The 58,755-nt window shown below is 36.9% G+C and overlaps 1 protein-coding gene across 1 annotated transcript; it reads right to left on the bottom strand.

The window, feature by feature from the left end:
- LOC109206505 (ABC transporter B family member 19) lies at window positions 28,775-36,913 on the bottom strand. The gene is made up of 10 exons (XM_019369331.1): window positions 36,397-36,913; window positions 36,246-36,300; window positions 35,632-35,807; window positions 34,982-35,182; window positions 33,959-34,218; window positions 33,535-33,851; window positions 33,221-33,444; window positions 32,229-33,048; window positions 31,894-32,135; window positions 28,775-30,276 (listed from the first exon to the last, which is right to left on the bottom strand). The coding sequence occupies exons 1-10, from the start codon at window positions 36,640-36,642 to the stop codon at window positions 29,068-29,070; spliced, it is 3,750 nt and encodes a 1,249-aa protein (XP_019224876.1). The 5' UTR covers window positions 36,643-36,913; the 3' UTR covers window positions 28,775-29,067.

Below are 58,755 nucleotides of genomic sequence, written 5' to 3'. Positions count from 1 at the left end.
TAATTTTTGTATTTTCGAGAAGTGGGCCCGGGACTCGGGTTTTGCCAACTTTGTGAATTTTGATGTTTTTCGAGTCTTTTCGATTGGGTTATATTCCCTTAGCCTATTGTAATGTATTCGTTGTGGTTTTGGCCAGATTCGACGTGCGAGGAGGTTGATTTGCGAGGCAAGGGCATAGCGAGCTAGGATTTTGACCGGCTTGAGGTGAGTAATGATAGTAAATGATATCCTGAGGGTTAGAAACCCCGGATTTGCACAACGTAGTGCTATATTGAGGTGAAACATGCGCTTAATGGCGAGCGCGGGGTTGTTTACTACTGGGAATTGTGACTTAGTCCGTCCCGTTTGATATTTTACCGCGTATTTGACTAAGTTGATTTGATTATCATCGTGATCTGGGCTTATTGCCATGTTTTGGGCTTAATGCCGATTATTTTAATCCTTCGGGGATTGTTATCACTATTTCCTCACTATTTTGACACGTTATTTGAACTCAGTCCTAATGAACATACTGTTTTGCAAACTCATCCGTTTTAATTGAATTTTGAGACTTTACTGATATTTCATTATTGTCTGGGCTGATAACTATTATTTTATTTATGCCCGAGGGGCTTATGATATTTTCTGGACTGAGTGAGGCTTTCAGGCCTGGAGCGTGATGTGAGGAGGCTTTCAGGCCTCGAGTGTATTGTGAGGAGGCTTTCAGGCCTCGAGTGATATGTGAGAAAGCTTTCAGGCCTTGATTCATATGCCACGAGGTGGCTTGATATTGCGCTTGGGCCGTATGGGGCCCCTCCCGGAGTCTGTACACCCCCAGTGAGCGCGGGTACCCATGTGATGTGATACTGACCCCGAGGGGCTGATACTATTATGAGTGATGTGATACTGAGCCCGAGGGGCTGATACTGTTCTGAGCGATTGATACTGGGCCCGAGGGGTAGATTTCTACTTACAATTTACTTGTTGTTTTACTTGATTTACTGGATTTATTTAACAAAAAGGGAATTTCATTTTATCTTGTACTGTTCTACTGTTTTACTGCTTTTAATGCCTGATATAGAATTGTTTTGTGCAGTTATGTGATTTCTTATCTTTGGTTATTATTTATTGTTATTACTCACTGGGTCGGAGTACTCACATTACTCCCTGCACCATGTGTGCAGATACAGGCATTGTGGAGTCTACCCATGAGCACTGATTCTTCCCAGATCAGGAGACTAGTTGGAGTGACGAGGTAGCTGTTGACGTCCGCAGCCCTTATCTCTCCTATTTCATATCTTTGAGTTTCCTTCAGACTATTGTATCAGGCTTTACATTTTGTAGACTCATTTTTAAACTCTGTAGTAGCTCATGACTTGTGACACCCCGGTTTGGGCTGTGTCGGGTTGGTATCGTATGTTGGTATTGTTATTTCCGCATTTTTTTATAACTGTTTACACATGTTCTGGATTTACTAAAGCTTGATAATTGCTAAAAGAGGTATTAGCGTTGTTCTGGCTGGCCTTATCTTCACGAGAGGCGCCATCATGACCGGGGATGGGAATTGGGTCGTGACAAGTTGGTATTAGAGCCTAGGTTACTAGGTCTCACGAGTCATGAGCTGGTTTAGTAGAGTCTCGCGGATCGGTGCAGAGACGTCTGTACTTATCCTCGAGAGGCTGCAGAACCTTTAGGAAAACTTCACATTCTTAAAATTCTTGTCGTGCGAACTTGTTGAACCGAATACTAAACTTCGCTTCATTCTATTCTCTCACAGATGGTGAGGACACGAGCTATCGGACGTGACGGACGACCACCAGTGCCACCTACTGAGGCCACCAGAGGCCGTGGACGCGGTCGTGGTCGTGGTCGTGGTCGTGGCCGAGGCAGAGCAGCGAGGGCAGCACCTATTGATCCACCAGCTGCCCCAGTTCCGGATCAGGCTCCAGTAGTACCAGTCCAGGCACCAGCTGTGCCCATAGTGATTCCTGGCCTTCAAGAGACATTAGCTCAGATTTTGACAGTTTGCACTGGCCTGGCTAAGGTTGTTTCAGCCACCACAGCAGCAGCTACTTCGCAGGCTGGGGGAGGCAATCAGACCCCCGCTGCTCGCACACCTGAGCAGGTAGTGCAGGGATTACAGACTCCAGAGGCACCTCCAGCTCAGCCAGTTGCACCCGCGCAGGAGTTCAGGGTTCCAGCTATGCCCGAGGATGAGCAGCGTCGTCTTGAGAGGTTTGGTAGACTCCAGCCTCCGACATTCAGTGGTGCTGAGGGCGAGGATGCCCAGGGTTTTCTCGACAGATGTCAGCGAATGCTCCGTACAGCAGGGATTCTTGAGTCCAGTGGTGTGGCTTTTACTACTTTTCAGTTTACTGGGGCTGCCTTCACTTGGTGGGAGGCGTATGAGCGGCGTAGGCCGGCTGGTGCAGCACCTTTAACTTGGCAGGAGTTCTCCGCTCTCTTCTTGGAGAAGTATGTACCGCGGTCCCATAGGGAGGAGCTGCGTAGGCAGTTTGAGTGGCTACGACATGGAGATATGACTGTGTCTCAGTATGATATGAGGTTCTCAGAGTTGGCTTGTCATGCAGTTTGGCTGGTTCTGTCTGATCGTGAGCAGATCAGGAGATCTGTGGATGGCCTTAATTATCATTTCCGTGTTCTTATGACTAGAGAGAGAGTGCTGGGTGCTTCATTTGAGGAGGTGGCGAATATAGCTCGAGATATTGAGTCGGTTCGCCGCCAGGATCGAGATCAGAGGGAGGCCAAGAGGCCTCGAGGTTCTGGTAGTTTCAGTGGCGCTCCTTCGAGGGGCCAGTTCCAGCAGGGTCGGGGTCGTTCTTTCAGGCCAGCTCAGTCGGCCCGTTCCGAGTACCGTGGAGCATCATCAGGTCGTGGTCATCATGGTTCTCAGCAGAGTCAGCCTTCACTCAGCGCTCTTCCAGCACAGGGTTCATCTCAAGCGCCATCTGTTCAGGGTTTTCTAGGCCGAGTGCGTCAGCCAGTCACTCCGGCGCGAGGGGTTCCCTTTAGTCCCATTCTCCAGCACCCGGGAGTTGTTATGAGTGCGGAGAGTTTGGGCATATGTGGAGGCAGTGTCCTCGTCGTGCTGCTAGCTCATCTCAACAGAGGGGTCAGCCCTCGTCTTCTGGTCCAGTTTCTTCAGCACCCACCCCGCCAACTAGGGGTGAGGGTCAGGTAGCCAGGGGTCGCCCCAGAGGTGGAGGTCGATCCGGTGGTGGTTAGGCTCGCTTTTATGTTCTTCAGGGCAAGACACATGACATTGCTTCAGATGCCGTCATTACAGGTATTATTTCAGTCTGCCACAGAGATGCCTTAGTCTTATTTGATCCCGGTTCCACCTATTCTTATGTGTCCTCATATTTTGCTCATTATTTGGGTACGTCCCGATGGTGTCTTGCTTTACCTGTTCATGTATCTACCCCGGTGGGCGATACTGTTGTTGTAGACCATGTATACCGGTCATCTTTGGTTACTATTGGGGGTCTGGAGACCCGAGTTGATCTGTTGCTATTGAGCATGGTGGATTTTGATGTTATTTTGGGCATGGACTGGTTATCTCCGTGTCACGCTATTCTAGATTTTCATGCTAAGACAGTCACTTTGGTTATACCGGGTGTACCGAGGATCGAGTGGCGTGGTGTGACTGACTATGTTCCTAGCAGGGTGATTTCATTCCTAAAGGCCCAGTGTATGGTTGGGAAGGGTTGTCTTTCATATTTGGCATTCGTGAGGGATGTGGGAGCCGAGACTCCTAGCATTGATTTTGTCCTAGTTGTGAGGGAGTTTCCCGATGTTTTTCCTGCAGACCTGCCGGGCATGCCACCGGACAGGGACATTGATTTTGGTATTGACCTGGTGCCGGGCACTCAGCCCATTTCCATTCCTCCGTATCGTATGGCACCAGCAGAGTTGAAAGAATTGAAGGATCAGCTTCAGGAACTCCTAGATAAGGGGTTCATTCGGCCTAGTGTGTCACCGTGGGGTGCACCGGTTCTATTCGTGAAGAAGAAGGATGGCACCATGAGAATGTGCATTGACTACAGGCAATTGAACAAAGTAACAGTGAAGAACAAGTATCCCCTACCTCGCATTGATGATTTATTTGACCAGCTTCAGGGAGCGAGGGTGTTCTCCAAGATTGATCTCCATTCGGGCTATCACCAGTTGAAGATCAGAGATTCAGATATTATGAAGACTGCTTTTAGGACTAGATATGGGCACTATGAGTTTCTTGTTATGTCCTTTAGGCTGACTAATACCCCAACAGCGTTCATGTATTTGATGAACAGTGTATTTCGGCCTTATCTGGATTCGTTCGTTATTGTTTTTATCGATGATATCCTGGTGTACTCGCGCAGTCAGGAGGAGCACGCGCAGCAGTTGCGAGTTATATTGCAGAGATTGAGGGAGGAGAAGCTTTATGCAAAGTTCTCCAAGTGTGAGTTTTGGCTCAGTTCAGTGGCTTTCTTGGGGCACGTGGTATCCAGCGAGGGTATTCAGGTCGACCCGAAGAAGATAGAGGCGGTTCAGAGTTGGTCCAGACCGACCTCAGCCACAGAGATCCGTAGTTTCCTTGGTTTGGCAGGGTATTATCGCCGATTTGTTTAGGGATTTTCCTCTATTGCACCGCCCTTGACCAAGTTGACTCAAAAGGGGGCTCCATTTGTATGGTCCGACGAGTGCGAGGAGAGCTTTCAGAGGCTCAAGACAGCTTTGACCACGGCTCCAGTGTTGGTTTTTCCATCAGCTTCAGGATCTTACACTGTATATGCTTCGAGAGTTAGGATCGGATGTGTATTGATGCAGGAGGGTAGAGTCATTGCATGTGTTTCTCGCTAGTTGAAGCCCTACGAGAAGAACTACCCTGTACATGATTTAAAGTTGGCTGCTATAGTTCATGCTTTGAAGATTTGGAGGCACTACTTGTATGGCGTATCTTGTGAGGTGTTCACCGATCATTGCAGTCTTCAGCATCTATTCAAGCAAAAGGATCTTAATTTGAGGCAGCGGAGGTGACTAGAGTTACTCAAGGATTATGATATTACCATTCTGTATCACTCGGGGAAGGCCAATGTAGTGGCCGATGCTTTGAGCCGAAAGGCGATTAGTATGGGGAGTTTGGCGTATATTCCAGTTGGGGAGAGGCCCTTTGCAGTTGATGTCCAGGCTTTGGCCAATCGGATGGTGAGGTTAGATATTTCGGAGCCTAGTCGGGCTTTGGCTTGTGTGGTTTCTCGGTCTTCCTTGTATGATCGCATCAAAGAGCGCCAGTATGATGATCCGCATTTGCTTGTCCTTAAGGACAGAGTTCAGCATGATGATGCCAGGGATGTGACCATTGATGATGATGGCGTGTTGAGGATGCAGGGCCAGATTTGTGTGCCCAATGTGGATGGGCTTCGAGAGTTGATATTGGAGGAGGCCCACAGCTCGCGGTATTCCATTCATCCGGGTGCCGCGAAGATGTATCGGGATTTGAGGCAGCACTATTGGTGGAGGAGGATGAAAAAGGATATTGTAGGGTTTGTGGCTCGGTATCTTAACTGTCAGCAGGTAAAATATGAGCATCAGAGACCGGGTGGTGTACTTCAACAGATGATTATTCCAGAGTGGAAGTGGGAGAGGATTACTATGGATTTTGTGAGTGGTCTCCCTCGGACTTTGAAGAAGTTTGATTCGATTTGGGTGATTGTGGATCGGCTGACCAAGTCCGCGCACTTCATTCCAGTATGTACTACCTATTCATCGGAGCGGCTGGCAGGGATCTTTATCCGGGAGATTGTTCGATTGCATGGTGTTCCAGTGTCTATTATCTCAGACAGGGGTACTCAGTTTACTTCTCAGTTCTGGAAGACTTTTCAGCGAGAGTTGGGTACACAGGTGGATTTGAGCACAGCATTTCATCCTCAGACGGACGGACAGTCCGAGCGTACTATTCAGATATTGGAGGACATGTTGCGTGCCTGTGTTCTTGATTTTGGAGGTTCTTGGGATGGGTTTTGCCGCTTGCAGAGTTTGCCTACAACAACAGTTATCAATCGAGCATTCAGATGGCTCCGTATGAGGCGTTGTATGGGAGGCGGTGTAGATATGCAGTTGGTTAGTTCGAGCCCGGCGAGGCTAGGCTATTGGGGACAGAGATGGTTCAGGATGCCTTGGAGAAGGTGAAGCTGATTCAGGAAAGGCTTCGTACAGCTCAGTCGCGTCAGAAGAGTTATGCGGACCGGAAGGTTCGAGATGTGTCTTACATGGTTGGTGAGAAGGTCTTGCTGAAGGTTTCGCCCATGAAGGGTGTTATGCGGTTTGGAAAGAAAGGGACGTTGAGTCCGCGGTTTATTGGGCCTTTTGAGGTACTTAGGAGGATTGGGGAGGTGGCTTATGAGCTTGCCCTACCACCTAGCTTGTCGGGCGTGCACCCGGTATTTCATGTATCTATGCACCGGAAGTATGTTGGGGACCCGTCCCATGTATTGGACTTCAGCACTGTTCAGTTGGATGATGATTTGACCTATGATGTGGAGCCAGTGGCTATTTTGGGTCGTCAGGTTCGAAAGTTGAGATCAAAGGATATAGCTACGGTAAAGGTGCAGTGGAGAGGTCGGCCCGTAGAGGAGGCTACTTGGGAGACCGAGCGGGAGATGCGGAGCAGATATCCTCACCTGTTTGAGGTTTCAGGTATGTTTCTCGACCCGCTCAAGGACGAGCGTTTGTTTTAGTTGGGGAGGATATGACGACCCGGCCCGTCGTCACATGAGTTACCGCCCCGTTTCCCATTTTTCTGCTTCCTTATGTTTCATTTTAAGAGTCTTGAGTAAATGAGTCGATTTGGATTGATTTTTGGATGGAAATGAGTCACATAGTCTCTTTAAGGAAGGTTTGTTTTGGAAAACTCAACCGGATGTCGACTTATGAGTTAGAGGGCTCGGATGTGAGTTCTGATGATTTGGTTAGCTTCGGGGGATGATTTGTGACTTAGGAGTGTGATCGGAATTTATTTTGGAGGTATGGTGTAGAATTTGGCTCGAATTGGCAAAGTTAGTATTTTGGCGAATTCCGGTTGGTAGGTGAGATTTTGATCCGAGGGTCGGAATGGGATTCCGAGAGTTGTTGTAGCTTTGTTAGGTGATTTTTGATGTGTGTGCAAAATTTCAGGTCATTCGGAGGTGTTTTGGTCGGGTTTTTGATCAAATGCGTAATTCGGAAGTTTTAGAAGAACTTAGGCTTGAATCCGATGTAATTTGATTGTTTTGGTGTTAATGGTGGTGTTTTGATGATTGGAGAAAGTTTGAATGATGTCTTAGGATGGGTTGGCACTTTTAGTTGAGGTCCTAGGGGCCTCGGGGTGATTTCGGATGGTCATCGGGATGATTTTAGGCTTGGTGAAATTGCTGGTTCTGCTGGTGTTTCCGCATCTGCGGAAGAAGGGCCGCAGATGCGATGGATTGGACGCAGGAGCGAGTCTTGAGGAGGTTTGCTGTTTCCACAGGTGCGGGCTTCGAGCCGCATCTGCAGTGACGCAGATGCGGTAGGGTGATCGTAGAAGCGGGAGTTGAGAGAATGGCATTTTCCACAGAAGTGGACATGGAGCGCAGATGCGGTGTCCGCAAATGCGGATACCTTACCGCAGAAGCGGTCCTGGGCGAGTTTGGGAGTTCCGCAGAAGCGGATGAAAAATCGCAGAAGCGGTAGTCGCAGATGCGGTAAAGGAACCGCAGATGCGGAAATCACTGTTATCAGAAGGGTTTTTAAATCTCATTTTGTTCCGCGAGCTTAAGTCCATTTCCACCATTTTTAAGCAACCTTGAGAGCTCTTGGACGGAATTTGAAGGGAATTTCGACTAGGTGTGATTGGAGGTGAGTTTCTTGACCTAAATACATGAATTAATGGTAGAATTGACATTGAAATTTGTGGAAATTCATCAAAAGAGGGTAAAGCTAGGGCTTGGGAATTTGGTATTTCAAAGTGGAATTTGATGGGTCAAATGGACTCCGATTTTGATAATTTTGATATGTATAGACTCTTGGCGAGATAAGGAATTCGGTGATGTTAATTTTTTGATTTTTTGAGAAGTGGGCCCGGGGCTCGGGTTTTGCCAACTTCGTGAATTTCGATATTTTTTGAGTCTTTTCGATTGGGTTATATTCCCTTAGCCTATTGTAATGTATTCGTTGTGGTTTTGGCCAGATTCGATGCGCGAGGAGGTTGATTTTCGAGGCAAGGGCATAGCGAGCTAGGATTTTGGCCGGCTTGAGGTGAGTAATGCTAGTAAATGACATCCTGAGGGTTTGAAACCCCGGATTTGCACAACGTAGTGATATATTGAGGTGAAACACGCGCTTAATGGCGAGCGCGGGGTTGTTTACTACTGGGAATTGTGACTTGGTCCGTCCCGTTTGATATTTTACCGCGTATTTGACTAAGTTGATTTGATTATCATCGTGATCTTGGCTTATTGCCATGTTTTGGGCTTAATACCGATTATTTGAATCCTTCGGGGATTGTTATCACTATTTTGACACGTTATTTGAACTCAGTCCTAATGAACATACTGTTTTGTAAACTTAGCCGTTATTGAATTTTGAGACTTTACTGATATTTCACTATTGTCTAGGCTGAGAACTATTATTTTATTTATGCCCGAGGGGCTTATGATATTTTCTGGACTGAGTGAGGCTTTCAGGCCTGGAGCGTGATGTGAGGAGGCTTTCAGGCCTCGAGTGTATTGTGAGGAGGCTTTCAGGCCTCGAGTGATATGTGAGGAGGCTTTTAGGCCTCGAGTGTGATGTGAGAAGGCTTTCAGGCCTTGATTCATATGCCACGAGGTGGCTTGATATTGCGCTTGGGTCGTAAGGGGCCCCTCCCGGAGTCTATACACCCCCAGTGAGCACGGGTACCCATGTGATCTGATACTGAGCTCGAGGGGCTGATACTGTTCTGAGTGATCTGATACTGAGCCCGAGGGGCTGATACTGTTCTGAGCGATTGATACTGGGCCCGAGGGGCAGATTTCTACTTGAAATTTACTTTTTGTTTTACCTGATTTACTGGATTTATTTAAAAAAAGGGGAATTTCATTTTATCTTGTACTGTTCTACTGTTTTACTACTTTTACTGCATGATATAGAATTGTTTTGTGCAGTTATGTGATTTCTTATCTTCGGTTATTATTTATTGTTATTACTCACTGGGTCGGAGTTGTGACGACCCGACCCGTCGTCTCATGAGTTACCGCTCCGATTTCCCCATTTTCAGCTTCCTTATGCTTCATTATCCATATCTTGTGTAATCGAGTCGATTTGAAGTATTTTTAATAAGAAATGAGACACTTAGTCTCTTTTAAGAAGCCTTAAGTTGGAAAAGTCAACCGGACGTTGACTTATGAGTTAGAGGGCTCGGATGTGAATTTCGATGGTTAGGTTAGCTCCGGGAGATGATTTGTGACTTAGGAGTGTGATCGGAAGTGGTTTTGGGAGGTCCGGTGTAGAATTAGGCTTGAATTGGCGAAGTTAGTATTTTGGCGAATTCCGGTTGATAGGCGAGATTTTGATATAGGGGTCGGAATGGAATTCCGAGAGTTGCAGTAGCTCCGTTATGTCATTTGGGATGTGCGTGCAAAGTTTCAGATCATTTAAAAAGTATCCAACCCACGCCACTTTTACCTTATTTCTCCGGGTGATTTTTAAAAATAGTCAGATTTACAACTGGTCGTTCAAAAATAGCCCAATTTCAAAAGTAATCGAAATTTAGCCACTTTTTATGTAAAGATAAATCTGAGCGAAAACACTGTTCAAAACCCGGAAAATACTCCAGTATATTATGCTGGAGTTCCAGCATAAGTATACTTGAACTCCAGCATATTATACTGGAGTTCCAGGATAGTATGCTGGAACTCCAGCATAATATGATGGAGTTCCAGCATAAATACACTAGAACTCCAGCATAATATACTGGAATTCTAGCAAGTATAATGGTCCAGTATAATATACTGGAGTTTCGAGCACCAGTGCTCCAGTCTCCAGTATATTATACTGGAGCCAGCAAAGTATACCAGTCCAGCATAATATGCTGGAGTTCATACACAAGTGCATCGAACTCCAGTATATTATGCTGGACCGGTCTCTATTGCAGCAAAACAGTGGCTATTTTTCATTGACTTGGTAAACGCTGGCTATTTTTTATTGACCAGTCCGAAAACTGGCTATACCGTTAAATTTTGGCTATTTCTCCTGCAAGCCCAATATGAGAAGTAACTGAGAAAGCCCAAAAACAATCCAATCCAATATGTAACACCTATAAAGCCCAATAACCATAAAAGAAAGAGAAGATATATGTAATAGTTCATCATTACGTGAGAGAATGGTCATTTAAGATTCTGATTATTCCTATTAATGCCCTAGAGTAGAAGCTCTTTGATAATTTTATCTTTTCAGAACTATCTACAATATTTAAGATGAGAAAGTATGTTCAAACGGCACCCTTACAGTTTATTTTTGTAGAAGGAAAGAACCTGGGATTTTCAATGGCCTTGTCTATATATATATTAAAGCAAGAAAGTTATCATTTATAATTGATATTATGGTTAAGCCAAGTGGCAAGTTAATAAATATCAATAGTATATGATAATTTTATTCTATATTTGACTATTTTAGTTAATACAAATAATATATATATATATTAAAAGATAATTTTGAATTTATAGATAAAGTTATAAAATTCGAGTTTAAATTAAAAATAAAATTTATCTTTTTTTCATCATGTTATCATACTTATCGGTTAATGATCATTTACAAACATGTTAGGAACTTTTGTTATTTTTTCTAATTAGTTAAATATTACTTCGCCTCTAGCAAAAAAAANNNNAAAAAAAAAAAAAAATACTCCATATAACTATAAAACTCTAGTTCTTTGAAACATTTAGCTAGATTTGAATAAAATGAAATTCTTTTAAAATAAATATAATATATAGGGTACACGTCTATGTTTATCTAAATAACAGAAAAGTTTACAAAACCAAATAAAAGTTTACTTACATATATAATAAAGTAAACATACATGCTGGAGAAAGAAACATCACAAAATTAGTCAATATTAAAAAAAAAAAAAGTTGTTTCTTTTTTCTTCTTGAAGAATATTTGTTTGAAGAGTCAGTTTGCATAAATGGACATCAAACAAATAACAAAACTTTGGCTATACAATTGCTATCATTAATTTCAATTTAGCACATTTAAGGAATTGAAGAATATAAGCTGAAACCCCTTCATTTAGCTGTAGTCAAGCCAATATTGCAAGGGTATAATATTTTTTTCGTTGAAGAATATTAGTTTTGAATCATTAGATTATGTGAAAGGTTTTTTTTTCAAACTCAACAAGAGATAAATTGGTTTCTAATTGATAGTTTCTATAGCGACTTTTAAGTGTAACAAAGAGTATATATAAAGAAAAAATTGGTATGACGTGAAAATTTTTTTTTTAAAATGTAAACAAATTATTTCGAAAAAACTCTTTACTTTTTTTAATTCAAAGATAATAAAAAGATAAGATATTTTTGAACATTAGTAGAGAGTTTTAAAATTATTATAATAGAAGTTATATCATGGATAAACTCAAAAAACCGAAATCTTATGGAATATTTACATAATATCCGGCCATATTTATTGTTTACTTTTTATAGCTAATATAAATAGATGATATACCGACAACACACGATTATACACATATTATATATGGATTATATATAAATTACACATCATTCAATTTTTTAATTTAAGTGGTCGGGTGAGCACCTATTTAGGCTGATTAGATAAAGCCAAAAGAAAAATATGAAATAATTTCAACCAAAGACTAAAAATATAATTAAAGTTCATATGTAGACAATTTTTATTAAAACTCATCCTTTTATAGTGAAATAAATTAATTTTTTGTAACAAAAGAAATAATGACATAAAAAATAAGATAAAAGAAAATAAATATTGAAAAAAATGTTAGAAAGATCTAAAAACGAGAAATAAAAGATGACAACAAATTTCTTCTTATGTTTCATCTTTGTTGAGTATAAAAAATTTGAAAGTTAATCTCATCGATTTCAAATATTTTTTTTTCAACTCAAATACATAGATTAAGATAAGGATATCTTAGAATATTTTTTTTTTAATTTACATTATGTGTCGTTTTTAAAAAATCACTATTACTAACAAACTGATATGATATTCGAATTTGAATTGGAATGCAATTTGAGTAGTTTGCATTGAGGTTAAGCCAAGTATGGTGTCGAAAATTAAACTACTTGACAATTTTAAGACAATATATGCAATATTTTATAATAATAATAATAATAATCAACTAATTTAACATTTAATGATTCAAAGAACAAAACTTTTGTATATATAGGGTATTGAAAATTCAAATTCTGGGGCTAGAGATATCGATAAACTTAAAGTGGAGTCATACTGAAATAAATCCGGCCAAAGAGTCATTTAAAATTTTAGATAGCCGATTAAAGTGAATTTTAAATCAAGGATAATTTCTTCACTTGCATCATTATAAAGATAATCATTATTTTAATATATATAAAATTTTAGAAATTAAAATTTCAAAATAGAAATATTTTTTGAAAGATAAAATCATACCAAATAAGAGTTCAAGTCGTAGTATAAGAGTCACGTCATAATCAAAGAATCGTATATATCGTGTCAACCTTTGTGCTTTGCCATGAATATGAGTTATTATTTCACTTTGTGGCTATTTTTAGGTTCCAATGACACCTATGAGAATAGTGTAAATATAAAATTATCACTACGAGAATTGAGAAAATGTTAGTCTTTTTTCATGTAGTGTTCTTAATTAATATCTGACGGTTATCTATAATTATTTAGAAGATTTAAATATTAAGGTTATTTACATATAATTCAAATAACTCAGATATTTAACATGGTTAATGTCAAATATCAAAATGGAGTAAAAAAAATTCACTAGCTATTTTTATATTTTTAGATAACCAACTAAAATGAATTTTGAATTAAGAATAATATTTTCAATCACATTATTATAAAAATAATTGTCATTGAAAAATAATATTTTAGAAACTGAAATTTTAAGAAAGAATATTTTTAAGAGATATGAACACGCCAAATAAGAGTACAATAGTAGTAAAAGAGTTAAGTCTTATCTAAAGAGTCATTCATTGTCTCAACATTTGATTGATTTGCCATAAATATGAGTTATTATTTTGCTTCCTGACTATTTTTAGGATCCAATGACACCGGCAAGAATGGTATCAAAAAAGAAAAATAGAAGAAATGGTTAATTTTTTTTCATGTAGTTAATATCCAATGATTATCCATATTTACTGAGAAAGTGTAAATTTTAAGATTATTTACACACAATTCAAATAACTTAAATATTTGACATGATTAGTGTCCGCGCATCCGCGCGGGTACTAATACTAGTCTTAAGTAAATCCAAGACTCATGATGTAAAGTAAAGTGGAATTAGATAGGAACTTTTACCTCCTATAGCAAATGTTGATACCTTATTTATTATAAATAAATACCTTTTTAAAAAATTATCTCCTATAGCTACCTTTTAATTTTTATAGCAAAATATATATTTATGGTCACTTCCTACCTTTAAGCCATTAAATACACTGTGTATTATTTTTCTCTCTCGCTCTCTTTTCCCTCTCTCCTCCTTTCTCTTTCCTCTTTCTTCTCTTTTCCCCCTAGTTTTTTCCTCCCCTGCCCCTAGCAGGGGCTATGTTCCGCTAACGACATATCCGGCCGGCGAACACTTCTCCCCTTCCCTGTTGTGTCACCCCTAACCCCGTCCTCCGGCCGGCGATACCTTCTTCTTTTTCTGAAGTGATGATTATATTAGAAAACCATTTGGTTTCCAAACTTGACGATCTAAAAGAGTTGAAGTTGAAAAATTCTAAGATCCAACTTCCTTTACGCCATTTTGAATGGAAAGTAGAGAAGTGATTTTTTTTACTTAGCTACTCGTTATTCAAAATTCACCGTCCAACTAATTCAAATTCATTCTACGAGATTATAGGAAGAAGATTTCGACAAAGTGAACAAATGCGAAAATAAAACGGCAAAAGAAAAAAAAAAGTAGCTGCTTTGCCTTGAAGAGTCTGTTACCTTTTTTTTCAATTGTATTTCAATGTATCTCGCTGTATTCCATGTATTTCATTGTATTCACTGTCTTTTTTTTCATTGTATTTCAATGTATCTCGTTGTATTCCATGTATTTCATTGTATTCACTGTCTCGATATTTTCCATGAATGTATTCATATATTTTTTTAATTAATATAATTTATGTATTCCAATGTATCTGCAGTATGTATTCATATGTTTTTGCACTATAGATGACCTGCTATACTTCATGTATGTATTTTTATGTATTTAACTGTATTCAATGAATTATATAATTTCAATATATAAATCTATTTGTAAAGATACCACTAAAAAATATTTTAGTAAAGATACCACCAAAAAAGGAAGGATGGATTGAATCTATGAAGATTGCTCTATTTTTGGGGTGTTTTTCGGTTGATAATCTTTCTATAACTGGAACTACAAATATTGTGTGTTATAATTGAGTTTGTTGAGTTGATTAGGAGTCTATCGCGTTAATATTCACTTACCGTTTTTAAACAATTGAAGACCTTTTTTTTCGCAAATTCTGTTACTGTATTCATGAATACAGCTCGCGAATACAGCCGAATACATTCTCTACTTAGCTAGACTCCCGTTTTTCCCGCAGAGTTTTGCTACTATATTCATGAATACAGTAGCAAAAATACATCAATACAGTCCATAAGAACTGAAAACATAGCTATAGGAAGTAATTTAGTAAATGGTAGCTATAGTAAGCTAATAATCACTAAAACATAGTGATTTCTGAAAAATTCTCAATTAGATAGTAGTGTGGGACATTATTGGGCTAAAAATGTATGGACCCATTAGTATTATGTGGGTTTTGGCAAGGTATAACAACATATCCATATAATTGGCAGAAAATAGCCCTAGTTATAGATATTGGCATCAAATAACCAATAAATGTATATCACAATAATAATATGTATATCACAACTTTTTTTTCTTCTTTGTCTATATCAACATGTATATTAAAATTTTATTTTCATTCTTTGTATATAAATAATATTATTCTTTGTATATCAATAATATAAAATTAAAAATATAGTTATTGCTGCCTTTATATCAATGTATATCACAATAAAAATATTGTATTATTTGTATATCACAGTGTATAGTACATCGGACATGTGTATACCAAAATAGATATCATAAGTTTATTTTTCTTCTTTGTGTATATTAAAAATTAATTTTTTTGTATACCAAAATATTATTTACTCTCACAATTATGTTATTTTTATATTTTAGAACTTGATCAAACATGCTATATCAAAAATTTATTTTCTTTTTTTTGATCAATAATAAATAATTATATTATTTGTATATCACAATGTATAACATAATAATAATGTGTATATCAAAAAAAAAATTATTAAACTTTTATTTTCCTTCTTTGTATGACATATTTTAAATTGAAAACTCAAGTTCAAGACGACTCCACATGTGTATCCTCTATTGTAACCCGTGTATATCTCTATGTACATCAGTGATATCTTATGTATATTATGTGTATTTGTGTATATCCAAGAAAATTTGTATTATATATACGATATACAATGCGATATACACGGGCATCCATAAAAAAATCTGTTGTATACACGATATACAAAGTGATATACACAGATGTCCTTAAAAACTTGTGTGTGATATACACTGATGTACACGATATACAATTGTAACGACCCGACCGGTCGTTTTGAGCTTTTGCGCTTTGATCGCCAGTTCTCGGGCGTGACTTGCCCCGTGTAATGTGTTATGACTAAGGTAGATTATTGGATTTGGTTTTCAGGAAAATTTGGAATGAATTTGAAAGAACGATCTCAGTTGAAAGCCATGAATTTGGAAGGTTTGACCAAGAGTTGACTTATTTGTATATGAGTGGATCAGAATTTTTATGATTTGGTAAGCTTCGTTAGGTGATTTATGACTTAGGAGCGTGATCGGAATTGGTTTTGGAGGTCCGGTGTAGCATTAGGCTTGAATTGGCGAAGTTAGTATTTTGGCGATTTCCGGTTGATAGGTGGGATTTTGACCCGAAGGTCGGAATGGGATTCTGAGGGTTGTTGTAGCTTCGTGATGTCATTTGTGATGTGTGTGCAAAATTTCAGGTTATTCAGACGTCGTTTGGTCGGGTTTCTGATCGAAAGTGTATTTCAGAAGTTTTTGGAAAACTTAGGCTTGAATTCGATGAGTTTTGAGTAATGTGATGTTGTTTGAGGTGTTTTGATGATTGGAACAAGTTTGAATGATGTTATGGATTATGTTGGTATGTTTGGTTGAGGTCCCGAGGGCCTCGGGTGAGTTTCAGGTGGTCAATCGGGCCATTTTTGGAGTTTTGGAAGTGCAGAAATCAGTTCCAGCAGTTGCAGACTTTTTGGTCTTCGCGTTCGCGAGAGGAGCCTCGCGTTCGCAAAGAGTCTGTTGAGAGAGTGAAGGTTTAGCCTTCGCGTTCGCGAGGCATGTGACGCGTTCGCGAAAAGCCTGAAGAAAGGAGCTACTTAGATACCTCTTTGTTAACTATATTCCTGCTTTGCTAAAAGGGTCCTTGGGCCCAATCAATCTCATGAGTTGTTCATCACGTTCGCATAGGAGGAATTGGGTCAGGTGGATTGGAAGTGAAATTTGTGCTTCGCGTTCGCAGGAGTGGGGTCGCGTTCGCGGAGGGTTGCCTGGGTAAGCTACGCGTTCGCGAGCTGGCTGTCGCGTTCGTATAGGAGAATTTTGGTCAATGGAATTTTTGTGCTTCACGAACGCGAGGCTTTGACCGCGTTCGCGAAGAAGGATTTTTAAGTGCTGGGCAGAATGTTTTATAAAGGCGATTCCGCGATTTTGAGGTTAAGAACCTCCATTGTTGAGCGATTTTGGAGCTTGGGAGAGCTAATTGAAGAGGGATTCAAGGGGAATCACCTGGAGGTAATATTTTTGAACTCAATACTCATTTCTATTGTGAAATCTACCTAGAAATTCATGGAAATTAAGCCTAAAATTGAAGAACTAGGGCTTGGAAATTGGAGATTTTTAAATTGGGATTTGATAGGCCATTTGAGCTCGGATTTGGGAGTTCTTGATATGTATGAACTCGTGGAAAGATAGGGAATCTATTGATGTGAAAATTTTTGAGTTTCGAAAAGTGGGCCCGGGGCTCGGGTTTTGGTAATTTCGGAATTTGTGCCCGTTATTGTTTGTTTTCGCTTGGGCTTTGTTCTCTTAGCATATTGTGATGTATTCGCTTTGTCTTTGGATAGATTCGACGCGCGTGGAGGCCAATTTGAGGGGCAAAGGCGTCACGAGCTAGGTATTTTCGCCGGTTCGAGGTGAGTAATGATTGTAAATGATATCCTGAGGGTTTGAAACCCCGGATTTGCACATCATAGTGCTATATTGAGGTGACTTGCACGCCGGATAGCGAACGTGGGGTAGAGCACCGTTGGGGATTGCTCGGTCCGTCCCGATTGATGAGTTTACTGCGTATTTGTCTGAGATTACTTGTTATCATCACAATTTGGGCTGATTGCCATATTTGGGTTTCGTGCCAGCTATTTGAACCCTTCAGGGATTGTTGTTGAAAATTCCTCACTGATTTAATTATATACTTGAGCTCAGTCACGTATTTTCCACTGTTTTAAAACTCAGCCAAGTTTATTATGCCTTAAATGCTTGAAATGATATTCTCAAAAATATTTTAGGCTGAGCATCATGTCTTACTGTTGCCCGAGTGGCTTGTTGATCTTTGACTGGGTAAGGCCGAGGGCCTGTATTGTGAGGATACGTTTGGATCGGGCTGCACGCCGCAACAGTGTTATACTGATATTGATATGAGGTTGAAGGCCTAGATTGATGCCACGAGATGGCTTGATACTGCGCTTGGGCCGTAAGGGGCCCCTCCCAGAGTCTGCACACCCCCAGTGAGCGCCGTCGACGATAAACGGATCGGGCTGCACGTCGCAGCGGTATGTGGATCGGGCTGCACGCCGCAGCGGTACTAGTACTGTTCCGTGTGTTTACTTTATTTTATTTGCTTGCCTTACCTGTTGTCGTGCGACTTCATGAGATATCTACCGGATTGCCTGACATTATCTGTTAATTGAGTGTGGTGCCCGAGGAGCGGACTTCTGTGCTTATCTGCACTATTTGAATTGCATTCCTTTGCATACTGTTGAAAAAGTCATTTCCAAAAGAGGTTTTAAACTAAACTAGATATTTCTAAAGATTTCACAGCTTCACTGTTTTTCTCAAAAGGTTTTACACTACTTCTATATAGCATGATGATAAGACATACGTGATTTCTTACCGCTCAGTTGTTATTTACCTTTATTACTCACTGAGTTGGAGTACTCACTTTACTCCCTGCACCCCTTGTGCAGATGCATGTATTTATTCACCCGGTAGCAGGTTTGGCTGATCAGAGTCAGAGATATAGGAGTTTAACGAGGTGACTGTCAGCGTTCGCAGCATCGTTCTTCTCCCTTTGTTCATTATTCTTGATTAGTGTATTTTTAGACCTTGAGGTTGTACTTACATTCTAATAGGTGCTCGTGACTTGTGACACCCCGTTTAGGGCTGTGTGGGATTGTAATTCCGCTAATTAATATTATTAAGTCATATTTTAGTTGTTTATTCATGTTTAAATTATTTTTGAAAAGACGAGTTGGGTTAGTTGGCTGGCCTCGTCTTCACGACATGCGCCATCACGACCAGTGCGGGGTTTGGGTCGTGACAACGTAATATACATATGTCGTAGTTGGATTTCTAGGTCTGATGTTTTACCTGAAACCAGTCTATATCACTTCTAATCTTGCTCAAATTTGGTATATAGCCTCGTTTAGTTATTCTCAACCAATTTCAATCACACCCACTCATTCAATCCAAACAGAAAAGGAAGAGAGAAGAAAAACGAAGCAGAAATATATTTTTTCTCTCTTAGTTTTTGCTTCTGATTTTCTTTGATGTGAGATCAACCTTACCTTTTCATCCCACTAATTTTTTTGCATAACTTGCAAGAAATTTTGCTAAACTATGAGAGCAAAAGAGAAGAGATAGAAGAAGAAATACAAGGAGAGAAGGGGGGGGGGGGGGGAGCCAAAATAAACATGTAATTTTTTTGAGAGAGAATATAAAAGAGAGTAGTTTTTTTAAGAGTTGGCTATATAATGCTAATTGTTTGGGGCTATCTTTGCCAAACTTAATATAAGGCTAAAAAATTACCAATTTCTGTTATGTGTTGTTACAGGATGCCAATTTTTGTAAAAATGGCGTGGGGTAGCCACTATTTAATGTGGTATTTATTTTTTATCCAGCAATTCTGATGTTGAGCAAAAATAGCCTCTACTCTATTAAAATTAATATGAAAAGATATTTTTACCCTTTCTTCCATTTATTTTCTTCCCAAACCTCGCTTCTCTCTCGATTAAGGACAGTCAAAGAAAATATGGTTGAAAATGGACATGACAATGTCCCTCGGCATGGTTCAGGAAATAGGAGAAGTGTTGGTCTTCTTGATGCTTGTCTAATACCAGGAGTGATTCCATTTGCACTGTGTCTTTTCTTCTCAAAGTTGGTAGCATACACATTTTTGTACTGGTTGCTGTTTTACCTTAGTCAAACAGGTATACCAATAGAGAAACTTATACCATTGGAATTCGGAGGTACAAATTCAGATTGCGGAGTTAGATGTGTCAAGGACAATCGGCCCTGAACTTATAGTTGGATGTTCAAAAATTAAGGATACTTGGTCCTTAACTTAGAGTTACAACCACAGAATTTAAGGACAGGCAGTCCTTAACTTAGAGTTACAAGCACAAAAATTAAGGGCAGGTAGTCCTGAACTTCGAGTTCCAATTCAAAAGTTAAGGAAATGTAGTCCTGAACTTAGAGTTACAAGTTCAAAAGTTAAGGACAGGTAGTCCTAAACTTAGAGTTACAAGTTCAAAAACTAAGGACAAGTAGTTCTTAACTTACACTTACAAGCTCAAAAATTAAGGACAGTTAGTCCTGAACTTACAGTAACAAGCTCATTAGTTAAGGACACTTGGTCCTGAACTTAGAGTTGGAAGTTCAAAAATTAAGGACACTTGGTCCTTAACTTAGAGTTACAAGCATCGAAATTAAGGACAAGTAGTCCTTAACTTAGAGTTACAAGCACATAAATTAAGGACACGTAGTCCTAAACTTCGAGTTCCAAGTTCAAAAGTTAAGGACATGTAGTCCTGAAATTAGACTTACAAGCTCATAAATTAAGGATAGCTAGTCCTGAACTTACAGTAACAAGCTCATAAGTTAAGGACACTTGGTCCTGAACTTTATGAGCAGAAAGGTATTTTCGTCCGGGAGGATAAAGTTTATTAAAGCAGTGGCTAAAGACTAAAGACATTTTAAACAGTGGCTCAAAAGTAAATACATATTTTATTAGTGGCTAACTGTGCACTTCCCACCCAATTTTTCTTGAATTAACGCCTTTAGGCAATAAGTCCAGACTAAACCCCAGACCGGCCCAAATATTTTTCTTCTGAGATGGCCTATCGAGGAGGATATTGCCAATTTGCCATTATGGTTTACGAACTCTCTTATTAATGTTTCTGATTTCAGTTGTACGATTTGCTCCTCAATTTTAACTGGGTAAATCGAAACTAAATCTGGTTTCCAAGTTAAAAGAGTAAATCACAATTCAAACTAAAAAACTTACGAATTTACTCCCAAAAAGATAATATAATAAAAGTGTCTTCCATATAAACCGTTTTCACTTATGTATAGGCCAAAATTTGCCCTAAGGATATTTAGCGTAATGTTGGTCGAGGTCGATCAGGATACAGCAAAATTCATGGCCGAGATGCCAACCATGACCTAGGTCGAGCATTGTGTAAAGAACAGTAACGGCTATTGTTTGAAATAGGATATTAAAGAGAATATTCTACTGAATATTGATAGTAGCCTATATTATGCGATGTAGATGCTATTTATGCTCTAAATTAACCATACTTTATTAATGTTTTAAATGCTAAATGATGACAAAATGCTCTAATTGAGGTTTTTATGCTTTGCAGGAGCTACTCCGAGTTAGGAGGAGGATATAGAGTGTTTTGGGGTCAAATATGTAGATACAAGACCAATCAAGAAGAGCCCGGATGAAAACGAGCCAGAAAAGGCGAAGAAAAAAACTGGGCAACAATCCACCGTGACCGCGGTAGGGCCGTGGCTGGAACGCGGTGAAAGAAAGGCGAAAAACAGAAAGTCTAAAATGACCGCGGTCGATCTGGAGAAGGCCAAGAAAGTTTAAGTGCTAAAGTGCAAAGCGTGGGAAACTTATCATAACCCTATATAAACTCAACAAACTCGCCCAAGTGAAGGTTAAGCTTGTTTTTAGACTCAATTGGAGGCAAGAACAAGTGTGAGAAGATCAAGACACCATTAGAGTTTTTCATTCTTCTTCATGTTATCATTATTTTGTGAATTATGAATTATCTTAGGGTTTTATCTTGTTTTACCATGAGTAGCTAAACATTTAATCTAGGGTTGATGGAACCAATTGTTGGATGAAATGTTGATTACATTTTGATATAATTAAGCCGTTTCTTATTCTATGATTTGTTCAACTATGTATTTTCCTGTGATTAGTTGAAAGGGACCTTGATTAATCGTGTCTAGTTACCTTGTGTTGCTTGAGAAAGAACACTAGGTTAGATTGTTGTTGAACAACACCACTTTTGGGTAAGTTAAGAGATTAATTACTTGAATTTAAAAGCGGGGTTAGAGATAGCGAAGCTTTGGTGGAATACTTCTGACTTGCATAAATTGTTAACTAGAGTAGTTCGAGAGAATGCTTCTAGTAAATTATCGTAATCGATCGAGAGATAATTGCGGTAACCTAGAACTCATATTTCTTATAGAATATTACGGCGAGATTATAGCTAACGTGTCAGGAATTAATCCGACAATTGGGGAAATCAATAACCCTAGACCATTTTACCTTTGAATTCAACTCTATTCTTGATTATTGCTAGTTTTATTATTGTTTCTCATTAGTTAACTCAATTCTACTCATTATCTATTAAAATCTTGCATCCGGGGATTGTTTGGGCTATTCATTAGCAGTGTTAAAAGTTGTAGTAAATAGGTTAGTTCCCTGTGGGATTCGACTCCAGACTGAACCAGACTATATATTTGCAGCGACCGCTTAGTCCTTTTTATAAGGCGTAGTTGGGCGTGATCAAATATTCTCTGCACTTGTACGATTAGGATTTGTTAGAAACATGTCTTGTATAAATAGAAAAAGAGATAATGGGATAGGGCATGTAATATTCACTTGATAAGAACACTTAAAAAGATTCTCTTTCTCCAGCAAAGATACAAACTTTACCTTTTCATCAATATTCTTACTCACATTATTCCATACTTTTCCATCCGATCCGAGAATAGTTCGAACATTCTAGGATTTGTGTGTCACTTATCATAGTCAGGAGGAACAATCATCTACCTCATTCGTTACTGGATGAATCACTCCCCCTATTTACTTAAATGTCATTTATTGTTATTTATTGCTAGTCACTCCTCCATTATTGTTCATACCTTTTATTGGAATATCAAACGTGTGTTATTTTCAATCTCACGTTGATTTTGTCTTACATTATCCGTGTTTTCAAGATCTATATCTAAAGATATTATCATTAACTAAGTTTAACCCTTCATTACATAAAATATAATAATTTAACCGAAAGTTTATACTTTATGGTCAAACAACTTAATCATCATGAAAGTACATATCATTTAATCATCGATAGAGTGATTAATACTTGTCTTTTATTCATTTAATGTAAATATCGGATATGGATCCAAGTGCAAAGCTCAAGTTGTTGCACAAAACAAATGGATGCAATACAAGTATCTTCCTTATAAACTATTATCAATTAAATTGCGAGAAAAACTTATGTGCAAAAAACATGTATGGATTTTATTGGTTTTGATGTAAATATATGGGGTAAGGTTTTTATGGTGCTAAAAGAATGGGTATGCAAGAATTGGTTTTCATCGAGCTAGTACTGTATGTTAGGTGCGTTAACTTTTTTAGTAGAAAAAGATAAAGAAGTAGCAAAGTAAAGGCAGAAGAGAACAAAAGAATACGGATCTGGAAAAGGACTGAAGAAGTAATTGGCTTTGGCCCCTCTTCTGATTCTCACAAGATAAAGAGCAACCTATCTAACAGACCAACAGTCAAAATTTGTAGGCTCTTAACTCTATCTCCATAACAGAAACAAAAACAGTGAGTCTTTCTTTCAAAAATGTACCCCAGTTAGCAGTTGCCCTGACTTTATTATTTATATGCTTCTGCAGTTTGTTTAATTTTCATCCGTCCACTCTTCTTTTCTTCTTTTAGAGCTAACTGTCAAATTTCGTGTATGTTGCCAGGTAAAATTTGGTTCTGGCTAACTATCTTGACTCCAATCAGAGGTCGTTTGGTAGCTGGTTAGAAGAAAGGTTATTCATGTATAAGGAGTAACATAACTTATACCATGTTTGGTAGGCAATAGTTATTTTGTATAAAATTCAGCATAACTAATATCATGTTTGGTTGACATTTTTCAATTATGCATAAATAATACATGTATAAGTTATGAGTCAATCTGTGTATTATTTTATGCGCGGTAGAAGATGGAATAACTAATACATGTATTAGTAATACATGGATAAAATACTGAAATGACAAATTTACCCCTATCACTTTACACATAAGGCTTCCTTATTTCTCCGCCAACCCATCAACAGGTTTCACTTGCTTTCACTTGCTTTCACTTGCCAACTATATACCTTGTCTTCTCTCATTTTTAAAGAACAAACTAGCAAAAGCAAACTAGAGAAGCCACTAGAAAATGGAAATACCAAAACTAAGAAGTGAAAATCAAATATGTCTAAACTTCACATAGTTCAGTAGTATGACGAAGAAGTGAAAGTAACACCCAAAGTTCCTAACTAAATTGTTTCCTACATAAATGGAAAGAGAGAAAAAACAATGCAAAAGAAGGCTAGGGGTATAGTTGTAAACAAGCATTTTACTTTAAAATTTATATAATGTATATCAATTTCTAATACAACAAACCAAACATTCAAAAAAATAATCTCTGCATAACTAATACCTGCATAACTAATCCCTGCATTACTTATCCCTACATAAATAATGCCTGCATAACTAATACATGTATAACTAATACCTGTATAACTCTAACCGGCAACCAAACGACCCCTTATAGTATTAATATCAACTACTACCATGTTTTGCTGCTGCTTTTTCTGTTGGGCCTCTTAATTCTAATGGGAGTTTCCTACCAAACAGGCTTAGTCAAAAGATATATGGTGTAGAAATTATTTTAACTATACAGTAATTAGATCTAGAACCGTCAAAATGAATTAGATTTTTTCAGCATAGCCTGTTTGGTCAAGCTTGTCGAATTATAGAAGCACTTTTTTGAAGAAAAAAAACTGTTTTTTTTTTTTTAAAATTGAGTTGTTTGGCCAAGCTTTTGGAAGAAAAAAAAAGTGCTTTGAGGAGAAGCAGCAGCTGTTTTGGAGAAAAAAGTAGTTTATCTTCAAAAGCATTTTTGAGAAAAATACACTTAGAATCAGTTTTTAAAGTTTGCACCAAACACTAATTGCTGCTTGAAGTGCTTTTCAAATTAATTAGCCAAACATAAATTGCTTTTTACCAAAAGCACTTTGAAAAAAGATGCTTTTCAAAATATGATGATTTTTGCCGCTTGACGAAACAGGCTATAAATATCTGAAGCTTTTCAGCTGAGCCTCAGTCAGCTGCCTCATGGTGCTAGATTGGGCTGGTCCGTGAAGCCGAACATACATCTGAAAATTTTGAACAAAAAGAAATAAAAGAATAGCAAAACTCTAGACTAAACTGAACAAAATAAGGAACACAAGAGAGTTTCTTAACCTATATACTTTCAAAAATTGATCGTTTGTTCTTTTTGAACTATAATGGAGGAAATAGTTAATGGGATTTTTATATATTTATACATTATTTGAAATCTTATCCCGAAAAATGTCTATGTTTTGGTATTTACCCGACCTAAACACATTTTAGTTATAAAATATGTACAATTCACATATATATACAACTAATTATATATCATACAATTTATCTACAGTTTTCATGCACTATTTCTACCCTTATATACAACTACAATATCATACAACTTAAATATAATTTTTATACAATATTGTTCAACTTACCTACAATATTTAAATAATATATATATATATATATATATATATATATATATATATATATATATAAATATATAAACAACAGAATATAATTTTACTACAGTTTCGTAAGTATAATGTATGTCACGTCGTCATCTTCTTCTTCTTCTTCGAGTTTCGATCTGAAATTCAGCCAAAATCAAGTCTAGTCATCACCAAAACACCCTCAAAATTCAGATATAAACTCCAAATCATATTCCTAATTGTTTGCAACAACACCCAATCCAAGCAAATAATATTTTTTGAAAACCCAAATTCGAATTCAAAGCTTTTTACTAGCTGTCAATGGTGGAAGTGCTACTCTTGTTTCCTTTGCTTTACATTACTGGAATTAGGGATTGAGAGATAGAGAGAGACGTAGAGAGAATTCCCAATTGTTTGCAACAACACCCAATTCAAACGAATAATATTTTCTGAAAATCCAATTTGAATTCAAAGCTTCAAAGCTTTTTAATGGTTGTCAATGATGGAATTACTGCTCTCTTTTCTTTTGCTCTATATTATTGAAATTAGGGATTGAGAGATAGAGAGAGACGTAGAGAAAGAGAGCGCGCAGGAGAGAGAGAGCGCGCATGAGGAAGAGAGAACAAGGATGAGAAATAATTGATTCCTAATATAAAGGGATACTCATTTAATTCCTGAAGTGTATATAATTGGTAAATTAGTATATATGAGGTAATTAAATTAAAACTTGAGTAAAGAGGATAATAAAGTTTCCAATAGTGTATGGGTATATTAAAAATCCCATAAGTAAATAAGTAACGCAAAAGAGTTTTACTTGTTTCAGGAGAAGCCTCATTTTCTATTTTATAATTGATGAATGTTAAGGAAATTGAATAGGGTTCTCTAAAAAAAAAAAAAAATAAAATAAAGTGCTAGCCCCCCAAGCTAGCCCGCTGGCTCGTTTAGAACTGACTTGGGCTAGAATTTTGCTGAGCCCCTTTAAAGGAAGGATTTTGCTTGCCTGGGCTATTGCATTCTATAATTCAATCGGATTAGGTTGAATTGAGTCAGCCCATTTTGACAGCTCAAATTAGAGCCGTCAATATGGGTGGGGCCGGACTAGTCCAGTCCAACCTACGTGGGCTTTAATAATTAACGAGCTGGGTTGGGCTAGCCCATCATTTTGATGGCCTTATAATGGTCAGCCCACCCCAGCTTACGTGGGTTTGTGGGCTCCCACGGGCCGGCCCATCATTTTTTTAAAATATAATTTTATACTTTTTCTTTAAGTTCTAACAAAAAAAACATAGATAAATATTTAAAACTTAAAAAAATCTTATTGGAAAATTTTCACAAAACTAATAACTTTTTATATTATTCCAATATATTACAATAAACACTAAAAAAGTAAAAGACAAGATCATTTCATTCACTAAAAGTCAAAACTCAAAGCAAACTATTCAAGAGAACGTCCATGACGCTTATGGGATGTCCAACACATGATCTTCATCAAACACATTTGAATCCGCTTGTTAGAAGGTTGTTTTAACATCTTCGCTTTCATCTACATTTACAATTCGTTTGCAATATTAATTAGTTAATATTAAGAATAATTAAAATTTTAAAACTAATTAACGTTTCAAGACTTTGATCTTTTAATATGATGAGCTTAATAAACTTTCAGCTTGGGATACTCTTCTTATTATTTTTTGTCATATAAATATTTATTTTATATATTTTAAATACATAGTTTTATTAGGCCCACGGGCCGGGCCGGCCTCAGTCAAGCTCACGGGCCACAGGCTTACTTGGGCTGGGCTTAAAAGCCTCATTTTTAAATGGGCTCCAAAAATTCTAGCCCAGCCCAGCCCTGCTAAATTTTTTTTTTGTTTATATTGCAAGTTTATTCTTCATACTTTCGGTGCATGACATCATGAAACGACGACAAACAATACGATTATCCAAACATTGTATACATCAAACGATACAGTATAATATCGTACAATATTATAAGATACATTATGAAACGATGCATAACAACCATCCAAAAAAGCTGTAGGTACACTCTAATTTGGATATCTATATTCTAAAGATTCTAAATCATGGAGTTTGGAAAACATTATTAGGTTAGGGGATCATGCGGAAAATGATATGTTAAGACGAGTCCTCCTTCCTCAAGAGGCAAGACCCAAGTGGCAAAAGTTTGGAGGCATAAATGACTTCACTTGATGCAGCTAATAATTCATGCTGAAAGGGAGTGGGTCCAAATAATTTTAACCTCGACAGTGCTACACATTGATCTGAGCTTCTCATTAATGCTCTCTGGTTTCACTGCCATCAATCCATAAGTCTTTGCTTTCTTCTTTGGTGTCTAAAAACCTAGTGAACTGTAAACACACTGACTCACAATTTAGAAGCTAAAGAAATTCACTGATTGGAAGCCTTTTTGAGTTTCCTTACAACATATTCACAGACGCATATGGGTTGTCCTTGTAAAGTTTCTTTTAGTGAATGTAATTATCACTTTCATACAACTGACTCTTTTCACTTTAGCCACAGAGAAGCCACACTAAGCCAGAGTCCTTATTGCTGACACTGTAGATCTAAACATGGTAGGGTCACTACTTTGAAACACAAAGTGAACAAACAGCCTTCTTTTATACTTCTTCTTTAATTTCATATACTTTCATTTGATGTTGGCATTTCATGTTCTTCTCCTCCTACTTGTGTTTTTTTAACAATAATTCAATCCATATGGATCCAATGAATGTCTCAAGTTCTACTTTGTATGTCTAACTAAATTCTTGACAAAATGGGAATAGACAAGTCCGAGTAGGGAATTAGGAAATGTACGAGAAGGTGTTTGTCGGGTTACGCTGAGTAGATTAGTGGTGCTCGGGAATTGTCATTGCAATTTTCATTCATCCTTGGGCTGTTGGACCTTACTTGTGAAATTACATTGGATTTGTTGTTGTTGTTGCTTGTTGGATGGTTCGATTAGTCTCTATCCTTTATTTAAGTTGGACGAACGATTTACACATCAGTATTACTACGGACCTTCACTAGACTTTCCTTTGACTAGCCATACCCCTAAGTTTGGCTGGCGGTGTGCAAGGGCAACTAGATGCATGACGCCCAGACAGACGCGACATGACCTAAGCTCCACAGCTTGGGCGCAACTTGGGTTAAAAGACTAAAGAACCAAATTTTTTTCTTGATCTTAAGAGAAAAAGGTGCTTATCTAAAACTACAAATAACACCAGAGCAAACACATGCTGGAGAAAAAGTTGGAAGGCAATAAAAGTTAAGTTGAGCTGGAAAGTAAAAAAAAAGTTGTGGGTCTTTTGCTTTTTCAGTGTTAGAAAAACACATACAAAAGATGAAAGAATGGGAAAGCAAGCTAATGAATAATCCAACCAGATACAGAAAAGTTCAATGCTCCGTGGATAACAATATTTTAACATATAATATTCTCCATAGGGAATAGAGTTGGAGACTTTTCCGATGATATAATATTGACCGTGACATTCCCATATCTACAACTATCAGCATCATCATCATAATCAATAAAAGCAAATGAAAGCAACAGTTACTAGGACCCAAACATTGTCACTCCCCCAAAACACTAGGCCATGTTACTTGCTTCCATAAAAATAAAAATTAAAAAAAAGGAAAAAAAAGAAATTAAATTCTTCCAATTTTCATATCCGGTGGTGTTGTAGTTGCAATAGTCTAGAATATGCACCTTCTGGCCTGCTGATTAACTCAGAATGACTTCCTTGCTCAACAATACGACCATCTTGCACCACCCCGATGCTGTCCACATGACGAATTGTTGATAACCGGTGAGCCACAAGTACAGTGGTTCTACCTCTCATCAACCTTTCGAGTGCTTCTTGTAATACGCATTCGGATTCAGCATCAAGTGCACTTGTAGCCTCGTCGAGTAGGAGTATTGATGGATCTTTAAGAACGGCCCTAGCAATTGCAATCCGTTGTTTCTGTCCTCCCGAGAGTTGAACACCTCTCTCACCAACTGGGGTCTTGTAACCTTCAGGCAAACCACTAACAAATGTGTGCACATTTGCTGCTCGGGCCGCTTCAACAACTTCTGCTTCTGTTGCACCCTCTTTACCGTAGGCGATATTCTCAAAAATACTAGCTGCAAACAGAGCTGGCTCTTGTTGCACCAACCCAATTTTAAGCCTAAGGGATTTCAAGTTTAATCTCCTTATATCTTTCCCATCAATCATAACTTTTCCACCTGTTGGATCATAGAACCTTTCAATTAAGGCTATAACGGAGCTCTTTCCCGAGCCACTTGCCCCCACAAGAGCTTGGCTTTGACCAGCACGAATCCTAAGATTGAAGTCCTTGAAAACTGAAACATCCGGTCGTGAAGGATATGCAAAATCAACATGGCGCAATTCAATATCCCCTCTAATTGATTCAACTGGATCAGCTTCAGTGTCATCAGGATCGACCCTAGTTGAGCGATCAAGAATGGAAAATACAGAACCAACAGCTTCACCACCCCTAACAATCTCGGGTGCTAAACTGACGGTTTCAGCAACTGAATTGGCTGTGATCACAAGGACTACAAAGACCTTAATCACCTTGGAGAAAGTCGAGACCCCTTTGCTAACAAGGTGTGCGCCATACCAAAGAATTAGAGCCTCAGAAGCATAAAGAGCAAGTTGTGATATACCAAATAAGAGTCCTGACATTTGGCTGCGTCGAAGACTTTGCATTTGTGGAACTCTAAGCTCTTGGGAGAACAAAGAAATGATCTTTTCTTGAGCATTGAAAGCTGCTACAGTTCTAATATTGCTTACTCCTTCTCCAGCAATCATGCTAGTCTTTGCATGCGCTTTGGCTGTGTCTCCAGCAAATCCTTTCAGTGAGAGTTGCTATATCATGCATGCAAAATAAAACGTAAATTAACAACTAGAACACTGTTTATGAACTGTACTGAACTCGAGTAACTGTAATAGAAGGATGGTGGCAGGAAAATAGATTTTCTACGCATGCAAATACAAATTCTGCTCTCAACTCACTTGGTAGTGGGCCCACATTTAGAAACTCTGTTTCAGAGTAGTAAAATCATTTGTTTTATAGGTGTCTCAACTCTCAAGTGGTAAATCAAACACACTAGGGGACATATTAATGTTTGGAAGTTTCTGAAATTAGGGAATCGTTAAAAGAAAAGGAAATGAAAGCCAAGGACACGACAAAAATAATTGTTTATCCCTTCTACATGCTACTCACTATTTAAGTTATTGAGCTGTATAAGATCTGTGACTCAAAAACTCTGCTAGCTAGGCACATGACTGGCATTTCTGACAGTTCTCTCATAAAAAATGCACATATGAGCAGTAAAATGATAAAATTACAAACAGAAAAAAGGTGGCTCCAGTTTGTCAATATACAAGATGATCACGGGTAAAAGAATCTCTGCTACTTCTGAGACTCTGGCATGAATATCTAGTAGCCCAAGAGACTAGAAAGTCAATTATTCAATCTAACCCATCCCCACCTCCAGTCAATTTTTTCTCTGACATTCACTCCTTGGATGTCTCTATTTTTATTTTTAACTAGACAGCAAAAACTTAAAAAAAAAGGATAGTAATTCGAGAAGAGAAGTGGAGCCTTGGCATAACTTGTAAAGTTATTGTCATGTAACCAGGAGGTCACGGGTGCGAGCCGTGGAAACAACCTCTTGCAGAAATGCAGGGTAAGGTCATGTACAATAGACCCTTGTGGTCCGGTTCTTCCCCGGACCCGGCGCATAGCGGAAGCTTAATGCACCGGGTTGCCCCTTTTAGTAATTCGAGAAGTGGACAACCAAAAGAAATAACTCGAATTTAAAAATAAAAAAAAAAGTGTTGTTCAGTGACATTGGTCTTGATGGGTGATGGGGAGTAATAGAATCTTTACAGTATTTACTGCAATTGCTAGTAATAGGTGCGTTTTTAATTATGGGGTACTTTTTAAGCGAGTCTCGAAGAACTAAAGCAGCAGAATCGGAGAAGCACATGCATTGCACCAGAATGGTACCATATTCTACTTACTCCTCTTGTCCTATGCTATTTAGAAAGTACACAGAAGCGGGATTCCAAGCAACCACTTCAAATTTTATTAGTAATTTAAATGTAATGAATTTTTATACTACCGGATTACTAATCTTATTTCTTGTGGACAGTTAGTTATCTAGGTGACTTAACAGTGTGATTTTTATTTACAACGTCAACTTTTGTAGTGGAGAATCTTAAATTAATTTACCATTGATGAAAATTCAGAAACTCAGGGTCCAAAATATAATCTTTACAGCGATTCTTAGGGCTGTAAAATCATTTTATTTTTCTTTTTTTCATTTTTAGATTTTCTTTAAATGCTACTAATAGAATCCGACATGCTTGCTTTAATAATTTCTTGAAAAGACCAACATGGTATTTGACAATGGGAACAAATACTTCTAATTAGGTGCAATGCTTTGAATGAAATAAGGGATTTAAGTATTTTTTTACCTGAGCAAAATTGGCCAAGACTAGAAGCGGAAATGTGGCAAGGATGAGAAGTGAGACTCGCCATTCGACTATAAATGCAACTATAAATGAAGTGAGAAGAGATGTCATATTCTGTAGTATAACGGAGATCCTCTCGGCAATGGCAGATTTAACATCTGCAGCATCTGTAGCTAAGCGAGCTGCAAGTAGACTTGAATTGTTCTCCTCCTCATCGAACCATCCCACTTCATTCCTTAAAATTGCTGAACAAGTTCAAAGCAAAAAACTTAGCTAAAAATCTTGTCGTTATAAACAACTTTAAAACAAAAAATTTTGAATTGGGTTAGAGAAAATACCTGCCAACATCATCCTCCGCACCCTGGTAGTGAGATTTTCTCCCATAATACTAAAGAAGTAATGCTGTATTAAATATGCTACAACAGCATAAAGGCCTGCCCCAATGTAAATGAAGACATATTCCTTTGTCTTTCTTTCCATGCTTGCAGGATTTCTATAGTAGAATACCTCAATCATGTTACTCATCACAATAGCAAAAGTTGGACCAATAAAACCAGAGAGAACAGACCCTACGGCTCCCATGATTGAATAAGGCCACTCGGGAGCATTTAGTTTGAGAAGGCGGCAGAAATAGCCCTGTGGTGCAGGATTTTTCCTCTCTGTTTCAGCATTAGAAATCATTTCGATACGTCCATCTGCACCGGTACTGTATGAATAGCTCAAATTCCTTAAACTTCCAGAGCGAAGGCTTAGAGACTTTGTAGATAGTGAACTGCTTAAACGAGATGAACGTGTACGACGAGTAGATGGATTTGAGAAGTCTCGGTTCCCAACCATTTCTTGGAATCTGATTAAAGAAGAATAAGCCCCACCTTTGGCAATCAGCTCTTCATGTGTTCCAGTCTCAACTACCTGCCCTTGCTGTATAACGGCAATTGAATCGACATTTCTAATTGTGGAAAGACGGTGAGCAACAACTACAGTCGTCCGGCCAACCATGAGACGGTCCAGAGCTTCCTGGACAATGCTCTCTGAACCAGCGTCAAGAGCACTAGTGGCCTCATCAAGCAGGAGGATCTTTGGGTTCTTTAACATAGCTCTTGCAATTGCAATTCTCTGTTTCTGTCCGCCAGATAGTTGAACACCACGCTCTCCCACCTGGATTTGGTATCACAGAATTCTGTTAGTATAAGTGCAATGCAGTACAGGTGGAACCAGTAATTCAATATTTTTTTCTTTTTGCTATGAGCAAGTGTAAACCATCTTAGTCGACGACCCAATTAAGTTCAATGCTCTAGGAAATCGAATGGTAAGGGTTGCACCAGCTAACCTGTGTGTTGTATCCGTTAGGAAGCAAGGTAATAAAGCTATGTGCATTGGCAGCAGAGGTAGCAGCCTCAACTTCAGCCATAGTTGCATCAGGCTTTCCATACAGTATGTTCTCAAGTATGGTAGTAGCAAATAATGCAGGTTCTTGATTCACAAGGCCAATCTGATCTCTCAACCATCTAAGTTGTAATGTCTTTATGTCCACATTGTCCAGCAAAACTTGACCTGCACGATCAAAACCATATTTTAGGTGGAATAACAGGTAAACACAACCACAAAATTTCTAACATTAGAGTAGCAGAAATCTTAGATTACCCTCGTTAGGATCATAAAATCTTTCTATGAGCGAAACAACAGTGCTTTTCCCTGAGCCACTGCCACCAACGACTGCAACTGTCTTTCCAGCAGGGAAGAAAATGCAGAAATCTCTGAAGATAATCACATCCGGTCTTGAAGGATAGCTGAAGGTCACATTTTTGAATTCAATGTTTCCATTGACCTCAGACAGGCACTTTCCATCTGCAAGATCTTGAACAATAGTAGGTTTCTGCTTGATGATCTCCATTAACTTGTATCCAGCCGCTTTTCCTTTACTAAACGCACCAAGATTGGAAAATGACTGACCCAAACTCCTGTAAAGCCAAGGTGGTTTCAACAAGCAATAACGGGTTACATGCACTGACCTAACATGAACATGGAAGTGATAATTATAAAAAAAAAATGTACTTCAAGGTCTTACATGCCACCAACAATGGCTGAGAAAATAGCAGTAAATGCCTTTCCTCCATCAGATTGTCCATTCCTGATGAAAACCCCGGCGTACCAGAAAACAAGGGCCCACGACATGCATGCTATTCCATAGGTACATCCCAAACCCAAGCCTTTGGCCATGCCAGCCTTGTATCCGAGCTTTAATGTGTTCTGAATTGCATCTGAATATGAATTGAGGGCTTTGCTCTCGCCCACATATGAGTAAACTGTTCTGACTTGTGCAATTGCCTGCAATGACAATGTAAACGCCATAAACTAGAAGAACTAGAAAGCTGAAGAAAAACAGCCTTTGCATTTTGTGCAAGTTATAGAACAAACAATCATAGCAGGCCCAAGAGGATATCGACGGTATGTCTGTTTTTGGCAATGGATTAGACATCAAAAACTTTCAAGATAGTGATATAGAAAAGGATATCAAAAGTATATCTATTTTGTGTGACAAGCGAAAATTTGCGGTCAAAAGATTTGGCTGGTAAATTTATTTTATTCCTAAAATAAGTCTTAGTCATCTTATTTAAATTATGATAAAGCAGTCTAAATCAATTGTCGAGTTCTTGTGCAAAAAATCCAGGCAAAAAACACAAACCAATATTATATATTTTTAATTAAAACTTCTGCAACCAAAAATCAGACTTGTAGTATTACAAACACATTTTGGTAAGTAAAAAGTATAAAGATAACTTTCATAATTAGAAAGATAACTTTCATAAAGTCACTTTAGAAAGATTTTGCTTTGATAATTAGAATAGCATGCTAAAAAAGGACATCCAGTGGCCAAAGGTACTCAAAAACTGAAAAAGAGATGGTGAACTTTATCATGGATGCACCGTCACATGTAGAAGGATTATTTCATCTTATGGTTTTCACTAAAATTAAAGTTCAGTGACCCTTTTTGTTTTCACTAATGTTAAAGTTGAAGAAAAATAGCCACTATTATAGCTAAAACGGAAAAGAGTTTAACTGCTATACACTAACAAGGATCATCGATTACCTGCTCGGCAATGATACCAGCATTGGCATAGGATTCTCGGCTTTTGGAGGTGAGACCAGTGAGAGTATAAGCATAAAGACCCCCAGCAAAAGCAATTCCAGGAATTACTGCCACACTGAGGAGAGCCAACCTCCATGCTGACACGAAACCAACCACCAACCCGGCCAAGAACGTCGAAAGGTAGTGGATGAAATTGCCCACCTAAAGTTTTAACGTAACAAATGTTGTTTCACATCAATTATTATTCATAACCATCATTAAAGTAAGAAAGATACAGTTAAATTAATTTGGCATTATCACCAAATATAAGGAAAAGCTGAAGAAAAAGACAAGCATTCCAAAACAAAACAAAAAACCATGAAAATAATGGCGTATGCTAGTAAGTTTTTGCTAACATGTGCCAAGAAAATGTTAGAATAGTTTTTCTGGGACCCACTTTGAATGAAGACTGAACACATATCATAATTCATATGTACATAATAAATTTCCTTGTTTAGCCTTACAGTTATGAATGCTACTAGATTTCACCGTTGCCCCTTCTGAACTTTTACTTAAATACTAGTACTACAGTGTTGGCATTGAATGAAAAATATGTGGGGCATGAAAAACATTAATATTAACACAGAAAAAATCAATAATGAGAAGAGGACCTTCTCACTGATAGCATCTTGGACCAGTAGAGTATCCGTTGAGACGCTGAAAACAATATCTCCTGTTCTAGCATCTGTGTCAAAAAACCCAACGTCCTGTTTCAATACTGCCTCTAAATATTTCTTCCTTAGTGCACTCACTTGCCTTTCTCCAGTATACATCCAACAACCAATCTCTGTATAGAAAATTAAAATATTCTTTGCTTAAAAACACAAACAGTTAAAAAAAAGATAAGAAAAGAAAAAGGGAATGAGAAAATTTTTTAACTGTAACACAGATGTAACAGATCTATGATAGAGACATGTGATAGGGATAATATAGAATAAAGAAAATACATGGGAATTTGACAATTAAAAGAGATAAAAGACAGAGAGACGGTCCAAGGACCACGTGCAAGCATGAGACCTAATCTTCGCTCCTACTGATCCAGTGTGAACTGGCTATAACTTAGCATAAATACAAACACTTGTAACTTTTTAATATCAATACTATTTGTATACAAACAAAATGTGTTCATTCGAGGCAAAGTTTGTTTCAGAATACCCATAAAACTTTTTAAACTTAAAAATATGTAAAAAATGAAAAGAATAAAAAAGTAGATCACTGAGCTCACCTGCGTAGGATGATGCACAAACTATCAACCCAAGATACACGAAATACAGAGCATACTGCAATTTAACAAAAAAATTAAAATCAGATCCATAATTGTTCATGGTAAAATGAAATACTTAAATTAACAATAAAAATTAATTTGATAAACTAACCTTTGATACTTCATGGACCATTTTGTGCAAATCCATTTGATTTTTGCCAAAACCATTTACCATTTCACCAAAAAGGAGAAAGAAAACAGGCATAGAAGAGCCATGAATAACAGCTCCAATACTTCCAGTAATCATAAGAAGATAATCATACTTATCAGCAAAAGAAAACAACTGATAAAATGGAAGACTTTGCTCTTTCTTCTTCTCTGCCTCTGGCATTGGTTTTCCTTCTGTAGTCTCCGCCATTGAACTTTAAAAAAACTCTCTTAGCTCAAAAAAAGAACTAACAAAAGAAACGAACAATAAATTATGTTGACGTCATTCAGAGATCTGTGCTATAAAGCAGAGCATTTAGAGATTGAAGAAGAGAAATTGGAAGAGTAATTAAGTAACTCAGTGAGTGAGTGGTTTTTAGCTCACAGAAAATGGAGAAAGGTGTAAGACCAGTAGTCAAAGGGGATGGAAAAAAATAACGTAAAAGTGTGTGCAAGTGAGAGTGAGACGTCGTTCACTTCACCAAAACTATACTTATATATAGCAGCAGATATTAAGAGAGAGGGACTTTTATTGATTGGTGGGGGGTGGGGGGTGGGGTGTTTCTGGGGGTCTTATTAGTAAATTTTCTTTTTCATGTTATAAAATATAAAATCGCAAAAATATACTGTACGGCTTCTTTTTTTTCTTATTCTTTTTTGCAAGTTCTTTTCATATTTTTTTACTGAGTTCAACGGAATCTAGTGATCTTTTTCTCTTTTTCACTCTGCTCTGAGTCTTCGATTTTTGCGCTTCCTTATGGCATACTGCGACACTGAGCCATTAATTTCCGGTGTTTATTTCCCATATTTTAAATATACTTCATTGAAATCTTTAAAGGAGAGGTATGTAGGGGGGAAATGCTTTTCTAAATGAAAGAATTCCATCCTAGGTCAGTCGACCCAATTTCAGAATCAAAAATAGCTTATGTTTTGGAACTTTACCTGGCATAGCCTATTTTGCAGATAATGCATAGCCCATTTTCATCGGTTAACCTAGCGACAGCCTCTTTTATCCTTCTTTTTTCTTTCTTCAACTTTCAGAGTAAAGATATCGATCGAGAGGTCGCTGGAAAAGTTAACGATGTCATCGGAAAATAAATATGACGGTGGATAACATCCTTTACCCATTTTTTCCTTCAATTTTCAAGTTAAAGAGGTCGACGATGAAGTCAGTGAAGTCATCGGAGAATGAAAAAGAGGTCTGGTGTTGTATTCAGACAATTTTCAAGTTCTTCAGATGATGTTCCAGTTTTATCTTCTTTTATAAAACAATTCCATCTCCCCGCCCCGCCATGGCCAAATTACATTTGTTGGCATTTTACAGCCATAAAACTCGAAATCCGCGCGACTCCCAAATCTTCGCGTGCTATGGACCACGCCTTCTGGCGTGGGCCCGGAGGGATCGGGAACCGAATCGCCTAATAATTGTCCTGGACATCAAATGCGACCAAAGAAACCATTGTCACCGCCCCGCCATGACCAAATTACATTTTTTGGCATTTTGCGGCCACAAAACTGGAAATCCGCGCGATTTCCAAATTTTCGTGTGCTATCGGAGGGATACGGACCCGGATCGCCTAATATTTGTCCTCGACATCAAATACGACCTAAGAAACTATTGTCATCGCCCCGCCATGACCAAATTATATTTTTTGACATATTACGGTCATAAAACTCGAAATCCGCGCTATGGACCACGCCTTCAGATGATGTTCCAGTTTTATCTTCTTTTATAAAACAATTCCATCTCCATCTTCTCTCCTCTTTAATTTTCAGATCTAACTTCCTCTGAAAAACTCTCTTTTGATATTTTGATACTGAAATAGAGGTGTAATATTGAACATAAGATGTGTTCTGGTATAAATATTGTATAACCACTATTTATACACACTTATACATTATTGTATAGTTGTGTATAAATATTTATAATTGTGTATAAATATATATAATTATATATAAATGTATATATGTTCATAACATCACTTATCTTCTTCTTCTTCTTTCTCTTATTCTTTTGATATACATTATTATACATTCCATATACAAGTTTATACATAGTTATACATCATTATACATGTACTGCATATGTATAATCAAATTATTTTTTTTCATGTTTTCTTCCTTTTTCTGGAATAATTCATGTATAAATCTACTTTCCTTGTTGATTCTCCGTCAAATCACGAACTTGTATCAATTGTTTCTAAATTTTACCATATAAGTAGAATCAGCGAAAAATTGGGGGACAACTTGCAGCAGTAAAGACAAATTGGGGGAGAAAGATCAAAATTAGACGACGGAAGAATTAGAAAATCTCATGACTTTATCTAAATAAGATAATTGTCCTGATTAAACTCCGTTGCCGGATAAAAAAGTTAGAAAATACTCATTTTTCAAATATTAGCCTATTATTTTGGGGCTACAGATTTGTAAAGTTATGACTGGGCTATTATGTTGCAAGTCAAATGTGTGAGTTGTATTTATGTGAAATTATTCCTTTCTAAATTGAAAAAAATAACGTCAGAGATGTGGTTTATAAAAAATTTAAGAATATCATATCCTCTTAATCGAAATACGCATACCCAATATTTCGCTCAAATAGTAAAAACTCGTGATGAACTTATAGCCCGTTTGGCCATGCTGTAAAAATAGACTTATTTTGACAAGTATTTTTCTTCAAAAAGTATTTTTGGTGAGAAACAATTTGTGTTTTGCTAATTTATTTGAAAAGCACTTTCTGAGCAGCAATTAGTGTATAACCAAACTTTTAAAAGCCGCTCCTAAGTAGATTTTTCTCAAAAATGCTTTTGAAGAGAAACTATTTTTTTCTACTTCTCCAAAACTGTTTATGCTTCTACTCAAAAGCAGTTTTTTCCCTCTAAAAACTTGGTCAAACACTTCAACTTAGCTTTTGACTTGAAAAGAAAAGCTTTTCCAAACAGGCTATCACTTTAATTATTAAAAGAAAACAGCTGTTTTATCTCTTAAAATAGTACAAAAATTGGTGGAAAGTATGAAATATTCGTTTAAGAACTAGTTTAGACTTTTATCATTATTAAAAAAGTGTAGCAGTATCATGTTTTTTTCATTTCCACTCTTTGGGGTGTAAAATTTGAAAGTTTTCTAAGATCATAAGAAAAACCGACATTTGTGACTAAAATACAGTAATGTCCTAAATAATAAAAAAATACAAGAAAATATTAATTAGCAACAGTACTAGTTTTAACTTAAAGCTAAAAATTCATAAACCTAGGATACCCTTCTATTTTTATCCTTTTCTTTTTTAATCAATGGCAGTGGTCTTTTCATAATCCAGGAAATATATTTCGAAATTTGTTTTAGGAAGTAATATTTGTAAGATATATGAGAAATTTAACATCAGGTATCCAACTAGGGGAGTATTTAATCAGTGTTTGATGCGGTAAAGTAAGAAAAGGCAAAATTCCTAGTAAAGTCACTCAGAGAGACATGCTGCGAATTTGATGATACAACTTTGCCGTGCTTGGTTTGAATAGGTGGGGCCATTTTCAATCAATATCTTTCATTTAACTATGAATTTTTCTACCGTATCCAATAAATAAAGCACTTACACCAATAATTGTATAGTACTATTTATTTAATTTCTAAACGTATGAAGTTTATTTTAAAATTAAAGTACTAACATATGAATCATGTTATTATTTTCGAAATATTTTCTTAATCATTATGCATCTGAAATCACTAATCGGGCAAATTTGGATTCACATCGCATCTGATTCTAAACCAGGAGTTTCGTTCTCAGAAGTATGCTTCAAGATAGTCATTTTTCGAAATTTAATAGTGTCTATTTTATTTTATTTTTACTTCTCATATCAAATCAATTCAAATATTCAGGTTGCTTTTCACTCTATTCCAATCATAAGATTAACAAATGCATGTGCTTCCAAGGACATTCTACTAAGGCTTTGTCACATCCAATTGTAGCTGCGAAAAGGACTCGGTCATGTTATCCGCTCTTCCTTCTTCATTTTCGTGCTGGGCCACAAACGTCTCTTCCTGGGCTACTATCAGATAAAAAGACTCCAGCCTGCTCAGATCCAGCCCAAATAGCCCAACTGGTTATTCCTGTTAAAAAGTGACTCCCACATTGATTTTTTTTGTGAAATTACTCCCACACACGAATGGTATTGCTAGGATTGTTACATAAGAAGACACATAAATTAACTTAATCAAATTTAGTAGCTGCAAAGGAGCATGTTATAATAAATAATAAATAAATAAAAGATTGAGCTGGTTACAAGTACTTGGACCATTTCCACTATCGTAATAAAAGAATTTTGTAGAAGAAGGATTTTGAATTAAATTAAATCGAGTATAGTTTTGGAATCAATAAGTTCTATCAAACTAAGTGATGTATTTGAGTGAAGGATCATGATTATTTTTTTCCAGCTAATGTTCATGGTTTATTTTATTAATAATAATAATAAAAATTTCAACAAGGAAACTTTTAGACCAGCGACATTTTCTTTTATTTCGTCTTGTGCAAAACAGTGCTTCTATAATTCTAACATCTACATAACTATAATCTTTAATTCCAACCCCCACAAAAGGTTTTTTCTTTTTAAAATTCTAAGATTAGATCATCTTAAAAACACACTAGTATTTTTTTTAGATAAATTTTCATAAAGCACTATCTTTTAGTAGTAATTAGCCATCTATAGATATCATTTGCTATATTACGGATTATAGATACCTTTTCTGTGGTTATAAGATGTATTTGATGTATTTAAGCTATTGTATTCATGAATACAGTAGCAAAAATAGGCGTGAATCAGGGAAGTCCAGCTAATCAGTTGTTGTATTTGAGTGTATTCGACTGTATTCATGGAGTGAAACGTGGGATTACAGCTGGACAAATTATTGTATTCGACTATATTCACGGCGTGAAATAGGGGATTAAACTGTTTTTAAAACGCAAAGTGAATCAATTAACATAATAGACTCCTAATATAACTCAACAAACTCAATTATAACACACAAATTTTGTATTTTCAGTTATAAAAAAGATTCTCAACCGAAAAATACACAAAAAACAAAGCAATCTCCAGAGAAATTATATAATACATCTGAATACATAAATTATATTAATTAAAAAAAATATATGAATACATTCATGGCATATAGCGAGACAGTGAATACAATGAAATACATAGAATACAACGGGATACATTGAAATACAATGAAAAAAAGACAGTGAATATAATAAAATACATGGAATACAACGAAATACATTGAATTACAATGAAAAAAAAGACAATGAATACAATGAAATACATGAAAATACAGCGTGATACGTTCAAAATACATTAAAATATATTAACAGAGAAACAAGTTGCTCAGCCCCAAAATCCGTTGTCTTTATTCAAAAACAAACCCTAATTTCAGAAGAATTCGCCTCGAGCGAAAACCCTAAATCTCACTGTTCCCACGCATCATGTACATTGCTTTTGACACATCAGTACCATCGTAGCTTTTGTACCACTCCTCGCAACTCCCAGGTACGAAGCCATGATCAAACTCACCACCCAAAACACCCATCTCCATCGCCTTCACGGCTACGCTGCTCCAATCCTTCCATACCTCTCTAAACTTTTCACAAAAAGACGAAAAACACCTTGGATTTTCAGGGTAATCAAGAGTGTGCTTGAAACTAGGTAACTTGGTGTAATCGCCGTTGCATGAGGAAAAAAGCCTTTCTCTTTCTCTTTTCTCTTCGAACCTCTTCCTAAACGACCCTAATTTCCTCGCCATTATCGACTCCCTCTTGCTTACAGAGTGTATTTCGATAATATAGGCATAGAAGTGAACAAAACTAACGAGTTTTGCCTGGGGAAAAGGGGATAGTGTGGGAGTAAAGCGAATGAAAAAGAATTGTTAGGTGTTGACAGTTTCCAGAGAGTATTACAACATCGTAGGAGATGGTGATTCAATCGTGGTTTTGTGGGAGAAGAGAGTAAAGTGTACGTAAAAAGAGAGAACGTGGTTTGTGAAATTTAGCGTGATTATGTGAGAGAAAATCTGAACAAGGATAGAGAAAAATATTAATTAGCGTATATGGTGCCTTAAGTGTAGGATATAACTATAATTAGATATTTTGCTATAAAGGGTAAAAGGTAGCTATATAATATAATTTTTTAAAATAATAATTATTTAAAATAAATAGGGTCTAAGCTTTTCTATAGGATGTAAAATTTTCTTTTTTATATCCATCCATCACACGTTTAAAAAGTTTTTGATGTCGCAAACCAACCTCAGCCCACTGAAAAAAAAGATGTCACCTTTCCTCCGCTGTTGTTGATTAATGATTACAATTTTTTCCAAAAAGACATTGTCCCATGCCCCAATTGGAACAAGGAATGAGGGTCTCCACTGTCCAGCCCTTGCATCACTGTTGCATGACCAAATACGACCCTTTAGGTCATCTGTATCACCTTTACAAACTACTAAAGCACCAAATCCTGTCTTTTAAGACCTGGCTACTGCTATACTATGTTATTTAAGAATGAATTTAAGCTATATACATTAATCACGCGGATCTAGAGGGTTAGAACCAAATTCAAGATTTAAATCCTATGAGTTCAATTTTTAAGGTTTTTAGCTTTGAACCTATTGTATTTTTAAAGTTATGAGTTCATATCTACTATTTATACAATTTTAATGAATTTTTACTCCGCGTCGAAAGTTATGAGTTCAGTTGAATCCGTCGGCAACACACTACATACGCCCCTGTAGAGGGTTGGTTAGGGGTTTATGTGAACCTAATAACTGTTTTTTTACATCGTATATATGTATTAAAAATCTACTAACAGTTTATAAATAATTGATTATGAATTATATTATAGTATTAACCTAAGGTCACTATAAAAATTTATAAACTTCAAATTTTGGATCCGTCTTTGAAATCAATGGTGTAGTTTAACCTGTAATAGTAGGTTTAGTTTTATCAGGATACCAATATGCTTATCATAAAATTTATCTATAGTTACCTTATAATTTATCTAATTATGTAAATATATTTATCACAGCCAAGTCCGAGAACTTAAACTCTTTATGAAAATTCCCACTTAAATTTTTAAATCTGGATCGTAGTAGTAATTCTTAAGGAATTGAAAATACTGGTACAAGAGGGTTAATATTTTATAATATTCTTGTGATTTAAACTATGGTTAAACTATCAAATCATGAGAATGATCTGTTCTTTGATATCATAACTCATTAACTATTTAGTGTGAAAAGAAAGACTAGTAGGGCGCCGACAAATGGTAGCCGTTCAAGCAATTATTTATAGTAGTAATTAATTAAATTAACGGTTATGAAATAATAATAAAAAAAAAAAAGAATCAGATGGAAGTAACAGAGAAGGAAGAAGTGGTATGCTAATCCTTTGCTAAGTGTACTTGTTTTGTTATTTTATGGCCCCCTCAACTTAGGCTTCAATAGCTTGGGTGCTCCAGAAAAGATCTAGTTATTGACTAAAAGGGTCAAGACTAGAATGATAAATAAGCATATAATTTATTATAAGGAACAAAAACCCAATTTGTATTGGAGCAAAAGGATTTATTAACCAAATGAAAGTGGCTTTGGCTGTGTTGTAGCCACTTTTGGGGACATAAGATTTGTTTTGGTGAAATAATTTAGACCTAGTTTAAGCTTCTCCTAATAGCATCCCCACTAGACTACTACTTTCTAGCCATGTGCTATCCTTCTGGATATCATCCTCCCTTCCCCATGCAAAGATTTTCACTTATCCTCAATTCATTCTTTCAAAATTCCTTTGTTTGTAGAGTTTTATAGCATTTAGAATTCTAATTTGATCAATTTAACCTTTATTTTTTTTTAGTATTGAATTCACTTTGGTTTTAAATAAGGAATTTTTACCTTATATAGCAAAGGTTAACACCTTATTTATTTTAAATAAATACCGTTAAAAAAAATTATATTCTATCGATACCTTTTAATGTTTATAGCAAAATATCTAATTTTGGTGACCTCCTACTCCTAAGCCACTAAATACGCTATTCAGTTACACTATTTTCTTTCTCTCTCTACTTTGATACATGTCTTTAATGGTTCTTGAGTTCTTTTCATCCTTTAAATCTAGTTAATTTTCTCACTAAACTTTGTGGCAACATAATCACGAAAGGTCCCTTCTCGAGAAAAACTGATGCAGTAATGCAGATAATGAAGTACCCAAATTAGCTGTTTTTAGTGATAATGTTAGTACAATTCATCTAGCAATTTCTTCCATTAAAGTGGCTCTATGGCATTCGGATTAGAAAATATTCCAGGTTTGGCTTAATTTTTGTTTTGGAAGATAATTTGTGTTTGTATTTGGTTTTGGAAGAACGGAAGAAGAAGAAGAGATGCCGACCCTAGGTTGTTGTGTAGATGCTGCTGTTGTTTCCCCTCCTCTCGGCTATGCCTTCTCTCGTCTGCTGTTGTAGACGCTGCTATTCTTTACCTCCGGCGTACCTCCGACAAATTCGTCGGAAATTAGGGTTTGTTCTTGAACAAAGACGACGGAATTTGGGGCTGAGCAACTTGATTTTCTGTTAATATATTTCAATGTATTTTTATGTATTTCATTGTATTCATTGTCTTCTTTTTCATTGTAATTCAATGTATCTCAATGTATTCCATGTATTTCATTGTATTATTCACTGTCGTTTCTTTCATTGTATTTCAATGTATCCCGCTGTATTCTATGTATTTCATTGTATTCACTGTCTCGCTATATGCCATGAATGTATTCATATATTTTTTTTAATTAATATAATTTATGTATTCAGATGTATTATATAATTTCTTTGAAGATTGCTCTGTTTTTGGGTATTTTCGGTTGAGAATTTTTTTTTATAACTGAAAATACAAAATTTGTGTGTTATAATTGAGTTTGTTGAGTTATATTAGGAGTCTATTATGTTAATTGATTCACTTTCCGTTTAAAAGTAGTGTAATCCCCTGTTTCACGCCTTGAATACAGTCGAATATAATCGAATACAATAATCTGTCCAGTTGTAATCCCACGTTTCACGCCATGAATACAGTCGAATACACTCGAATACAACAACTGATTAGCTGGACTTTCCCGATTCACGTCTATTTTTGCTACTGTATTCATGAATACAGTAGCTTAAATACATCTAATACATCTTATAACAACAGAAAACGTATCTACAATCCATAATATAGCAAATGGTATCTATAGATAGCTAACTACCACTAAAAGATAGTGCTTTATGAAAATTTCTCAATAATGGGGATATAAGATTTAGTGGGTGTTTGGACATAAGAACTGGAAAATTCCAAAAAAAAAAAAAAAGTTAAAAATTTCAAGTGAAAATGTTATTTGAAAATTAGAGTTGTGTTTGGACATAATATAATTTTGGGTTGTTTTTGAAGTTTTGTAAGTGATCTGAGTGAAAATTTCGAAAAAATAACTTTTTGGAGTATTTCAAATTTGCAAAAAATTCCAAAATTCATCTTAAGTGATAATTGAAAATTTTATGGCCAAACACTGATTTCGAAAAAAAATAAAAATTTTCTAAAAAAAGTAATTTTTTTTATGTCCAAATGGGCTCTTATATTTGTTAAAACTTTTGTGATATTTCACACATATATTTTTTTAGTGGTAAAAATATTGATTTAGCTGAATGCATCATGAAAGCTAGCCGTATTCGCCGCTGATTTTTATACATTACAAAATAATTATCACATTATTACGTTAATAAAAAACCAATTAGATGTAATTGTTTAAAGTGAGTGTGGGTTGGTAAAATATAGGTAATTAAAATATTATGACGAGTTAAACTATATGGATACCGTAAAAATTATATAACTCGGATCACTTCTTAATTTTCGCATGCAATCTTATCTAGATTAACAGCTTTTTCTGTATCACCTGTAATAATGGTTGATCATTCATTCAACTTTTTACTCCCTGCTGAAATCTAGGCAAATAATGAAGCTGGCAAATAAGGGGGACAACCATGCTTGGAGGAAAAAATAGACAAAAAAAATTAAATAGGGCCGGGTTTTAATATATAGTAATCATATCAATGATAATAACAATGAAAATAAGAAGCAGATAGTAATAAGAACAATATAATGATTATAACAACTGAGTTTGAAATGGGGAGAGATAGGATCATCAAAGACAGAAAGAAAGGCATTGGACCACAAACATTGACAGTGAAGCTTAGTTCGTTATGTCTTGGACCACATTAGAAAATAAGCTTTTGTTATAATGAGAACTATGGTTTATATGTGTAGATTAAATTAATGATCCAGAAAATTAACAAAAGTATTTTATTGATTGTGGTAAACTTTCCAACCTAATCCACATAATGAATTTGATGGTAAGTGGATTTTGAAATTCCTGGAAAACATCTCAAAAGCTAACATGGAAATGGAATCATGTCTATAGCTTAGGCTACTTTAGGCCTTATTTTTATTAATGAGTCGTTAGGAGCCCTACATGTTGTTTCTTTTTAGAGTAATCAATTTCTTGTTGAAGGTCTGCTTGAATTACTAGTAAGTGGGCATTTGGACATAAGAATTGTAAAAGTTCGAAAAAAGTAAAAAAAAAAAAAAAAAATTAAGTGAAAATGATATTTTGAAAATTAGAGTTGTGTTTAGACATGAATATAATTTTGGGTTGTTTTTAAATTTTTGTGCGTGATCTGAGCGAAAATTTTGAAAAACAGCTTTTTTACAGTTTTTTAATTTTTTTTGGAAAATTCCAAAATTTATCTTCAAGTGAAAATTAAAATTTTTATAATCAAACACTGATTTCGAAAAAAAATGAAAAAAAATTCATGGCCACGGCAAGGATGATATAGATTGAATGAAGTGAGAACTAGGTTCAACATGAAGCTATAGTTCCAAACAAAAAATAAAATTAGTTGTAGTTTAAACCGGTGCTACAATTAATTTCAATTCTCATAGGGCTAATAGCCTATTTGGCCAAGCTTCTTTTTGGCCAAAAGTGCTTTTTTTTTTGGCCAAAAGCACTTTTGGCCAAAAATTGAGGTGTTTGGCCAAGCTTTTGAAAGGAAAAAAGTGCTTTTGAGGAGAAGCAGAAGCAGTTTTGGAGAAGCAGAAAAAAGTAGCTTCTCTCTAAAAGCACCTTTTTGAGAAGTAGTTTTTAAAGCTTGGCCAAACACTAATTGCTGCTCAGAAGTGCTTTTCAAACTAATTAACCAAACACAATCTGCTTCTCACCAAAAGGACTTTTGAGAAAAACACTTTTAAAAAAAAGCACTTCTCAAAATAAGCTGATTTTTGCAGCTTGGCCAAACGGGCTATAAATTAGTTTCTCCACCACATCTTCCTCCTGTTCTTTCAGTTAATTTATCTCTTGTTACTTTTAATTGATATTCTTTTATAAAGTTTAAACAGTTAAATGTGAACAATTCAAATTAGAATTGAATAAACAATAAATGCTGACGCATCAAGTGTACCATAAACTTTTAGCATGCAAATCTCATGTTTGTTCACTTTTTGCCACTAGTAAATAAAGAGAAATAAATTGTCAAAAGAGAGAGAGAGAGATGGCTACCTAGTTATTGGTTTGGGCTACTTTAGAAGATTTGGACTGGGATCTTTCACCACAGGAAATCTCTCTAAGTGGCTGATGCACAAAATCGGCCCAATACAGAAAACCAACGAGCACAATTGAGTAAAAATTGCATGGGATAGCCACTTTTTAAAGGGAGAAATTCAAAAATAGTCAGATTTACAAGTGGTCGTTCAAAAATAGCCCAGTTTTAAAAGTAATCAAAATTTAGCCACTTTTCATGTAAAGATAAATCTGAGCGAAAACACTGTTCAAAACGCAGAAAATACGCCAGTATATTATGCTGGAGTTCCAGCATAAGTATACTTAAACTCCAGCATATTATACTGGAATTCCAGGATAAATATGCTGGAACTCCAGCATAATATGATGGAATTCCAGCATAAGTACACTAGAACTCCAGCATAATATACTAGAGTTCTAGCAAAGTATACCGGTCCAGTATAATATGCTGGAAGTTCATACACAAGTGCTCGAATCTCCAGTATATTATGCTCGAACTTTTCGTGTGTTGGAGTTCCAGCATAATATGCTGGAAGTTCATACACAGGTGCACCGAACTCCAGTATATTATGCTGGACCGGTCTCTGTTGCAGCAAAATAGTGGCTATTTTTCATTGACTTGGTAAACGCTGGCTATTTTTGAATGACCAGTCCGAAAACTGGCTAGACCGTGCTATTTTTACCTTTTTAAAGTGGTATTTACTTTTTATCCAGCATTTTCAATGCTTAGCAATAGTAGCCACTAGTCTATTAAAATTAATATGAAAAGACTGTGTTACCCTTTCTTCTATCTCTTTCATGTTAGGGAGAAGAACTGTGCCGCCGTCTGTGAGGCTCTTTCTCCATAATGGGTTTGCCGGAAAACGAATAATTCGCTGGTCGGAATAATGCTGCACTGTTGGCCGGGCCCAGCACGGGACCGGACCGGGACCGCAGGCCAAACGGGCCTATTAGGCCGGTCTCAGTGGGCCGGTCCCAAATGGTACTCCAAGCCCGTAGCGGGCCGGTCTTGCACATTTAGCCCACGAGCCCGGGACTGCTAAGCCCGGGACCGGCAGGCGGGCCTAGGCCGGTTCAACCGGGCCTAATGGGCCTAACGGGCCTCAACGGCTATAATTTAAAACAAAATTTTTTTTTTTTTAAAAAAAAAATGACCAACGGTCAGATTTCCAAATATGGCCGTTGGCCATCAAAAAAGAGCCGTTTGGGACTTTAAAAAATAGCCATTTGGCCCCCAAACTTTATTTTAACCCCAAACTTTATATAATTACACTTTTTCCCAATTCTCAACTATAAATACTCCCTCATTCTTTCATTTTTACTCACAAATTCATCAATCTCTCTCAATCTATATCTAATTCTCTTCTATAATTGCTTATTTTATTATTGCAATTTCGTGAAAAATTGTGAAGTTGGTGAATTAAAGTATTCAAGCCTTCAACGAATTTCAATTTTCAAGAAGTTGTTCGGCAATTCGGTAAACTCGTTCCAACTCTTAAGTTTTAAGAATATATTTTTGTGTGTTTTAGTTTGCATATTAATTTTTAAGGCTAATTAATATGGCATTTTCTTTGAAAAAAATGTTTGGTGGTAAGGAAAAATCTAAAATTGGTGAAAGTAGTCGCCAACCTACTATCCTTCCCCCGGCTCCCCGACCCAGACCTATTACCCGTCCTCTTGCACCTATTATTCTTGATAGTGATAGCCCTTGTTTTCAATTTTTCGATAGTGAATTTTGCCATAATGTTGCACCAGGTCAACAATTAAATGATGAAGTTATGAATGCTCTTTATCCTAATGAAACTATTTTTGAAAATGATGATGAAAATGATGATGTAGATGAAACCCAACCGGATTTAGATGATACACCTACTAGTCCTGTTAATAACCCAACTGATGCCCCGCCCGATCCACCTGTAGAAACCCCTACTTTTAATAGACAACCTTCTAAACGCCCCAAAACATCACTTGTTTGGAATTTTTTTACCCAATTAAGAGAACAAAATAAGGCAAGTGTAAAACTTGTGGGAGTTTGCTGGCGCATAAATTTACTGAAGACCATAGCGGTACAGGTAGTTTGGCTAGGCACATAAAAACACACCCTAGAGATAAAGCTAAATTTTTACAAATGAAAGCGCAGCTAGAGGGGACAAGTGTAGATACTACGGTTAACCCTAGTACAGGTTCAAATCTAGTTCAACCAGGAATTAACACTGTGACCGGTGGTATTTTATATTACGATCCAAATAAAGATCGTGAAGAATTAGCAAAGATGGTTACCGTTATGTGCTTACCCTATAGTTTTCCTTCTAACCCTAGCTTTGTGCATTATATTAGAAAAGTTTTTAATCCTACTTATAAAGGTTGGCCTCGCGCAGCCGTAAAGAGCGATAGTTATAAATATAAACATGAATATGAACAATATTTGCGGTATTTATTTACTCATATAAATTGTCGGATTGCTATTACTACTGATATTGGTAGAGGTAATAATGACTGTGATTATCCAACTGTTACAAGTCATTGGATAGATGAGGAGTGGATAATGCAAAAACGCATTATTGCTTATAGAATAATTAATTCACGTCACACAGGTAAGTTTATTGCTAACACTGTTGCAGATATTTGTAGATATTTTTGCATTAGAGATAAAATAATGGCAATTTCTATGGATAATGCTTCTAGTAACACTAATGCTATAGGCATACTTACAACAACACTAAATCCTGCATTTAGTAATTGTTTCCATGTTAGATGTGTTTGTCATATTTACCATTTAATCGTCGGTGATGGTATGAGAATTTTAAATTTAGAAATTGAAAAGGTTAAAATGGCTCTTAATTGGCTTTTTTATTCAAACCGTAGAAGTAGACTTAGAGAGTATTTTAAAAAATGTGATGAATTTGGCCTTAGAGAAAGAAAGGTTCCTAAACCTTGTCCGACTAGATGGAATTGTATGTACGAAAGTTTAGTAGTTGCATATGAATATAGAAACCCAATTAATGCAACGTTTAATGCTCGTGTTGGTGGTGAGGATGATGATGAAATCCTTACAAATCAAGATTGGAATAATGTTAAAATTCTTATAGATTTTTTACAACAATTTCAACAAGCTACAAATGAATTGTCTGGGCAATATTATCGTACTATTTCAAACTGTTTAGTTTATATTGCAGCACTATGTGATTTGTTTGTTGAATTTTCGGAGGGTGGGAAAATTTATAAACTTGCTATAAATGTAATGAAAGAAAAGTTTAAAAAATATTTTTTCCCTATCCCCCCTATTTATGGTGTTGCTGCAATGTTAAATCCTACAATAAAATTAGGAGGTCCTCACTTTTAGTACTCAAATATTTATAAGGCTTTAGATCTTTCAAATGAGGAATTTGCTACACTTGCAGGGGCAAAAGCCTCAATTAAAATAAATGCTCAAACAATTTATAATGCTTATCAACAAGCCTTAGATCATGCTAGGCCAAATGTTCCAACCCCTACTTCGTCTAGTTCACAAATTGCGGTGATAATTTTGGTGAGACTTCACATCTAAATGAGCTTCAAGTTTATTTGTCGCAGTGACTCGAAAAGGAGAATCCATACGGCACCTTTGATCTTTTGGAATGGTGGAAGGCAAGAGAAAAATATTTTCCGGTTCTTGCAAGGATGACTCGGGATATTTTATGTATTCAAGCTTCAACAGTGGCATCAGAGAGCGCTTTCAGTCAAGCAAGACTTCAAATAGGTGATCATAGAGCGTCTATGAGGGAGAGCTTGGAAAAATCAGTACTATTCAGAGATTGGATCCGCTCGGAAAGAAGAAACTTTGGACTTGCAGAATCACAACCGGAGATAGACGAAGCGTATGAGAAATGATAACGGAACTTGCGGAGGATGCTGCTTCGCCCGGAAGCGGTGATGAACAAGATTCTTTTTCGCCACCACCAACGGAACCTCCTCTGAACCTTGAAGGATTTATGAAATTTGTTAGAGATACTATGTAGATTATGGTGTAACTTGTACTTTGGCACATCTTCTTTAGTTTTTTTTTCCTTTTAATGGTGGTATTAGCACCTTGTTGTGCTCATTCCATTGGGGGGAGGAAGACTAAGAAAGATATGCCATTTTTGTTAATAAAAATTATAAGACATTCCCTTGAATATCTCTTTGCAATATTTTTTTGTCTTTAACTTGCAATTCTATATAAGCAACATCATCCCAATACAACCAAGCAACTACCGGCTCTATGCACCAAGCATCTTTTACCAACAACAACTCAAGACATTCTGAGATTCTCTTACACCTATGAAGCATGACATAACCTTTGTCAAAATTTTCTTTTACTCGAGGCATCCTCGATCTCAATCTCCATAAGCCATAACTGATGCACCAGTACGCTTCAAACTGGAACTAACATAGCACATAACTGTGCAATCGCCTAATCAATAGCAGACTCCCCCACTTGGCTCGAAGCCATAGATCAAAACACACACAATAACTCATAACACATATACTTAATTGCTGCCATAATACCACAGTGAGATTAACTCAATCCTTCATAAGCTTGTGGAACATAGACCATCTGGTACTTCATATCTTCTGCAACTCTCGCATTTACTCACGTAACAATTAGACCCACTCTCTTGAGCGACCCGAATTAATTTCAACACATATATTTCACTTGTAAATGTGATCTTCTAACAGACAACATATGGATCACACAACTCCAGAACACTTCGCAGGAGATAATCCACCTGCTTTGCCTCAAACTGGCATTTTCTGTATACCTTCCACCGTCATAACCATTACGCAGTCACTTAGTCTTCCCGAGTTTGAACTCATACCGGAACATGAAATCTACTTCACTCCCAACTAGGAAACATGAAAGGATTCTTCACACACCCATAACTCGGGACTATACATCCAATCACAATGGAAATCAAACACCTAATAGACCATCTATCTTCTAGCAGACCCTCCAAATCATATGATCACATCTCGCAGTCTCATCACCCTCATCACGTACTAACCAGTCATTACTCCCCTTAATAGGGACACAACAGAACATATAGATCCAGGAACACGTGCTTACACAATCAGCACCTCGGTGCTCAAGCTATAGGCAATGATCTGGCCTCGAGTCCTCCAGACTGGCCCAACATCAGCACATAGAGATCATATCTCGCCCCTCGACCGGGGAATCACAAGCCATCGATGCACATCTGTTACCGAGCGCTCATGTGCACATACGAATGCGTGGAAGGAATTTCAAGAGTTACTTTTCAAGCTGAATAAAGGACGCACGATCAGAATTTCAAGAATGTGAACCTTTTCCTAATGGTTTTGCAGCCTCTCGAGGATAAATACAGACGTCTCCGTACCGATCCATGAGACTCTACTAAACATGCTCATGACTCGTGAGACCTCTTTAACCTAGGCTCTGATACCAACTTGTCACGACCCCAAATCGGACCCGGTCGTGATGGCGCCTCTCGTGAAGACAAAGCCAGCCGACACAATTCCCAAGTCGACCATTTTCTATTAAAAGTTGTTTTTATGCCATTTATAAACCATTAATCTCATAATGAACATATAAAAGCAAATTGCGGAATAATTACACAAGCTCGACATCGGGGTGTCACTAGACATGAGCATACCAAGGTCTGAATACAACAAAAATAGTAAAATGTACTAAGTACAGAAATAGAAATGAGAGGAAGGAAGCGGTGTTGCGAACGTCGTACAGCCACCTTGCTAACTCTGATGACTCCGCGTCTGAGCAACCAACACCCGCTACCGGGTTTCGGAATACCTGAATCTGCACACGAGGTGCAAGGAGTAATGTGAGTACTCCAACCCAGTAAGTAATAAGAGTACATAAAGACTGAGTAGTAGGAAACAATGAATTCCACATTTATGTTAAACTCAATAAGCACACAGGCTGCTAAATCAGAATATGAGTCAATCACCTCTTTTAAAATCCAGCTTTTGGTAAAACTTATTTAAAATGCCTTCCGACAGATTCAGTAGGGGTTCAATACCATTTTTAATATAAGAGCTGAAAAACCATAATCGGCCCCTCGGGCAAAACATAGTTCGTAAACAGCCCCTCGGGCAAAACATAGTTCTTAAAAAGCCCCTCGGGTAAAACAGGGGTCATAAACACCTCCTAACAAGAAATCTCACTGGAAATAACAAAGGCCAAATCAGTGATTAAGTTCTGAACATCTCGTAAACCCCAGCTTAAATGAAAGTTGTTTAAAAAAAAATTTATCTAACATTTTCAACAGAGGCTCAGTATAAAGATGAGTGAAAACAGTAATTAAATCAACATATTCGATAGAAACTCACTCTAAAGAGAAGTGAAAGTCAATAAGTTCATAATCAGGTGAGTGATGTATATATGTATCGCCCCTCGGGCTAGCCTCTCAGTCACTCGTGACTCAACTCCTACCAATCAACGTCACACTCAGCGCTCACGCTCAATAGGTACCATATAGTAACCGCTGCAGCGTGCAGGCCGATCCATATATCGCTGCGGCATGCAGGCCGATCCATATATCGCTGCGGCATGCAGCTTGATCCATATATATAGTCGACTGCGCTCACTGGGGTGTGCAGACTCCGGAGGGGCTCCTACAGCCCAAGCGCTATATCGCTGCGGCGTGCAACCCGATCCATCACAGCGCTACGGTGTGCAGCCCGATCCATATAAGTATCGCTGCGACGTACAGCCCGATCTATAGACATATATATATATATATATATATATATATATATATATATATTACTGCGGCGTGCAGCCCGATCCATAAATATATAATCCTCACAACCAGGCCCTCGGCCTCTCACGGTCATCAACCTCACAAGCCACTCGGACTATCAGTAAAACAGAGCGTTCAGCCCAAAATATCGTTTATAGTATCGAAACTGAGTAATTAAGGCTGAGTTATAAAATCAGTAAGACACAGCATGACTGAGTACAAATATTAAGTCAAAACAGTGAGGAATAGTAGTAAAAAGCCCCATAAGGGTCCAAAACAGTTGGCACGAGGCCCAGATATGGTATTCCGCCCAAATCATAGCAATACTTTCCAAAACACAATGATATCAAACAGTTTTCAATCAAATACACGACTTAACAGTCGTACGGGACGGACCAAGTCACAATCGCCAACGATGCACGGCCCCACGCTCGTCATCTAGCATGTGCGTCACCTCAAAGTAGCACAACGATGTAAAATGCGGGATTTCATACCCTCAGGACAACATTTACAATTATTACTTACCTCAATCCGGTCCAAACTCTAGCCCGCGATGCCTTTGCCCCTCGAATCGGCCTCTAATTGCTCCAACTCTAATCAAAATCAGATTCATACCGTCAACATATGCTAAAGGAACAAAGCCCACTCGAGAATAACTAAACTACATCAAAAATCCCGAAATTGGTCAAACCCGACCCCTAGGGCCACAACTCGGAATCTAATAAAAATTACATCAATAGAATCCTCATCCTCCCACGAGTCCATACATACCAAGAACATCAAAATCGAACCTCAAATGGCCCCTCAAATCCCCAATTTAAACTCTCCAATTCCAAGCCCTAATTTCCCAATTTCTCACCTTTAATCCCATAAATTTCATGCTTAAACAATTGAAAATCAACATGGAATCGAGTTTTTAGGTTCAAAAACCTTATCTCCAAGTGTTTCTCATTGAATCCCTCTTCAATCCCTCTTAAAAGCTTCAAAACCGCTCAACAATGGTGGAAAATGATTAAAATTCGCGAAGATCTCAATTTAAATATTCTACGCAGGTAACGTTCCTTAATCGCGATCGCTAGAAGACCATCGCGATCGCGAAGAACAAACTTTGCTGGCTCCAGAAATAACCCTACGCGATCGCATAATACACTTCGCGATCGCGTTAAGCTCCACTGACTGAACTACGCGTTCGCGGAACTGACCTCGCGAACGCGAAGAGGTAACCATGCTACCTCAGCTCAGACCCAACACTGCGCGAACGCGTGCTCACCATTGCGAACGTGATGCTCCATCTGCCACAAGCTACGCGAACGCGGACCCATGTTCGCGAACGCGATGAAGAAATAAACAGCTTCAGGTCTTTCCCTTATGCGACTGCGTTCATCTCTCCGCGATCGCGATGAAGAGAAAAGACACCAGATGCAGAATCATACCAGCACTGAAATCATAGGGAAAAATTAGCCCGAAATTAATCCGAAACACGCCCGAGCCCCTCGGGACCCCGTCCAAAAATACCGACAAGTCCCATAATATCGTTCAAACTTGTTCCAACCTTCGGAACGATCAAAACAACATCAAATCACCCTCGGATTCAAGCCTAAGGATTCCAAAAACTTCCGAATTCCGAATTCGATCAAAAAGTCTATCAAACCTCGCCCGAATGACCTGAAATTTTGCACACACGTTACAAATGACACAACAACCTACTCCAATATCCAGAATTCCATTCCGACTCCAATTTCAAAATTTTCACTACCAACCGGAAAATGCCAAATTTTCAATTTCGCCAATTCAAGCCTAAACCTTCCACGGACCTCCAAAATACATTCCGATCAAGCTCCTAAGTCCCAAATCACCTAACGGAGCTAACCAATTCATAAAAATTCTAATCCGAGATCATATACTAACAAGTCAAAACTCGGTCAAACCTTTCAAATTTAAAGTTTCAAACTAAGAATTGTTCTTCAAAATCTGTTCCGATTATCCTGAAAACCAACACCGACGATTTACATAAGTCATAATACATCATACGGGGCTAGTTATGCCCGAGAACTGGCGAGCTAAGTGCAAATGCTCAAAACGACCGGTCGGATCGTTACAATTTCACTTCTAAAAGCCTTTATATTTTTCAGTAAACAATTTTCTTTAAAAAAATTTTCTCGGGCTAGGGATCTCGGAATTCGATTCCGGGCATACGCCCAAGTCCCATATTTTTCTACGGACCCTACGGGGCCGTCCGATCACGGGTCCGGGTCCGTTTACCAAGAATGTTGACAAAATTAAACTTTAATTAATTTTAAAGGCCTGATTCATTATTTTTCTTAAATTTCACATAAAAGCTTTTCGGAAACACGTCCGGATTGCGCATGCAAATCGAGGTGAAATAAAAGGAGGTTTTTAAGGCCTCAGAATACAGTTTTGACTTCTAAAACAAGAGATGACCTTTCGGGTCATCACACGATCAAATAGCACAATCGGGTAGGCCAGGTTTTGACCATATACAAACATATCCATGAAATCTTAGACATAAAAATAAAGATTTGTAGGATTGCTCTCCAATATATGCATATGTTTTCTTTAGATTTTGTTGTCTTTGACTCCATGCTCTTTCTGATAGAAACTTTGAAGAATTGGAAAAGAAAAAACTTGGGAGCACAATGATGGAATTGTAACAATAGTCATAGTTGCACTTAAGTTGGGGCTTATTTTGTTTTAATATTTGAATGTATGTAATGATGCTCGTTAGCAATAAGTGTCATTACTGAAGAATATGAGTGGAGTATTCTGAATTTGTTATTAAAAGAATTAGCCAAAAAAATTCAAAAAAAGAAAAGAAAAAAAGATAAATGATCTTCTAGGCCACATAGAGGTGCTATATCACATTGTCTATGCCTAGCTTTATATTATATACTAGTTTTAGATACGCGCTTTGCGCGTATACTCCATATTAACTTAAAAATATACATATTACTAAACTATATATCATTTCAAAGTATTTCTAAAATTTAATATTGAGCCAAATGTATATTTTATATCTAATTATTGTAATTATTAAAATGTTTATTTATTTTTTTGCTACATAAGTTTTATAGAAGTAGTGTTTGATTAAAGAATAATATACATATAGTATACCCAAACAATCAAACATAGATTTTAAAAAAAAAAAAAAAAAAAAAAAAGAAGAAGAAGAAGAAGAAGAAGAAGAAGAAGAAGAAGAAGTCGTCTTTCTCTCTAATTTTCTTAATTTTTTCCTAAGATAATTAAATTATATAAAATTAATTGGTTTTAATTCTACAACCAGCTATAATAAATTATAAGTAATAAGGAAAATTGGACTTTAGTTATTGTTTCTTACTTAGTTTTTCTCGGAGAGTTTATATTGGTAGTTTGAATGCAATAAACAATGGAGTAAAACATGATTCCTACGGTTTAAAAATATATAACTTGTTAAATTCAAGCTCTAACGAAAGTATCAAATAAGAACAATTCATATCATTATTCGAGTCAGAGTATTCTACTTTTAAGTTATTCACAATTTCACATAAATGCATTCTACTTATATGAAAATTATAAAAATCTTTCTTCACCCATGCAAAGATTAAAAAAACAAAAAAAAAAAAAAAAAGAAATTTAAGTAAAAGCAGGAGAATACAAAGTTATAGATAGCAAGACAAATTTGATAATTGCTCAAATACGATTCTTTCCAAAGTTGTACCCGTTGCAAATTTAACAATCAAAATTAGTGTATGAAAAGATAGAATTTTTTTTTGCATTGTCTGTAACGCCAATACTAATCATTCGAGACTAATACTAAGCATAAAACTCAACTCCAAATCTGTAACGCCCCATTTCGTTAGCTTTTAAATACATATTGTTAATTGAGCGACTCTATTTGATTATCGAAAGTAGCTTTTAAATACATATATATATATATATATACATATACATA

The sequence above is a fragment of the Nicotiana attenuata genome, chromosome 2, assembly GCF_001879085.1.
Source record: "Nicotiana attenuata strain UT chromosome 2, NIATTr2, whole genome shotgun sequence".
Classification (NCBI taxonomy): domain Eukaryota; kingdom Viridiplantae; phylum Streptophyta; class Magnoliopsida; order Solanales; family Solanaceae; genus Nicotiana; species Nicotiana attenuata.
This window is presented reverse-complemented; position numbering and strand designations above follow the sequence as displayed.

What these genes read in the sequence shown, in the direction of transcription:
- LOC109206505 (XM_019369331.1), bottom strand. Translation starts at nt 36,642, where the DNA reads ATGGCGGAGACTACAGAAGGAAAACCAATGCCAGAGGCAGAGAAGAAG. An exon ending in TTGTGCATCATCCTACGCAG is followed by an intron (nt 35,808 to 36,245) that starts GTGAGCTCAGTG and finishes TTTTCTATACAG; the next exon opens with AGATTGGTTGTTGGATGTAT. An exon ending in ATTTTATGATCCTAACGAGG is followed by an intron (nt 33,445 to 33,534) that starts GTAATCTAAGAT and finishes TTGATCGTGCAG; the next exon opens with GTCAAGTTTTGCTGGACAAT.